The following is a 60,948-nucleotide window of genomic DNA, read 5'->3' as shown; positions in this document are numbered from 1 at the left end:
ACAGGAGTGTGTGTGCGTGTGTGTGTGTGCTTGGGGTGGGTGGAGACTGAGCCAGCGTCGGACAGTGGGAGAGTGAGGGCTGCAGAAAAAGAAATTGAAAAAGAAATTGAAAATTAATCAATCAATCAATCTGCGATTTTTCTTTTGTTCTAGATTGACTCAAGACCCATCAATTACATCATCCAACATTGTTTAAAGGACTAACACATTCCCCTTGACAGAATCGCTTCATATTTAGTCGTTATGGCGCTATCAACATTCTGGCGCTATCAACATTCTCCCGGAGTGAGCCGGCGGAGTGATATGTGATTCGGTTGTGGGCGGGTCCTGAGCCCAGGACCGTGGATTGTTGCCAATAAAGACGTGTAAATGGACTGTTTCAGCCAATCAGAATCGAGAAATGTGCATGCCGTTGTATAAACCTCTATAAAACAGGGGCACGTCCCCAAGGACTTCAAAATTGCGAGAGTGACCCATCTGCACAAAAAGGGCAGCAAATTAGACCCAGGCAACTACCGCCCTGTTTCTATTCTTACCTCCATCTCGAAAGTCATGGAGAAAATAGTCTACGAACAGGTCGAAAAGTACCTGGCGGAAAAAAATCTAATCTACGAATTCCAATCTGGCTTCAGAACGTCCCACTCCACTGACACATGCCTCCTCTATTTGAACGACCACATCAAACAAGAGGTGGACGCGGGCAAATACTGCGGCATGGTCATGCTGGACCTACAAAAGGCCTTCGACACTGTCAATCACTCCATTCTAATGGACAAGCTAAAAGCAATTGGTTTTGATAGCTTATCAGTGAGCTGGATGCAATCCTACCTGGAGGGGAGAGAACAGATGGTAGAGGTAAACGGTACTCTATCCCCCCCCCCCCCCTCACAGTGAGCTGTGGTGTTCCACAAGGAAGCATACTAGGACCGCTACTCTTCCTAATTTATGCAAATGACATGTCGTCAGCCTGTGACTGCAACTTGTTCCTGTTTGCGGACGACTCAGCCCTGCTGGTCTCTGACAAGAACAAGTTGCAGGTTGAAAAAACCCTCAGCTCGGAACTAGGCAAATCTGCATATGGCTCGCTGATAACAAACTATCATTACACATGGTCAAAACAGAGTCCATTCTCTTCGGTTCAAATAACAAACTCAGCAAGACCGACGGCTTCTCAGTTACAGTGGGTGACAATATTGTCACAAGGAAAGACGAAATTACCTACCTGGGTTCCATCCTAGAGGCAAATCTTTCCTGTGACAAAATGGCATCCAACGAACTAGATTCTTGTACCGGATCTCCTCTCTGGTAAACAAGAATACCCTGAAGACTCTGGCAGGAGCACTCATTCAAGGGTACTATGACTATGCATGCACCTCATGGTACCAAAGCACCTCAAAGGCGCTTAAAACAAAATTACAAACATCACAAAACAAACTGGTCAGACTACTACTTGACCTGAACCCCAGAACCCACCTCACCCCTGCCCACTTTGACAACCTAGGATGGCTTAGAGTAGACGACAGAGTACAGCAACTTGCAATGGGCCTGGTCTACAAGATACACTATACGACCGGGGTGCCCATGTACATGTCAAAATACTTCCCAAAGGTCAGTGAATACCACAACCACTACACCAGAGGAAGCTCAACAAATCATGTTAAACCCAGATTCGGATCAAACAAGGGACTAAACACGTTTCGCAATTATGCCACAACAATGTGGAACGCCCTACCCAAAGCTGTAAGGAATGTGAATCCCTGCCCACATTCAAAACCGCTCTTAAAGAGCACCTACGGGAGGCTGCAATTCGAAACTGGCCACCGTAAATGCCCAAAACCCCCACCACCTCCTAATAGACAGTCTCCTCCCCACCGCATGTATATATTCCCTCCCCGCCGTATGTATATTTCTCTCCCACCCACCCACCCCCTCCTAATGTACAGTCCCCTCCCCATCATATGTATATACTCTGTCAGGATCTAGGGGTAACAGTACTGTATATTTGAATACCGTTTATGTCACAAATGTATCAGTACTAAATACCTATATGTCCCTATGCCATAAATGTCATGTATGTTGTGTATGTCATAAATGTCTATATGAATTGAAAATGGGGGACCCTGATGGAAACAAGACAAACGTCTTTCTCAGGTCTGCATCCCCTTAACAATTGTATGTATTGAGCCGTACTGTATTGTACCCATTCTGCAATCTGTTAAATAAAGTTTTCATTCATTCATTCCTTAACAATTGTGTGTATTGAGCTGTACTGTATTGGACCCTTTCTGCAATCTGTTAATAAAGTTATCAATCAATCAGTCTGCTGCTATTTTACCACATAGAGTGACTAGCTGAGCTTCACATTTCATCTTGAATCAAGATTCTTAATGCTGTCATTCATGTTTTCGTTCTCTATTTTCTGCCTCGACAAGAGAATTATCTTCACAAATATTGACTTCCTACCCTCCTAGGCTAGACCATATGAATACATGAATTATGATGTACTGGGCTGGACCTTGAAGCACCATTATGTTTAGTTAGATAGATTTGTATACCGCCGCTAACGTCAGCAGCATACGTGACTAGCAACAAGCAGGACGCGCGTGCTAACTTCCCCAATCCCAGTATGCTGCATTGCTGCCGCGCGCGCTAAACCAGAGACATTTAATTTTTGTCAACGGTTCAGCTGATTGATAGACTCAACAGTTTCTTCATCCACGACCACCAGACCATCTAAAGTTGGTTAACCTGGTTAATTAAACAGTATGGCAACAAACAACGAGACGGCTACTCAGTGGAAAACAACCGTTATTATCAGCCCATCCCTTCAGGTAAGGTAGCCTAACATTAGACTTTTCCTCTGCCAAAACAGAAAAACTACTGACAACTGTTGAGCTAACCTTATGTTAGCTGCCCTAGTTGACTAGCTGGCTAACATTAACGTTGATTGATTGAAAACTTTATTAACAGATGGTACAATTATACAGTACAGCTCAATACACACAATTGTTAAGGGGATGCAGACCAGAGAAAGACTTTCGTCTTGTTTACATCAGGGTCCCCCATTTTCAATTCATCATAATAACATATGATATGACATACAGATAGACAGTACTGCTACATCTAGACATTTATGACATACCAGATCTACAAATATACAGTACTGTTTGTTTTTGTGATACAATTACAAAAAGAGTAAAAAGAGAGTACATGGGGGGGGGACTGTACATTGGAGGTTATTGTACTGACCTAACTGCTAAGAGAAGTTAAGCCAATAAAGATGTCGTAACATAAACTTGAGCTTGTTCACAAGACGTTTAAGTCACAACTTTTAATATTGACAATAAGAATGACCTTCATCTTTGCTTTACCAGAACCATGGCACATCGAGGACGCTCTGCATGCAGCAGCATCGAATCAGGTTTTCAGGCGGTGTTGAGTCTGGCGCCTTTGTTTTTCCTTTATCAGGTATTTAAATTGTCATGATTGATTGATTGATTGAAAACTTTATTAACAGATTGCAGAATGGGTACAGTACAGTACAGCTCAATACATACAATTGTTAAGGGGATGCAGACCAGAGAAAGACTTTCGTCTTGTTTACATCAGGGTCCCCCATTTTCAATTCATCGTAACATATGACATACATGACATACAGATAGACAGTACTGCTACATCTATACATTTATGACATACCAGATTTGCAAATACAGTACTGTTTGTGATACAAAAAGAGTCCAGAAAAAAAAGTATATACATTTGGCGTAGAAACTGTACATTGGATTGGGTAGGTGGGGGGGGGGGGGACTGTACATTGGAGGTGGTTGGGGGGGGGGGGGGGGGGTTGGGTAGGAGGGGTGGGTGGGGGACAGTGTACAACTATACAAACAAAACTGTACATTGGAATATTGACAAGACCATACTTGGTAATTTACTGTACATTGGAGGGGGTTGTGTTAGGACATTTACAGGGGCCAGTTTCGAATTGCAGTCTCCCATAGGTGTCATCAGATTAAAGGTGCACGCTGACCGCGTCGCGTGTATCGCTTCCGCAACGGAATTCGGTTTCCTGGTTCCTCTGATTGGCCGCGACCCCCACGTGACCCGCCCCCCTATCCACCGCTCGCGCGGCAGCGGACTCGCTCGCTTCCTCAATTTATACGCTGAACAGTGGCGGCTCTGCCACTAGGGGCGCAAGGGCGCCGACCCACCTGCTGTTAAATCACAGAAGAAGAAAATAAAACTTTTTAGTTTTTTGTTTTATAGCCCTATAAATAATATAAACATGTTTAAAATGAATAATATTTACTCATTTTAAGTGTTTGTATTTCCAATGCACAATATAACGTTATTATCTCAAATAAAAAAACACTCGTTTTCCTGAGCAGGAAGTGACATCATGTTTTTTTTATTTTTTTGTATTTCGAATTGCAGTCTCCCATAGGTGTCATCAGATTAAAGGTGCACGCTGACCGCGTCGCGTGTATCGCTTCCGCAACGGAATTCGGTTTCCTGGTTCCTCTGATTGGCCGCGACCCCCACGTGACCCGCCCCCCTATCCACCGCTCGCGCGGCAGCGGACTCGCTCGCTTCCTCAATTTATACGCTGAACAGTGGCGGCTCTGCCACTAGGGGCGCAAGGGCGCCGACCCACCTGCTGTTAAATCACAGAAGAAGAAAATAAAACTTTTTAGTTTTTTGTTTTATAGCCCTATAAATAATATAAACATGTTTAAAATGAATAATATTTACTCATTTTAAGTGTTTGTATTTCCAATGCACAATATAACGTTATTATCTCAAATAAAAAAACACTCGTTTTCCTGAGCAGGAAGTGACATCATATTTTTTTTATTTTTTCGTATTTCTCGGCCCGGGCTAGACGCGATAGCGCTCTGAGTGCGCGTCACAGTTTGATCGCTGTATCCGTCACAGCCAATCAGTGCATAACGCGTTGTGCGTTGAAATATGACTATTATGTTGGAATCCGGGCGCCATTTGAAGCGGTCTAGCCAGTAGCGTCAAGAATTTCTGTAGCCGCATTTCGCGGAGACGCTCTCTGATTAGCCGACGCCAGTATTTTTTTCCGTAGCAGAATTTCACAGAGACAATCTCTGATTGGCCGAATCCAATTTCTAATGTTCCAATTCTAGCTTATTCCTACGTTGGTTCCTAGGTTGGTCCTAGGTTGTTTGTCTTAGAGCGTGCAGTGACTGCAAGTTCTTTAGACTGTTAAGCTTAGGCACTCTTTCAAAGTTGGTTAAGGTTAGAGTTTGTCTTAGAGCATGGCGATAGAACGCCAGGTAGTTTGCAGTCTGTTCGAGCGGAAATGGACAAAGGAATGAAGTACTTGTGACTGTTGTGTGGTGCTGCTAACAAGCTAACACTTGGCTAACAAGCTATATGGCGGATGCAGTCTGGACACAGTGGACAGTGGTCTGGAATACATCAACAGTGATACACTACTTTATCAAGGCAAGCCCTCCTGCCCTGGACGTGTCAACTAAACAGTGAGTCTCTCTCTCTCTCTCTCGCGTTTGGATTGAAAATACGTGGATTATGGCTTGTTCAATATCGTCTATGTTTGAATGAATGAATGAATGAATGAGAACTTTATTAACAGATTGCAGAATGGGTACAATACAGTACGGCTCAATACACACAATTGCAGACCAGAGAAAGACGTTTGTCTTGTTTACATCAGGGTCCCAGATTTTCGATTCATATCGATAGTTTAATAGCTAGCCTTGGCTCGTTTAACAATATGCAAAATATGTGTACAGCCCTGTACTCATACTGAAGTTATTCTTGGTATATAATAGGTCTGATTGTGTAACGAATCGATTCCACGTCGCGCTGTGTGTGAGAGAGAGAAGGAGAGAGGGAGAGATCTGCCTGTGTTTGGAGACGGGGCGAGTTTTGTTTCTAACTTTTCTATTTATATATTGTGTTTCAAGTTGTGAATTAGAGTCTAGACCAGGCCATGTGAGCGGATCGGAGCGTGAGCGGCGCGGGGAGCGGAGCGGGCGGTTTTGACGTGAGCGAGGAGTGGGTTTTAAAATGGGTCGGCGCGACGTCCGGAGCGAGAGTTCTCCTCCGCTCCAATCCACTCCGGGACGCTCACATAGTGGTTTAACACTGATGTAATAATATACATGTAGTACAATGCCAAAGCAACAGATGGCGATGTACAAACATGAAGGCCATTTTCAACCAATGAGAATTGAGAAGGGTGAACCTGTGATATCCTGTTCAGGCTTCACTCCTCCTCCTTCACTCACTCCTGTTAGAAAAGTATCGACGCCATTGTTGTTGTCGTTAGCTTACATGCTAACGTTAATGGCAGCGACCATAGCATTGTGGCTTGGCTAACTATCATCGCTTAATAGAGCTAGTGAATGGATAAACAACGTTATTTAACATTGCAGAATGGGTACAATTACAATGCTGCTCAATACAAACAATTGTTAAGGGGCCCAGGGGGTGTAGACTGTTGTAGTTTGAGCTAATTTACACCATGCTCCAAAAAAAAAATAAAAAAAAGCCGAGCGATCTGGCGCGGGGAGCGGGGAGCGCTCGATTCAAGGTGAGCGGTGAGGGAGCGGAGAGCGACTTGGGGGGGGGGGGTCAACATGAGCGATTAGCGGAGCGGACCAAGCTTTAAAGAGCGAAGAGCGGATTTCTCGGCCGTGCCGATCCGCTCACGTGGCCTGGTCTAGACTATACTTTATTTGACTGGTTGTGTGTTGTTGTAGTAACAGCTGAGCGACTCGTTCATAAGAGCCGATTCATTGCCGTGAGCGTGAGTCAAATCGCTCACGTCTTGCCATGAGTCTGTTGCGTGGTACTGTACATGTTTGCAAAATGTTTGGTATAGCGCCCCTAGTGGCGAAGCACCCACCGGCCGCCACTGACGCTGAATGAATGAAAACTTTATTTAACAGATTGCAGAATGGGTACAATACAGTACGGCTCAATACACACAATTGTTAAGGGGATGCAGACCTGAGAAAGACGTTTGTCTTTTTTACATCAGGGTCCCCCATTTTCAATTCATATAGAACGACTACGCCGTAACAAATCATTAAAAAAATATACCGTCGTTAACTGGAATATGTTGTGCCTTTACACATACTGTATGTTGGATTATGTAATTGGTTTGTCATGACAAACAAATAAAAAAATCGCGATTTACCCGCTGGCTACGCCAACACACATGTAGTGACTGCATGTAGTCACTGTGTGTTGATGTTGTAGCCACCTCCTCCGCGGCAGGCGTACTAAGCTCCCCCTTAAGATCCAGGAGAGAGGGGAGAGGCTGAAAACCCGCAGTTCTTGCCCGCCTGATGGGAGCCGAATCCCCGCATCCGATTTGTCTGATGAATACCCCCAAACAGGCATGCGTTGTTCATGGGACGGGGTAGCACGGTGTGCAAGCTCACTGAGTATTAAAGATTTGAGCAGAAGCGCGTGCACGCACATGCATGGTTGTGCGCGCATGCGCGTGCACTCAAGAACGCGCTGCGCTCAACTCGGCTTGTCTGTTTACCTGCCTCCCGGCGCTACCTCGCATTATCATAACAATAGCCGCTAGGCCGGTGTCTTCAACCACGTCTGGGCCCTGTTTCATGTACGTGGTTCAACTAAGTCGATCAACATGTCCATTATCCAGCTTCAGTTAACCCGATGTTCAAAGCCGGGATTCTCCTGTTTCACAAAGGAGGATTCAGTCTCGTTAACTCAAGCCAGACTTGAGAGTCAGGCTCAAGTCAGGCTAGATGCGCGCTCCCGTTTTAGGTGGAAAGCCAGCACGTATCGATGGCAGAGACCCTGATTCTCAACGGCATTGATTGATTAATTGATTTAAGACTTTATTGACAGATTGCAATAGGCTCAATCGCCTCGCCGACAAGTTAAATGCGTTATCTATAGGCTAATTCTAAGTCCCTCATTACCTCAATCAATCAGATTATATTTCTTTAAACTTGCCTGCTGGATTGAATAATCAAATGAGATCTTGCTAGCGAAAATAACTAGTTAACTGTTATACAGAATTACGAGACGGCTTTCTTGCCCATTGATTGATGTATAGTCAATGTTTAACTTATCTCCAATGTGGTCCAACGGGTTGTTCTTTTGACTTCCACACGGACGACCCGGGTTCAAGACCGGGGTCCTTCTTTTTGCAATATAGGAATAATTCAATTTGGTGCACGTTGAGAGCTATATAAAGAATGACATCCTCAATGCATGTAGATTTATAATATTTTAACTTAAAACCAGGCTACTTTGGCGTATAATCATTAATATTATATTCAAAAAAATCATATTGGAAACACCGGGATTTGAACCCGGATCGCTAGGTTGGCAGACTTGAGCGCTACCGCTGGGCCACTGTGCCAGATGGGATAGATTCATTGTTTATACATTAATGAACGAGAGACCCGTGTTTAGAATATCCCTTATTTTGAATGAAGTTTTATTTCTTTATCCTCATTCATTCATGTGACGTCAACGGCTCATTCAATTTCTCAAATCCGTCAAACAGCGCATCTCATCAGACATCTTAATCCCAGTTACAATTAAAATAACCACATCATGTGTACGTCGCACGAGCGAGCGCCACCGTCGCCACGGTATATATAACGTGCATTTTTAGGACAAAGTGAATTTAATATCAGCATTTTGGGTCTATTTTACATTTCAAAAGCCCCCTCTGGAAGAATGGAGCACAAAAACGTAATTCAGAATGGTATAATGCAGATCGTAGACTGTGGGAATAGTTTCAGGAAACGGGCTGTCACTTCTTTGCGGGGGCGTGGCGATAGTTCAGGCTAACTTGAACTTGAACTCTGCTTTCGAGCAGGCTCAAACTTTTGGATCTGTTGGCATGGTGATCTGGAAAATCCACGTATATGAAACCGGAAAGTCCGGCTAACCCAGTTATCCAGCTAAAGTTATCCGGCTAACTCAGTTATCCAGGTACATGAAACGGGGCCCTGGACTCTTTGTGATGTAAATATGGAATGTCCCAAGTTGCTGCTGTTTACAGAGTGTATTGTTGTCCAAAGGTGAATGATGTATGAGGATACATACGTGTCTCACCGTTTGGAATTGACAACTGTTTTGATTTAACCCTTCATTCACCATCATTCACCTTTGGACAACAATACACTCTGTAAACAGCAGCAACTTGGGACATTCCATATTTACATCACAAACTTTGGGACTGAGTAGATAATTAATTAATCTTCTATTTATTTTTATTATTTATATTAAAACTGAATCAAACCATAAACAAGGTTGCCTGTTGGGATGTTAGATCCTAATGTGAAAAACTGATTTTATATGTCTGCACTTTATGTGCTCATTTTATGCCTGTCTTTCTTCTGTTGTGAAGCACTTTGAGCTGCAGTTTCTGTATGAAAGGCTATACAAACAAAGTGTATTATACATGTGCGCGAGGGAACATATGCGCATGCGCGCGGGGCGTCATTATCCTGCGTGCCGGTGTCGTGCCTAATTCGGACCCGCCGCCAAGTTATGACCTACCCCCCTCTGGTGAACGCGCATAGACCTCGCGTGGACGTGCATACACCTCGTGAACGCGCATACACTCTATCAGCCTATCAGCGCAGTTTAACAGCCTGCGCAGCGATCGTGGACGCGCATACACCTCGTGAACGCGCATACACTCTTTCAGCATATCAGCGCAGTTTATTAGCAGCCTGCGCAGCGATCAGGTTGCCAGCCTGCGCGGTCTATTTACAGATTTTATTCACGGTTTTTGTGATACTAAATCCAGTGGAATGATTAGATTTGTCCCGATCCATAGATATGCAACATGGCTATAATAAGGTCATTTATATAGCCTGATATTCTATATTCTCTAATATAATGTGAACATGCAAATGTTTCAATAGCCATGTGTAAGCATACATGTGTGCGAATACACATTCCTTGTTGTTAAGGGGATGCAGACCAGAGAAAGACGTTTGTCTTGTTTACTTCAGGATCCCCCATTTTCAATTCATAGTGACATTTATGACATGAGTATGACATACACAACATACATGACATCATGACATTTATGGCATAGGGACATACATGACATACAGGTATATAGTAGTGTGTGTGTGTGTGTGTGTGTGTGTGTGTGTGTGTGTGTGTGTGTGTGTGTGTGTGTGTGTGTGTGTGTGTGTGTGTGGATAAGAGGGACAAAGAGGTATGATGGCATTGATTGATTGATTGATTGATTGATTGAAAACTTTATTAACAGATTGCAGAATGGGTACAATACAGTACAGCTCAATACACACAATTGTTAAGGGGATGCAGACCAGAGAAAGACTTTCGTCTTGTTTACATCAGGGTCCCCCATTTTCAATTCATCAGGACATATATGACATACATGACATACAGATAGTCAGTACTGCTACATCTATACATTTATGACATACCAGATTTGCAAATACAGTACTGTTTGTGATACAGAAGGAGTCAAGAAAAGGGAGTATATACATTTGACGTAGAAACTGTACATTGATGTGCAATAAGGTGTCTTGTCTGAAGTATGTATTCTGCGGTTTCACCACCCCTGAGTCCTCTGTTTCTAGCTGAGTGTTGTAAAAAGCATTTGCTGAAATTCATAACGGTGCCCTAGTTGGGGGGGCGGGGCATTTCTTGGCAAGGCTTGCCGAGAATAGACCCCCTCCCTTATCTTGGGAGAACATTTTTTCACAGACACCAGAATGAGTGTGCTGACACTTGTAGGCCTCTGTATGATCATGTAAAAAGCATTTGCTGAAATTCATAACGGTGCCCTAGTTGGGGGGGCGGGGCATTTCTTGGCAAGGCTTGCCGAGAATAGACCCCCTCCCTTATCTTGGGAGAACATTTTTTCACAGACACCAGAATGAGTGTGCTGACACTTGTAGGCCTCTGTATGATCATGTAAAAAGCATTTGCTGAAATTCATAACGGTGCCCTAGTTGGGGGGGCGGGGCATTTCTTGGCAAGGCTTGCCGAGAATAGACCCCCTCCCTTATCTTGGGAGAACATTTTTTCACAGACACCAGAATGAGTGTGCTGACACTTGTAGGCCTCTGTATGATCATGTAAAAAGCATTTGCTGAAATTCATAACGGTGCCCTAGTTGGGGGGGGCGGGGCATTTCTTGGCAAGGCTTGCCGAGAATAGACCCCCTCCCTTATCTTGGGAGAACATTTTTTCACAGACACCAGAATGAGTGTGCTGACACTTGTAGGCCTCTGTATGATCATGTAAAAAGCATTTGCTGAAATTCATAACGGTGCCCTAGTTGGGGGGGGCGGGGCATAGGGACATACATAGTAGTGTGTGTGTGTGTGTGTGTGTGTGTGTGTGTGTGTGTGTGTGTGTGTGTGGATAAGAGGGACAAAGAGGTATGATGGCATTGATTGATTGATTGATTGATTGAAAACTTTATTAACAGATTGCAGAATGGGTACAATACAGTACAGCTCAATACACACAATTGTTAAGGGGATGCAGACCAGATAAAGACTTTCGTCTTGTTTACATCAGGGTCTCCCATTTTCTATTTATCATAACATTTATGACATAAGATATACACGTACTGTTTATTTACATACAAGTCAAGTCAAGTCAAGAGTTTTTATTTGCCAAGCATACAGTGAAATGCGGGGGTCATGCCCGAAGCGATTGTGCAATAATACAAGAATATAGAATATTCTTAATAAGAATAGGAATGAGAATAAGACATTTGTGCAATAATACAAGTAATAAGAATACAACGTTATGCTCCGTTTTGTGACAGCGTCGCTGTCCATGGTGCTGAAGCTGATTGATTGAAAACTTTATTAACAGATTGCAGAATGGGTACAATACAGTACAGCTCAATAGACACAATTGTTAAGGGGATGCAGACCAGATAAAGACTTTTGTCTTGTTTACATCAGGGTCTCCCATTTTCTATTTATCATAACATTTATGACATAAAATATACACGTACTGTTTATTTACATACAAGTTAAGTCAAGTCAAGAGTTTTTATTTGCCAAGCATACAGTGAAATGCGGGGGTCATGCCCGAAGCGATTGTGCAATAATACAAGAATATAGAATATTCTTAATAAGAATAGGAATGAGAATAAGACATTTGTGCAATAATACAAGTAATAAGAATACAACGTTATGCTCCGTTTTGTGACAGCGTCGCTGTCCATGGTGCTGAAGCTGATTGATTGAAAACTTTATTAACAGATTGCAGAATGGGTACAATACAGTACAGCTCAATAGACACAATTGTTAAGGGGATGCAGACCAGATAAAGACTTTCGTCTTGTTTACATCAGGGTCTCCCATTTTCTATTTATCATAACATTTATGACATAAGATATACACATACTGTTTATTTACATACAAGTCAAGTCAGGTCAAGAGTTTTTATTTGCCAAGCATACAGTGAAATGCGGGGGTCATGCCCGAAGCGATTGTGCAATAATACAAGAATATAGAATATTCTTAATAAGAATAGGAATGAGAATAAGACATTTGTGCAATAATACAAGTAATAAGAATACAACGTTATGCTCCGTTTTGTGACAGCGTCGCTGTCCATGGTGCTGAAGCTGATTGATTGAAAACTTTATTAACAGATTGCAGAATGGGTACAATACAGTACAGCTCAATAGACACAATTGTTAAGGGGATGCAGACCAGAGAAAGACTTTCGTCTTGTTTACTTCAGGGTCCCCCATTTTCAATTCATCAGGACATATATGACATACACTACAGATACAGTACTCATCTTGGCTAGGTCTCCCTTGCAAAAGAGATCTTGTATCTCAATGGGACTTCCTGGTTAAATAAAGGTTAAATAAAAAAAAATATATACAAAACGCAGGGGGGGGGGGTATGGCCTGGCCTGCCTGAGTCAAATTCTGGTCCCAGTCCTCGACTGACCCATACGCTCGGCTGAGCGCACCACTCTCTGTAGGGCCTTCTTGTCCTGTGCCGTGCTGTTTCCATACCAGGCAGTGATGTTTCCAGTCAAGATGCTCTCTACAGCTCTGGAGTAGAAGGACTGGAGTATCTTCCCAGATACTCTGAACTTCCTTAACTGTCTCAGGTGGTAGAGGCGCTGCTTCGCCTTCCTTAAAACTGAGTCTATGTGTGTTGTCCATGGCAGGTCTTCTGAGAACATGATCATACAGAGGCCTACAAGTGTCAGCACACTCATTCTGGTGTCTGTGAAAAAATGTTCTCCCAAGATAAGGGAGGGGGTCTATTCTCGGCAAGCCTTGCCAAGAAATGCCCCGCCCCCCCCAACTAGGGCACCGTTATGAATTTCAGCAAATGCTTTTTACATGATCATACAGAGGCCTACAAGTGTCAGCACACTCATTCTGGTGTCTGTGAAAAAATGTTCTCCCAAGATAAGGGAGGGGGTCTATTCTCGGCAAGCCTTGCCAAGAAATGCCCCGCCCCTCCCAACTAGGGCACCGTTATGAATTTCAGCAAATGCTTTTTACATGATCATACAGAGGCCTACAAGTGTCAGCACACTCATTCTGGTGTCTGTGAAAAAATGTTCTCCCAAGATAAGGGAGGGGGTCTATTCTCGGCAAGCCTTGCCAAGAAATGCCCCGCCCCCCCAACTAGGGCACCGTTATGAATTTCAGCAAATGCTTTTTACAACACTCAGCTAGAAACAGAGGACTCAGGGGTGGTGAAACCGCAGAATACATACTTCAGACAAGACACCTTATTGCACATCAATGTACAGTTTCTACGTCAAATGTATATACTCCCTTTTCTTGACTCCTTCTGTATCACAAACAGTACTGTATTTGCAAATCTGGTATGTCATAAATGTATAGATGTAGCAGTACTGACTATCTGTATGTCATGTATGTCATATATGTCCTGATTAATTGAAAATGGGGGACCCTGATGTAAACAAGACGAAAGTCTTTCTCTGGTCTGCATCCCCTTAACAATTGTGTGTATTGAGCTGTACTGTATTGTACCCATTCTGCAATCTGTTAATAAAGTTTTCAATCAATCAATCAATCAATGCCATCATACCTCTTTGTCCCTCTTATCCACACACACACACACACACACACACACACACACACACACACACACACACACACACACACTACTATATACCTGTATGTCATGTATGTCCCTATGCCATAAATGTCATGATGTCATGTATGTTGTGTATGTCATACTCATGTCATAAATGTCACTATGAATTGAAAATGGGGGATCCTGATGTAAACAAGACAAACGTCTTTCTCTGGTCTGCATTCCCTTAACAACAAGGAATGTGTATTCGCACTAGGGATGGGTACCGAATTCGGTACTTTTGAGGTACCGAACCGAAACACGTCGGTACTACCGAGTATCGAATCAAGTGAGAAACCGGAAAAAAAAAATGTCAACGTTCACACGCACAATATATGCTTACCTAGGATTTCACTTGATTCAACAACAAAGCAGTCGGAGGAATGACAAGCCGAAAACTGTCGAAATTGTAGTTATTTGAAGTTTGGATTTTTTTTTACGACTGAGGTAATAATTAATAATTTCTTGAGACTAAAGTACAGAAAAAAGGTACCGTTGGGTACCGGTATCGATTCACAGGTACCGGTACCGGTACCGGTATCGGTTCAAATGTGAAAGGTACCCATCCCTAATTCGCACACATGTATGCTTACACATGGCTATTGAAACATTTGCATGTTCACATTATATTAGAGAATATAGAATATCAGGCTATATAAATGACCTTATTATAGCCATGTTGCATATCTATGGATCGGGACAAATCTAATCATTCCACTGGATTTAGTATCACAAAAACCGTGAATGAAATCTGTAAATAGACCGCGCAGGCTGGCAACCTGATCGCTGCGCAGGCTGCTAATAAACTGCGCTGATATGCTGAAAGAGTGTATGCGCGTTCACGAGGTGTATGCGCGTCCACGATCGCTGCGCAGGCTGTTAAACTGCGCTGATAGGCTGATAGAGTGTATGCGCGTTCACGAGGTGTATGCACGTCCACGCGAGGTCTATGCGCGTTCACCAGAGGGGGGTAGGTCATAACTTGGCGGCGGGTCCGAATTAGGCACGACACCGGCTCAGTCCATAATAACAACGCACCACTGCCCCCAAACATGGAGGTCCCGAATGCATGGAAGTATTGATTGCGCCGTAACAAATCATTAAAAAAAGATACCGTTAACTGGAATATGTTGTGCCTTTACACATATGTTGGATTATGTAATTGGTTTGTCATGACAAACAAATAAAATATCGCGTCCTATATGAATTGAAAATGGGGGACCCTGATGTAAACAAGACAAACGTCTTTCTCAGGGCCCCGTTCCCCGTACCTGGATAACTGAGTTAGCCGGATAACTTTCGGTTAAGTCTGACTTAAGCCGGACTTTCCGGCTCCCCGTACCTGGATTTTCCAAATCACCATGACAACAGATCCAAAAGTTTGAGCCTGGTCGAAAGCAGGGTTTAAGTTCAAGTTAGCCGGATCAACCATCGCCACGCCCCCGCAAAGGAGTGACAGCGCGTTTCCTGAAATTATTCCCACAGTCTAGGATCTGCGTTATACCATTCTGAATTACGTTTTTGTGCTCCATTCTTCCAGAGGGGTCTTTTGAAATGTAAAATAGACCCAAAATGCTGATACTAAATTCACTTTGTCCTAAATAATGCACGTTATATACCGTGGCGCTCGCTCGGTGCAACAACAACAAAATAAAGAATATTCTAAACACGGGTCTCTCGTTCATTAATGTATAAACAATGAATTTATCCCATCTGGCACAGTGGCTCAGCGGTAGTGCTCAATCCTGGCAACCCAGCGACCGGTGTTCGAAACCCCGTGTTTCCAATATAATTTTTTTGAATATAATATTAATTATTATATGCAAAGGTAGCCTGGTTTTAAGTTAAAATATTATAAATCTACATGCATTGAGGATGTCATTCTTTATATAGCTCTCAACGTGCACCAAATTGAATTATTCCTATATTGCAAAAAGAAGGAGACGACTGGGTTTTGAACCCCGGTCGTCTGCGTGAAAGTCAAAAGAAGAACCCGTTACACCACAGAGAAGATAAGTAAAAGATCGACCATACATCAATCAATGGGTAAGGGAGCCGTATCGTTATTCTGTATAACAGTTTTACTAATTATTTTCGCTAGCAAGATCTCATTTGATTATTCAATCCAGCAGGCAAGTTTAAAGAAATATAATCTGATTGATTGAGGTAATGAGGGACTTAAAATTAGCCTATAGATAACGCATTTAACTTGTCGGCGAGGCGATTGAGCCGTACTGCAATATGTTACTAAAGTTTTAAATCAATTAATCAATCAATGCCGCTAGAGAATCAGGATCTCTGCTCTCGACACTTGCTGCCTTCTCGGCTGAGGCGGGCACGCGCACTTATCCTGGGTCTCAAGTCTGGCTTGAGTTAACGAGACTGAATCCACCTTCGAGGAACAGGAAAATCCCGGCTTCAAACATCGGGTTAACTGAAGCTGGATAATGACATCTTGATCGACTTAGTTGAACCAGGTACGGGGAACGGGGCCCCTTAACAATTGTGTGTATTGAGCCGTACTGTATTGTACCCATTCTGCAATCTGTTAAATAAAGTTTTCATTCATTCATTCATTCATTCATTCATTCATTCATTCAGTCAATACTTCCATGCGTATAAATTGAGGAAGCGAGCAAGTCCGCGGCCGCTCGCTCTGCCGCGCGCGACCGGCTCTCTACTTTCCGTAGCTGCATTTCTGCAGACCCCTCTCTGATTGGTTGAGCCCATTTCTGCAGACCCCTCTCTGATTGGTTGAGCCCATTTCTGCAGACCCCTCTCTGATTGGTTGAGCAAAGCCCCTCTCTGATTGGTAAAATGAAGCTTGGTGGTAGACGCCGGCTCGTGTGGTGAGCACAGACCATCGCTATAGTTTCCCAACAGGAGTAAAGTCTGACTGTAGCAATCAGCAATCCGAAGTGACATTGACCACCAGACTCTTTCTCTTAAGGCATTAACTGGGTTAATTAATATAAATGTTATATTGTAACTGTCTAGTTACACATTGGTTCCGAAACATGTATGTTCCAGGCTGCAATTAAAACTTTGAATCTGAGAGTGCTGGCTTCCTGCTTTCTTCTATAACTGTCTAGTTAGGCATTAACTGGGTTAATCTAAATGTTTGGTATTGTCACACCAGGATCAGTTGGTATGATGAAACGCATGTTATTATATGTTTGATTGAAATGTTAAGTCTTACTAATAATAACTAATTCCTTGGTCAATAGAAGTCTCTGTGATACTTTCTGAATATGATTTGGGAACATCAAATGGGCAGGGTTATAATAGAAGGAAGACAGTGTAAACAATATAATTAACTCTGAATATAATAATGAGGAAAAAGAAACAGGATACACAACAAGGTGCATGAGATGAGGTTATGTAGATAGAACATGGTACAGTTACAGTAAGTGGGGAGTGCGTCATGGTACAGTTACAGTAAGTGGGGAGTGTAAACACTAAACAGTGATTCAAACCCCCTCAATGTACAGTTTCTGACAGCTGGGCTGTGTTGAACTTGTCACGTGAAATAACGTTATGTGTTGTCACGCGAAATGTGCATAACGTCTATCTCCCCCCCTCACAGTGAGCTGTGGTGTTCTACAAGGAAGCATACTAGGACCGCTGCTCTTCCTAATTTATGCAAATGACATGTCGTCAGCCTGTGACTGCAACTTGTTCCTGTTTGCGGACGACTCAGCCCTGCTGGTCTCTGACAAGAACAAGTTGCAGGTTGAAAAAACCCTCAGCTTGGAACTAGGCAAAATCTGCATATGGCTCGCTGATAACAAACTATCATTACAAATGGGCAAAACGGAGTCCATTCTCTTCGGTTCAAATAACAAACTCAGCAAGACCGACGGCTTCTCAGTTGCAGTGGGTGACAATATTGTCACAAGGAAAGACGAAATTACTTACCTGGGTTCCATCCTAGAGGCAAATCTTTCCTGTGACAAAATGGCATCCAATGTAATAAAAAAAGTCAACCAACGAACTAGATTCTTGTACCGGATCTCCTCTCTGGTAAACAAGAATACCCTGAAGACTCTGGCAGGAGCACTCATTCAAGGGTACTACGACTATGCGTGCACCTCATGGTACCAAAGCACCTCAAAGGCGCTTAAAACAAAATTACAAACATCACAAAACAAACTGGTCAGACTACTACTTGACCTTACCCCCAGAACCCACCTCACCCCTGCCCACTTTGACAACCTAGGATGGCTTAGAGTAGACGACAGAGTACAGCAACTTGCAATGGGCCTGGTCTACAAGATACACTATACGACTAAGGTACCCATGTACATGTCAAAATACTTCCCAAAGGTCAATGAATACCACAACCACTACACCAGAGGAAGCTCAACAAATCATGTTAAACCCAGATTCGGCTCAAACAAGGGACTAAAAACGTTTCGCAATTATGCCACATCAATGTGGAACGCCCTATCCAAAGCTGTAAAGGAATGTGAATCCCTACCCACATTCAAAACCACTCTTAAAGAGCACCTACGGGAGGCTGCAATTCGAAACTGGCCACCGTAAATGCCCAAAACCCCCACCACCTCCTAATAGACAGTCTCCTCCCCACCCCATGTATATATTCCCTCCCCGCCGTATGTATATTTCTCTCCCACCCACCCACCCCCTCCTAATGTACAGTCCCCTCCCCATCATATGTATATACTCTGTCAGGATCTAGGGGTAACAGTACTGTATATTTGAATACCGTTTAGAATAGAATAGATCTTTATTGTCATTGTTACAGTTGTTACAACGAAATTTAAAAATGCAACCCTACAAAATCCCTAAAAAAATTTAAAACAGTCCTAAACACAGTATTAAATATAAAAACGGGTGGGGCATAAATAACATTAATATAAACAGGGGGGTGTAAAATATAATTGCACTATCCCTAATGTTGTGTGGGGGGGGGGGGGGGGGGTGCAAGGAGACTGTTGTTTTAAAATTTAGCTGAGTTTAGTGCACATATGGCCCTGGGATAAAAACTAAACTTCAGTCTGTTAGTCCGGGTGGGCATGATGCTGAAATGTATCAGTACTAAATACCTATATGTCCCTATGCCATAAATGTCATGTATGCTGTGTATGTCATAAATGTCTATATGAATAGAAAATTGGGGACCCTGATGGAAACAAGACAAACGTCTTTCTCAGGTCTGCATCCCCTTAACAATTGTGTGTATTGAGCCGTACTGTATTGTACCCATTCTGCAATCTGTTAAATAAAGTTTTCATTCATTCATTCATTCACGTTATGAATAAACCGTGAAATAACATAACGTTATGTTATATAATGTTACAATGTACAGTTTCTGACAGCTGGCTGTGTTGTGAAATGTGCATAATGTTATGAATAAACCGCGAAGTCACGCGAAATAACGTTATACGCAAATCTGGTAGTAAATTTCTTTTTATCTTGATATGATAACATTACGTCCGCCGTTTGCCGCGACCAATCAGAGAGGGGCTTCGCTCAACCAATCAGAGAGGGGTCTGCAGAAATGGGCTCAACCAATCAGAGAGGGGTCTGCAGAAATGCAGCTACGGAAAGTAGAGACGCATGCTGACCATGGGTTCCCAAACACTTCCTGAATAGACACACATGATGTGAATTTTTGTGAAGAGTTTGTCCTTATATAGGTCTATTACTAGTATTACAGATTTAGATAATGATATATGTGAAGAGGTAACATTGGCAGAATCTAACCTACCATTTAAAGTCTGACCAATGTCAGACTTTGCAATCAAAGTTAGGGGGCTAATAACCCTTGCCATAATTTCAGTGCGCCCCCTAACTTTTGATTGCAAGGTCTGACATTGACCCCCTTTTCAGGAGTTGACCTAGAGCCCACCAAGGTCATGCATATCAAGTTTGGTCAATGTCAGACCTTGCAATACACTGTAAGGCACTGTAAGGCTACTGTCCTCCCCCACTTCCAGTGATGAAGCTAAGCTATGCTAACGGAGCGTCTATTCCCAAAGCTAAAATGCACGCACAGAGACAAAAAAGGTATGCATCTTCTTGTCTAACTCCAGGGAAGATGTTAAATAAGCTAATTTCCAAAAAAAGTGGAGTCGTCCTTTAAGCAGACAGTTGGATGACGTTCCACTATCAAACATCTCTGCTCAAAGAGGAAGTAAACATATTGAATAAATAATATTACCCCCATATTTTTTAGAACCGAAAATGAGTGGAAACATTTTAAATAATTTAATTGCAGCCTTGTTTATTTACTTGTCTGTTTACTTTTCTGATAACTACATCACTGCATAACTCCTAAATGTTCATCAAGCTTCATTTTTGGTAATTAGTATAGTCTGTAATATACCCAATTCAAAGTTATATTCTAATTGTCTTTCAAACAAATTTGGTCATAGATGTCCGGATCTGGTACAGATTTTGTGGCAGAGCTGTTTAGCAGGCTGTGACATACAGGCAGAGACTGGAGTGTATAGGAAAGAAAAGAAAATAGAAGAATTTAATTTAGTTCATTTGAATTTGAATATGATGACTATGCCATACATTTAATTAAATATATTTTCCCAGGTACTGCATTTTTGCTTGTTGACCCACATGACCTGCCAGAGAATCTTGAGGAGTCAGGACTTTTTGAGAAGATAAAGGCGTTTGTGCAAGTTCACCGCAACCCCTTCCTCCTTCTACTGACCCCTTTTTATGGAAAGAAGGAACTGGACATCATGTCAACAATTCAACACAGGTAGTTGGCTATGGCTCTCTGAATTAAATCAATTGTGATTTGGAACCAGTAGCACATTGTATGAAATGGATATTGTAGATTATAGGCTATTTATTTAATAATGTACCAGAGAACCACCTTTTTTAAATCTATATTCTCAGATTTTTGTCCTGCTACTCCTCCCAGAGCTTTCGCACCACACACACATACATGTAAGGTATCAAAATGACCGCCTTGCTCCAACTCGAGTTGCTATTACTTTCTGATACGTTTCACCGCAGGGTTCTGGAAACAAATCTACTTTAAATAGCTCTATAGGAATGAATGGAGGAATGTTCAAAACTAGAGTGTAGAAGCTGAATTTTCTTTGTTTTACCCTCACCTTTTGTAAATTGTGACAGTGGTCTAAATTTTGGACGTAGGTATAGAAATAACACATCAAAACGATGCCACAATCTGTGATTTCTCCGTTCCTTCGCTTGTCTTCCGATTGCCACACGGGCCACAATTGTCGACGGAATTACACATTATCGCACATAACCCTTCATGAACTCCCTGAAGTACTCATATTTAAAAAAATTAGCTTCATCTCTTATCGTTTTGCTTTAATTATTGTGAGAGTGTGTGACGGGGTCCTCTCTCAAACTCCTTGGAATCTCCCACAAACAGGCGTAGTCGGTAGGATTTCTTTGGTGGTTTTTAGTTATATTATCGTATAGCTTACGCTCTGCTCGTAGTGGAACCTTATCCCTTTCAATCTAATTCTGAATAAAATGTCTCCACATGTACACACCCATCCGCCTGGCCACACCCACATCCGCTCCTCTACACCACCGACAAGTGTCTGTATACACCACTTGAGTTTAGTGCCGAAATAGTTGTTGGAAAGGAGCTACGTGGACATTGTATCTTATTTTTCTCTCTCTCGCCAATTTACGAGAAAAGCTAAGTCATAATGTCTGCACCTTCGGGGGGTTTGGACGCTCGCAACGTCACCCTTCACCAGCGCTTCTCCATTGCCACGTCCTCCGTGCGTCGTGGGGCGTCTCTGACTCCGCGGTCGTGGCAGTCGGATACGCCCAGGCGGCGCCCGGTGGTGAGTCTGCCTCTCCGAGGGGCCGTTGAGCCTCCATCTCCCGTAAGATGGCCTGGTTCCGGCCCTGGTTCCCCCGCCAGTGGACAGTCGGCCAAAAGGCCGACAGCTCCTCTGGTGGCTGGGGATTTGCGACGCAGACTCTTCGCCTCTGCTCGCTCTCGTCGTAGGGCGGCGAGCTGCAGGGGCGAACGGCCGGGCTTTGAGGTTGTGCTGGAGCCGGACGAGAGTTCTCTTGCCTCGTCTCCATTTCAGATGGAGACTGAGGATCATATGGAGGGGGCGAGAGCTCTCTTGTTCGATGCCCCAGTGGAGACATATCATTCTCCCCCTCGGGGTGTGGCAGGGAGTGTTGCGTCTCCTTGGGGTCCCTTGTTCTCCGGTGTTGGGTTAGAACCTCCAACCCTGAGATAAGATGCCCAGCTATCTGCCGCGTCGGATGGTGGCGCCCGACATGGCAGCCTCCCGTACGTGAGGGACGCGAGTGACGTGGAGGGAGGTACGCAGGGGGAGTTGCTTGCCTTGTTCCCCGAGCTCATGGCGGCCGCCGCAGCCGCTAATAGCGTGGCGTTGCCGCAGCCTCTGCCTGCACCTGTTCCTGATGACATGATAGGTCATCTCTGGCAACGTCGTCCTGTGAGAGAGACGGGCGTTGTCTGCCCATTCTTCCCATCAATGGAGGCCTACGTGAAACAGGGATAGGTAATCTCCCGCATCACTGGCCTTACCCCCGCCTACGTGCCAGTCACGCGGGTGGCGGGTTTGGTCCAGGGGCTAAAGGACGGGGTGCCTCGGCTTGATAGCCCGATGGCATCCATACTTTGTCCCGAAATGGTGTGGGAGCCGTTGCGTAAGCCGGTTCCCCAAGGGAAATCGGCTAGGCAGATGGCTAATTGGAGTGACCAGGTGTACATTGCCGCGACTCAGAGCCTAGCTGCGACTTCCAACATCGCGCAGCTAGCGCGCTACATGTCGGGGATGATGGCGGGCGGGTCGGTATTGGATGACCATCAGCAATATCTTCACGCCCAGGCGGCTGGAGCCATCCTGCACCTTACCCAGCTGCAGGCGATAGCCGTCGGGAAGGAGCGCGCCCTGGCCACTCTATCCCAGCGCCACCTTTGGCTGGAGCAGGCGCGGGTGCTGGAACAAAAGAGGATTCCCCTGCTCACAGCCCCCCTCTCCGATGCTGGGCTATTCGGGTCGGCCATGCAGCAGATGACGGCAGCCTGCAGAGAGATGGAGGAGAAGTGCTCTGTGCTCCAACCCCATTTCCCCTGACCCGATGCCACCGGTGATGGCCGGAAAAAGCAACGCCGGCAGAGGACCGCGACCGTTGCCTCCGCCACCACCGTCGCCGCTACTGGACCTTTGGCGAAGAAGGCCAGGAGTGGAGGGAGTGCCTCGTCCGCTGCAGCCAGCCGCCCCACGCCCGGAGGTAACGGTAGGGATCGACGTGACGAGGCTTCCCAGAACCGTTCCTCCGGGCCGGCTCCCCGTGGGGGCAAACACTGCGCTGCATGTGGCAGACGCCACTAGTGACTCCCCTGTTTACCCCTGTCCCCTTCCCCTCCCCAACATATAATTTTTGTTACTAAATAAAAGGTCCCTCCTGGTGAGGGACTGTTTTTTGTTACAAACTGTGTGTTTATTCACTTTATATTGGGGATACGATGTATAAACCCTCACCTACCTGTGGGGTTGTGTGTTTTTAGAGAGTAGGACAGTTTTCTTGTAAATTGTTCTGGTCGCTATATATATGTGTGCTTAGCAAGGCCTGTGGCTAGCACTCGGTCGAAAGACTTGTCTTCCCTCATCATGAAGAAGACCGTGTTCTTCTTGCAGTAGTAAGAGTGAACTTTACCTTTTTTATCTGAGGGGGTTGTGTGTATTCTGTTACGTTTGGGGAAACATGGCATCGAGTCCACAACCAGGTTAGAGTGTTAGCCTACAGAAGTAATCATATATGTAGCTTGTACCGAGGTCTTTGACCCTCTCTTTTTTTTTTTTTTTTTTTTTACTTTGACCAGTCAGCTGGTTCTTTTAGCGTTTATCGCTTTTTCTGGTCAAGTATGACCGACAGAAACAGGTTGAATGGGGTATAGATCGGGGGAAAGACACTCTGAGAAAATACGGCGAGTCCGGGAGTCGAACTCGTGTACCCCAGATCCGTGACGCGCACGGTTGTCCCCGACGCCGAAATAGCGTCCGAGGTACGCGGTGAGCTACTGGAGCTCCCCCTTTGACCCTCTCTTTAAACGTCTGTTTTCTCTTTACTTGGTGAAGTACATAAACACGGGTGACGTGTTCGCACATGAGCCTAAAGCCTTGTATATAAAAACCCGTTTGCAAACGAGTTTATCGTCTGTGGCTGGCGTGCAGATGGTTGAGCTTATCCTAGTGGATATACGCTTTTTCATGTAGCATGCTAGGTAAACTGGTATCATCGCTGCTTGTTTGTTTTCATCGTATCCGGGGTATGGGGTCATAAGGGGGTGAACTGATAAACCCTGCCCCCCTTTTTTTCTGATTGGCCAGGGGGTTGGACCTCCTGTTCTTCGGTCTTCCTGTCACGCTGTTGAGGGGGGAAGGGAGTTCCCTGATCCCACGCCATATTTGGGCAGGTGGGTCACGGAATTCCCCCCGCCATAGAATACGTCACTGGGTGCGTTTCTATTGGTCGTGTGGCTTCCGTGAGTTTTTTCAGGCTCCATGTTGTGGGCCGCTGTTATTGTCAAGATTGAGTTATGCGGTGCGTGGAAACTTGTTTTCTGCTCTGCGCTCTGTTACATATGTATTGAGCTTTTGGTCACGTAGCTCAATGTTACATATATCTTTTCAATTATTACTCACGTGGTAGGTCTCTCTGGGGGTTCCCTGTCTCCTCTCTTTTATACAGAGCCGGGTTGACAGGGGTGTTTTCCCTCAGACGCGTCATATGGGACCCATATCTGTGTCTCTTGGCCAGCTTCCTGCCGCTCGTCCCAGGCGGCTTGGAGGGAACGTTATCTGGGTTCTTGTTAGAATTACCATTGATGTGTTTTGGGTCGTGTACATAGTGCTGGCCCTGGGTGCTTCTGTGTGGAACCATGCATGGGCTGGCGCGCCTTGGTTGCTCATCATGGAAACAGCGTTTTTTATGGAGCAACTAGGATGGAGATTTTATCTCTTCCGAGCGCCAGTGTACTAGGTTAGTCTCGACGAATTCTCGTTAATCTCTGGGGGGAGATGACGGAATAGATCAAAGCATTGGCGGAGGGGTCTCACGCCCTTGGGGTGGGCCACCGGGCGCGGTGCATTCATGTTCTGACCGTCTTGGTGGCGCCCTCTGTGATGTTTCAGATCGACACGCGTACCTACCCCCCTCTTAGGACTGGGGATGGTGGCGTGATTAGGACACAGGACTGGTTCTGGTCGCGCCGGACCAGGTCAGTTAACCCGTTGTCCGCCAGGGCGCAGATCTGCTGTTCTGGTACCCTGAAGGACTTTGTGCTTTTTCGGGGGGAGAATGCCGGGTTGGCCCGGGCGTCGCAGGGTTTGATGTTATGGAGGTGTGTTCGTGGTTGTGTCACTGTGTGTTATTTTTCACTGTTGCTTGGTCCATATTGTGTTGTACCTTGCGCTGTGCTAAGGAGCTTGGTCCTTCATTATTTTTCGCCCCTCTCTTCCCCTGCTTGGCGGGGCTGGGAGGGGGCTGTCGAGGTGGTTCTATTGCAGTGGTTCCCAAAGTCGGGGTCGCGACCCAAAGGTGGGCCGCGAGCAGCCACGGGAGGGCCGCGAGATGATTAAAAAAAAATTAAAGTTAAAGTTAAAAAAAACCCTTTTTTTTTTTTTTTTTTTTTTTAGACCACTGAACTTAGAAGCAGGCCAGGACAGTGTTTCTAGTTGTATTCTAAAATTCTATTCTATTGTATTCTAAAATGTGACTATATGGTTTTATATTAACTTAATAAATAAAAACAAAAAATCTACTTATTTCAACGAACATTTCAAACTAAATAACAGATTATGCACATAAAACGCTGAAAACAACCGAAGCAACAATAGTATTTTAATGAGGCTATTATTATTATCATTATTATTTTGCAACAAGTTAGCCCTCTCATAAATAGCACATATAAATGAATAACTAACTTGAACTAACTTAATAGGATTGAAGTGATATTTGGCTTAAAAAATCGGTCGCCTAGCAAAAAAAAAAAAAAAAAAAAGCCTGACGATGTGCATTGGGCCGCGGCTCTCTGACGCCTTATTTTCTCGGTCCCGGCCTGAAAAGTTTGGGAACCCCTGTTCTATTGTACCCCTCTGGCATCCCTGTGTAGTACGTCCCGGTCCGCCGGGCCCAGGTCCGGACTCGTTCTCGTCGACCTGTTGGCCTGGGTTAACCCCTTCTTGAAAACTGAAATGCTTGTACTGCTGTATAGCCGGTGTATACGCACAGTTGTGTTTCTGAGTTTTTCTTGGGGGGGTTAAGGGAACAACCGCCTCCTGTTAAACTAAACATAGGGAGGTGGTTGGTTTCCCGGTGTGTTGATAGCGGAGTCAACTCTCGGGTTAGGCCGGGCTTGACCCCGTCTGCCTGCGAGTGTGCCCCCGCACTTTTTATGACATCTGCCAATCATCTCAGCCTTCTCTGCCTCTGCCTCTCTAGGGGGTCGGGTTTTTGTGGAGGCTGCGACATGGTGCACAGCATACCGAACGCCCCTTCCGCCGGGGTGCTGTTCTCAGTAGACCCCTTAGGCGTCTGTCTAGTCCGCAGTGCTCCGGGCACAGGTCGAGTTATGCTTTTGACCTGTTGCCAGGATTGAGGGATCAACCTCTTTGGGGGTTGTCTCCCCGGTGCGCTGCCTGGCCCCACAGTGTTGTGGGGGTGTAGCCTCTGTGGAGTGTTCAGGGCGGCGTGCTGTAGGGGGGAAGGGCCTGCTCTTGGATTGGGCCCTGTCCGATACGCTGGCGATGTGGGGGGTGGTGTCACTAGTGACAGTCTGGTGGGGTCTCGATGCTGCAGCATCGTTGGCCTCACCAGGCCCCCTTTCCGGGGGTCCTGACCCTCAGGCTGTTCCTATTGTAACTATCTATCGTTCAATATGTGTTAAAGAAATAATGCATACATTCCCGTTTTATACCGTGGTGAATATTGGGGCGGGCCATACTTTTTTTTCTTTGGAAAATCAATCGAGTGGGGTGTCTAAAATATGTGTTTTTTTGTGGGGAATTCAAATATGGGATTATTTTTCGGATTGGATAAATCTAACCTACATCATTTTGGATTTCAAAATGGCAGATTTTACCATTTTTCACCCCTTGGCCATACATGGAGATTCATGTTGGCATCCTGGATGCTGTTAGATTCTGATCAGTCTGCCAGTATCACGTCTTCATCTGTTTGGCTTGTGTAATCATCTCCCCATCTGCGTTGTGTTTTATCTCTCCGACGTCTCATACACTGGCTGATACAATCCTTATCATTCCCCGTTAGTGCAACCCGCAACCATAATAATTCTCCACCTCCGTAAGAATCCGACACTTTGACACAGCGTAATACCTTACAAGGAGAAGCGTTGTTTATTTTCATAAACAGAGACCTCATAATCAGATGGGAACCAATTCGTATTGTCCTTGTAAGATCTATTCTAAAGATCTTTTGGTGTGTTCAGTCTATCGTCCTTCTGCTATTCAGTCCAAAAGTGGTCAGGCCTGGTCGTTAGCCAAGACCATCCTTGTGTTAGCCGAAGCTAATGATGATGTGGCATCCTTCCTCCCCCCCCCCCTCTCCGTGATGAGAGGAGAGAGTCCCTTCTGCGTGATCTCAGTTCTAGTCAGATTGTAGTCTGCCCTTAGTCGCTCTTGGTCTGCCTCACACCCGGAAAAACTGTTCGACTTATAGATCTTCGTCATAGCAACGACGGCCCGCCCCCCTTCTGGTTGTCAGGTGACGCGCTGTCATGACAACTGCTAATAACCTTTCACACCATTAAAACGTTTCATTACTGTTTCATTAAGGATGTCACCCCTCTCCCTCGCTCTGTGCATGCTGTTATCAATGTGTTCCAGATCGGAATGTCAACATTCGGCCCTGCTCAGTGTGGTGCTCACACTAATACCCTGCTCGCTCTGAACCACTTCTTCTATCACCGTCTGCTAAGACAAGCACATTTCTGACCTCTCTTACCCTTTTTAAGCTGCGGTCATCTCCCCCCAATCTATACATCACATACATTGAAAAACCACCGATTTCTAATGCCAACATGAATCTGAAGGAAATCCTAACATGCAAGGTGTCTAAATGATGTGTTTCTTAATGGGGAATTCAAATATGAGTTCATTTTTGGGATAGGATAACGCTAACCTACATCATTTTGGATTTCAAAATTGCAGATTTTACCATTTGAACCCCTTGGTCATACACAGGTGCCAGAATTAATCTGAAATAAATCCTAACATGCAAGGTGTCTAAATTATGTGTTTTTTAATGGGGAATAAAAATACAAGTACATTTTTAGTATAAGATAACTCTAATCTACATCATTTTGGATTTCAAAATGGCCAATTTTACCATTTGAACCCCTTGGTCATACACAGGTGCCAGAATTAATCTGAAATAAATCCTAACATGCAAGGTGTCTAAATTATGTGTTTTTTAATGGGGAATAAAAATACAAGTACATTTTTAGTATAAGATAACTCTAATCTACATCATTTTGGATTTCAAAATGGCCGATTTTACCATACCCTTTTACCCTAGGTGCCACGTGCGATCTTTTTTCGTAGCCGTAGTTTGCGAAGACGCTCTCTGATTGGCTAGCCCGCGTACAGCGAAGACCCTCTCTGATTGGTTTAGCTCCGAAGGGCTCTTCCACCTTGTACATATATATTCTCTACTTCGAAGTGGTTATGCTTTGGCCCTCTTTCGAAGTGGGTTATGCTAAGAGTTTATCTTTAGAGCAGGGCGATGGACCACCAGCCCTGATTCCAAACTCTAAGCATAACCCACTTCGAAAGAGGGCCAAAGCATAACCACTTCGAAGCAGAGAATATATGTACAAGGCGGACATTTCTATCCCAGAGCCCTTCGGAGCTAAACCAATCAGAGAGCGTCTTCGCAAACTGCGGCTATGAAAAAAAATCAAGCAACGGTTGCTATGGTAACAGTCGCCATGGCAACCAAAAACGGTTGCTATGGTAACGGTCACCATGGCAACCGTTTGTGGTTGCTATGGTAACGGTCGCCATGGCAACAAAAAAAGTTGCTATGGTAACGGTCGCCATGGCAACCAAAAAACAGTCGCTATGGTAACTGTCTATGTTTTTTGTATCTTTTGAACCGTTTGTCGTAGAGACTTGCGGGTTCCACATTGTACTCAGTAGGGAGATCCCCTTTCATTGGTCCATATTTGCCCCGCCCCCTATTGAACCATTTGTTGTAGAGACTTGCAGGTTGACTCGCGAGAGGGGTTGTCGTACTCGGCTGGAAGATCCTCTCCTGTTGACCGGCAGTGCACAGGCATCACCCACACTTTCCCCCGCGGAATTGTCTAGTTATTATTATTATTTATTTGTTATCAAATATTTGTATTTCTTTTTATACACAAAACAAGACAGACACAATACAGTAACAATAACCATAACAATACCTCACAATACCACAATAGTAATAACAACAATGACATTAGCAATAACAAAAATAATAAACATAGAACATAACATAAAAAAATCTACTTATACTATTACAGACACCACATGACCACAATAGACACCACAAAAGACAATTCCACCAATCATTTTTGTTGTGATTCTGATTTATCTGAGGGAGCCGATTTGGTCTGTTTCAGATTCTTTGGCAGCAATCTCAGAATTCTACCTGTGCGGAACAACGCAGAGATCGTCAAAGGAATGTTGACAATTGCTAAGGTAAGGGATGAAGATTCCGCAGGAACACGATTGAATGATTCCGAAGAACAACATAGATAAGGGCTCTTGCATTCTTTTAATATTTGAAGTAAGCAATAGCCAATGTATTTCCAGGCTACAAGTAAGCCCCACGTGGAGAACATCCAGGACAGGATGGCTCAGGCCCGGGCCCACATCATCGAAAGCAGTTCTGTATGGGAGATGCTCAGAGACATCAAGTTCAGCTGAGTGGAATGTCTGAGGATTGCCAGGTCTCCTTTCTCTGTAGTAGTTATAATCCTTGTTGTATTTCAACCACATTTGTCTAAGAATTCAAACTGACTAGAATCCATCCCAGCTGCATTGTAGCAATAGGAGGATGGAAAAATTAAAACACAGATATGCATTTTTTACAGATGTTATTTATTAATTAGCCTTAGTATTTGGTAAATACAAAATAAAAATGGTTTGAAGTGGTGATTTAATCGCAACAGCTTTTGCTTATTATTGGCTCTTCACTTGATCCTCAGTTATTTCTTCGATACGGAAAATAAGGCTCTCCATTAGGTCAAAGGTCACCAAAGCACTCTGAAGAACCTGAAAAAGTATAAGAATTTTTTTTTATATTTAAAATGTTTTTGTCCAAGTAATGCCAAAAGAATACTTATTTTTTTACAATAATAATAAATAGAATACTAGCAAGAAGATATGCACCATACTGTAGCATAGTCACTGTACCTGGTGTTGGACTTCTGGGGACATATCAGACACGTTCTCATGTCTCACTGTCAGGCTCTTGGCTGGTTTGATTGCTCGTGCAGCAGCTCTGGCTTCTAGAGGAGCAGAGTACACAGTATGCATTTTTGCTGTTATTGTTACAGTATTGGCAATTGTTTTGGCCTGTTGGAATGGGATTTTATTATTAAGGAATCAGTACAAACGGATGTGTAAAACAGGTTAAGCTATTATAGACTGTGCATATCTTCAGATAATCAAGTGGTCTCTTGAGGGTTCCCACATTCCCTGTAACAAATATTTAATAGTTAATATAAAAAATTACTGAAGTTTCTCTTTGTTTATCCAAAGTCCTTGTTAAGTGTTAACCTGTTGGTCACTTGGAACTATTAAGAAACATGCACAATAAAACAGTCACAAAACCCTACTTCTAATATCGGACAAATATTGTCTGTAAGAATACAATTGCACCATTAGCAATGGCACATTTTAAACCTCTCATATTGGCGATAGAGATTGACCTATCTCAAATCCCACAGTTGTGATTGGAGGATAAAGAAAAGAGAGCGGGGTTTGAGACGGGTCAATTGTCTGCCTACATCTATCAGTGCATACTAGAATATAATGAAAATAGAAAACAATGCCTACCCTTGGCTTTTATCTTTTGATCCTCCCTCATAGCCTTCACTTGAGATGCATAATAAGCTCTCGACATGCTGAGACACACTCGCAGCAGCTTCAGGTAGTCATCTTTGAGCCTGCAAAGTTCTGTCCACACGCCTGTCTAGAAGTAGGAGGGATAAAACATCAATTCAATGCTTTGTTGCCATGTCAACAGGGGCAATAGCAATTTGCGTTGGTACGTCACAGTGCTGAAGATGAAAGGCACAGTATAGGAGACAACAACTTCACTCTCACTAAACACAATCATAACTGTACTGTACAGTTCTCTACGAGAAAAATAATAATAATAAATAAATGGCATGATGAGGATATAGGTCTAAGGGCCCGGCTACATTGATCCATCACAGAATGGAGATTAAGCCGATGGAAAGTATTTACTGTCCCCTGTTACTGTTTGTTTTTTAATTAGGATGCCGTGGAACCGGCTCGATCAAATATGCATGTAGACAGATCTTTGTGATCAATACAAATGTATTAACAAGACAGATGAATCAAGTACAATTACTAACCCTAACCCAATTAAAAGAGATCAATAAGCCTGTCTGAGGAGTGTGCCGTCTGGCCACTGGAAGCACACTGAGGGAGAGAAGGGGGTCACAGCCTCTTGTAGGCTATTCAAGGGGTGGGGGCTGTAAGGGGGATGGACAATATTTAATTTCATGGGTGGACGGAGGGAAAATTTCTCCAAGAAGGACATAAATTGTGTGTTTGCAGGAAACAACAGCTTTGTTAATGGACTGATGACGTATCTGTTCTAAAAGTTCATCTTCAAACTTTTCTGTCAATCAAAATGGACACAAATCTGGCGGAGACAGATACAAGTACCCTGTCGAACAGACAGATACTCCTCATTGAAAGATCATTTTTACAGACGTATAGACTAACAGACACAACGGATCAATGTAGCCGGGCTCTTAGCATTGAATTACAATGACTCACATTGCTCCTCCATTCTTTGTCTCTAAGAAGGAGATAGCGTAGAAGATTCAGAGACTCCATTATCCTGGATAGAAAAAGACAGGGTGTTGGTTAACACCAGGCTCAGGTGAAATAAAGTGTTTGTTTTTTCTTTATTTAACCTTTATTTAACCAGGCAGGTCAATTAAGAACAACTTCTTATTTACAATGACAGCCTGGCATTTTTTTTATAAAATAGAAAAGAGACAGACGATACATACATCACAGACGTTATGTATTCCATTACAGAAATAATTCAAATACACATCAATCAAACAACCAAATAAAATGACACGGTATGTAATACATGAAGCAGAACAGACAAATTACAGTTAAAAGGCTGGGTGACAGTTGCAGATGTGTGTAAACAACTATTGTGTGTAAACAAGTCCTTAAAAGTAGTGAGGGGGATCAATTTGTCCATTTTCAAAGTGTTTTGCATCTCTTTCCAACTCCTGGGAGCAGCAAATTGGAAGGAGAATTGACCAACGGTCTTTCGGTCATATTGATGCAGTATTGTCAATGACACTTTGCAGGACGGTAATGATCTTAGTAGTATAGGGGGTGATTTTCCAACTCGGTTGACTGTTTCACTTTGTCTAGAGTTGATTATCATGTCTATCAGTGACATCAGAAACTCTGAGGGTCCTGTCGCCTCGTACTAGCCCATGAAATGTGAGCCTCACTGGACAGTAGATCTACATGTATGCTGTCTTCCATCTGCCTTTTTGTGGCAATAAGATACTGGACATTATCTGAGAGCAAGTTCCTCTGAAAATCATAAATACTACAGAGGAGACATTCTAACTGATGAAATGAAACTGATGCTGCTGAGACTAAGGCTGGGCGAGGTTTTTCTTGAAAAGACCCTTCAGGCTCCATAGCTTCTTACCTATCCATGCCATGCAGCAGGTCAGTCTCGGCGCCTTGTGGCAAACACAGCACCATTCCCAACAGGGGGAGAAACTCCACTCCGAGGAACAATTCGTTGCCATTTCCTGGCTAAATGAGAATTATCATAGTGGTTACACAATTGACCTATCGCAAACTCTGCCCTCTTTTGTTGATCCTCCAATCACAACTGTTGCTTCCCGATGGAAGGGTGGGATTTGAGATAGGTCAATTGGGAGTATAGGAAGAAAAAAAACATTTACATTATCCAGTATCCGACTCAGCACCTTTTCTCTTTTCTCTTACCTTCATGGCGTGTTGTACTTGGTTCTTGATATTCTTTATTATAAAACCCTCTACCCCTGCATGGTGGCTTGTTTTCAACATGCACCTGTGAAAGATCAGTTCAATGAGATGTTACACCGAGTAGATAAAATAGGTTTACTTAGCCTAAACAAATAATAACTAACTTGATGACGTTGAGGTGATTACAAATATGTATTCCAAATGCTGATTCTTATTTTATTTTTTTTATTATGATAATTTGCTCACCTGAAAAACTTGTGCTTTGCTCCAGCATTCAGTTTATCTATGAAGAGCTGAAAAACCTTCAATCCTCTTTCTCGCTGAAAAGAAAATTGGTTCTATTTCATTCTGGCCTCCGCTCAGCGTCAGTCTGCACTGACTTCACTTCGTGCATGTGCACTGAATAAAAAATTCCACAATGTACCTTTACATACCAACATTCGTCTGGCCACACCCCTATCCGCTTACCTTCATAAGCAGGTGTGTGGTCACCTACTCGCCTCCTTCTTCACTTTCACCACAAGGAAGTGCCTTCGGTAGATACCCACACTTGACGAGGTTGTTTAGTTGAAGAAAGTTGGAAAACAAAAGAACAGGAAGATACGTTGACATCATATCTTTATTTTCTCTCTCACTATTTTCGAGAAAATACGGCGATATTGTCTTCGTCACTGGAGTGTCTGGAAGATGATGATCATTCTGACCTCCACCGGCTTTTTCGTATTAGGGGCTCGCGCCGCTGATATACTCCCCAACTGCAGTCCTCCTTGCTGCGGCTGGATGGGTATTGCCCTCCGGTCATACAGCTGGACTGTGGGAGGCACCGGCTGTTGTGAGAAGCCGGTTTGCTTCCGGGTGGGGTGAGTACTGTTTTGCTTGCGAGCACTGGTTGTCTGTTTATGCTATGGGGGTTAGCTGACAATTTTACGAACGCCGACCCCGGACTGGGGTCCTCTGCTCGGCTTCTTAAGCGGCGGACGGAGGATCTTGGTCTGACGCCCATGATGGTCAACCTAGTGGGCCGCGACCGGGACCTGGTGAACCCAGGATTCTCTGGACAAGCGGATGCTTCTCTGTCCCGTGCAGGCCCCATCTTTCACATAAATGTGGAAGTACACCCTAACGAGGAAATGTGGGCATAGGATCTTCATTATCGGGAGTTCCATGCTCAAGTCGGCTGCAGCCCGGATGGGAATTTGTGCCGGCTCCGCTGTATGTCTGGTAAATCACCGTTGAAAACTGTGTTTGACATTTCTTTTTCTCTTCCCTCTTAGGATGGGGAGGGACTTGGACAGCGGCCTGTCTGAAGTGTGGCTTGTTATGTCGTTGTGTACAGTTCAGGTGATAGCTGCTTAGCTGGCGTGCTAGTTGTGGCTTACTGTTGTTAGCCAGTCAGCTGTTAGCTGCGGCGCTAGCTCGTTGTGTTCACTAGGCTAGTAAACGTTAGTTTGTTGCTATCAGTCGGACGGCTGTTAGCTTAATGCTACACTGTTGAAACGTTACTGTGACTATAACATGCCTTTAACACTCTGACTACGACGTCATCTTTGACAGAGGATGTTAGTCGACCCTACGGGTGCCAGTGCCGGCGAGGACTTCGTCAACATGGAGAACGGCAGCTGGGTGGCGTAGCGGACATACCCTTGTCACCAACGCAGGATATGCTGGGTTCAACTCGGTGTCCCGTTAACCATTGTTGCTGTTCTCTCGGCCTGCGTTCAGGGTGAAGGTAGGAGTCCTGACCGGACTTTAAACACTTCTTCTTTTCTTCCCTTCTAAATGTTTTGTAATAACGATGTTTCCAAAACATGTGTTGCTGCAATACATTGAGGATACGACGCGTGTTGTGTGTGAATTGTCTTGTCACTGGTATAGCTTTTCTCTCTGTAGTAAATCGGCGTTGTTTTTTACATGTGTAAAAATGAACTGGTTGATTGTGATGAGAACACGTAACGTTGTACCGTGGGTGAACTCACAACTAAGAGGGTTATTTAACCTGTAAAGCTATGTGTTGTAGCCAATTTAATGATTTTCTGACGTTATGTTATTGTATGAAGGCACCGTGTCACCATGAAAGTGTTGACCAATTAGCTGGCAGTGGGCACAGGAGGCGGGGCTCATGTGCGCTCAGTTGCAGTCTATATGTATGTGTTCACAGGTGTGCAGCGGCAGGGAAATTGGGTAATTATCACAGGGAAGCCACACTATCTTTTTACCGTGCTCGTTTGTTTGTTTTCAGTTATATTGAGTAACTTTTTGAGTTTATTTTGTATGCTTATATTTGTCCACACTGCAAGTAGTAATAAAAACTCTCAACAGTAACCAAGGAGAAGACATCATTTTATTATCAACAAGCATCACGCGTAGGAAAGAGCTTCACCCAGTATTCCCTCACTGGCAGCATTTCTTGTTAGGTTGCCCTTACACAAGTAAAAAGATAGGCTTCTAAACAAGATTGTTTTCGAAGACAGACAGATACGGAAGGAGTCAAGGAACAGCGCCCCTTTCATTGACGTTTCTGCCGATTCAACCACGATATCAACATGCACGCAGCACAACGCGGAACAACACATCAAAGAAGTTACGGTGAGACGGATTCATGAATGAATGGAATAAAGTTGTGGAAGGAGTGGCCTCGCGCAAATGGATAAAGGCAAATCCTACCAAGAATTCTAAATAAAACCTCCGCCTATTGCTTGACATTGTAGACATGAGTAGCGTGGGGAATCAGGAAATTAACGTTGAAATGGAGGCAGCTGTCAATCAAGATGAAACAGACAATGAACTTGGCAAAAGGCTTTCTAAGCCCACATTTAAAGCTTTGGAAACAAAGATCATGTTGTTGCATAAAGAAAGGAACTTTGGACTGAAACAATTGTGTAAAATGGCTAAAGAGTTGGATCAAATGATGTGCTCAAATGAAAATATTTCCGTCATGCAAATTAAGCACGACACACTGTGGAAGTTGGTTGGTGAAACTACACGGGTACATGAATCACTAAAACCTCTATTGCCCGACGATGAAATGTCTAAACAAACAGAATGGTTTCAAGGTCACCTGCACAATGTTAATCAAATCATTGACAAAATGGAGAAATGGGTGTGTGCTAACAGGGAGCAGTGCATGCCCACACAAGTTGATGACAATGGTTACGAATTCAATGGTGTGCCCAATGCAACTGAGGTTGTGGTTGACCCAAAGAACAATGCTGTGTCGAGTACAAATGAGGTTCTGAATAACAACGGTTCAAATAACAATGCTGTGTCATATACAAACGAGGGTCTTGATAATGATGGTTCAAATTTCAACTTTGTGTCAAATGGAAACGAGGAGGTGAATAGTATTGGGCCAGATGACAGTGTTTCCAATACGGGTAAATCAAGGGTGTCACGTGGTAGTTCTACCCGACACTCGATGTCATCAAACATTTCTGCATCCATCTTGGCACAGGCCGAGGTGGCGGCACTCGTGGTATTGGAAATGACTTTAAAGGAAAGTCATGAAATGGAAGCCCAGGAGGCACAAATAAGAGCCCAGGAGGCACAAATAAGAAAAAAAAGACAATTGCTTCAAATACAAAGTCAAATTGCTGCTCAGACAGCTAAGGTGAATGTTCTCAGGAACAGAGGGTCTGACATTGAAAGCAGAGTTACAGATGGAATGAACTCTTATGCGTCAAAAGAAAAGGCTGCTCTCAACCCCTCTGCTGTACAATTCATTCCATCAATGTCAGACTGTCATGTCAACTATCCACCAACAGGAGGCAGCAAACCTGCAAGACCAACTCAATCACACCAAAAGCCATACAAGCAGCTCAGTACTGTAGCCACCCGGCACAAGGAAATCATTTCTCAAGGAACCAAAACAAAACCAAGTGCTCTCACTGCAAGCATGCCACAACGATCTCAACACCTACCCCATGCTGTATATTCACCGCAGCAACCCATTCAAAGCAGTGAGGATCAAGGCAATATCTTCACGATCATGCAGAAGCAAAATGACATTACAGCATTACTTGTGCAACAGCAAGTTTCCTTATCACTACCCCCCAGGGATATACCAATCTTTGATGGAAACCCTTTTGAGTACAACACATTCATTAGAGCCTTTGAACATGGCGTGGAAGGAAAGGCTGCTAACAGTGTGGACTGCTTGTACTACCTGGAGCAGTACACTAGAGGGCAACCTAAAGAGCTGGTAAAGAGCTGTCAACATATGCCATCCGACAGGGGGTATCACAAGGCTAGAACGCTTCTGCATGAACGTTTTGGAAATGAGCAGAAAATAGCCACTGCATATATGGAGAGAGCGTTTGGATGGGTACCTGTAAAATCAGAGGATATCAAGGCCTTACAAGCATTTTCGTTATTTCTACGCATCTGCTGTAATGCCATGGAAGACATCAGCTACATGTCTGAGATGAACATGCCATCAAACCTACGGGCAATAATCATGAAGCTACCTTACAAACTCAGAGACAGATGGAGAAACATTGCTTTTGAATACCAGGAGAGACACCATCGTCAAGCAGGTTTCAGTGAAGTTGTCACCTTCATTGAAAGACAAGTGTCTATTGCATCTGACCCACTGTACGGGGACATTCTAGACACTGTTGTCTCAATGTCAAAGTTAAAGATTGGAAACAAAACTTCACAAGGGCGCCTGCAGGAGAGAGGAAGCAGTTTTGCTACATTTGTGGCACCTGTTGAGTTTTACAATCAAGAGGAGAGAGACAAACCAATAAGAGAATCCTGCCTGCTATGTGAAGAGGGCCACAGTTTGGAAACATGTTCTAAAATGGAGAAGAAGCGGCATGGTGAAAAAATAGACTTTCTAAAAAGAAAGGGCGCTTGCTTTGGATGTCTATATGTCGGGCACATAAGTTCACAGTGCCATAGTAGGCTGTTTTGTAAAATATGTAACCTAAGACATCCTACCATTCTCCATATTCATGAAAGGGAATGGAAAGAACTAAGATCACGACAAGATGACACACGAGATGAAAACAGAATGAGTCAAGTCACCACTCCCAAAACTTGTGGCCACATAGGGGCCGGAGCACAGAATTGCGTCTTGTCTATTGTGCCTGTCAAGATCAAGGCAAAGAAAGGCAACACAGTCTTAGAAACGTATGCATTCTTAGATCCCGGCAGTTCATCCACTTTCTGCTCTGAGCAACTCATGAGGAAGCTCAACGTGACAGGAAGGAGCACTAGATTCTTAATGAAAACGATGAACCAAGAAAACTTCATCAACAGTCACGTCATCTCGGGACTAGAGGTTGCGGCACTAAACAGTGACACCTACATTGAGTTGCCTGATGTGTACACTCAACACAAGATGCCTGTGACTCGCGATAACATCCCGCGACAAAAGGACTTGTATGCTTGGCCATATTTAAACACTGTGGAAATTCCTGCTATTGACGCTGACGTGGAGTTGTTAATTGGAACTAACACTCCAGACGCAATGGAGCCATGGGAGGTGATAAACAGCAGGGGTAAAGGACCTTACGCTGTTAAAACCCTTTTGGGATGGGTTGTCAACGGACCATTGAGAGGAGGCAATGAGAGTGGGATTAGCTGCCCCACAGTCACAGCCAACCGCATCTCCATTTCTCAGAAAGATAAGTCAAAGGAGCGGCTTTCAAAAATGGAACCTGAGGACGAGGACTGGTCTTCTGGGAAAGAGCTGCAGAGAACGGCGAAGAAGGAGAAAATTAAGAAAGTTAAAGAATCAGCCAAGAAGGAAAGGACCCTCAAAGAGAGAGACAAGCTCAAGGAGGAGAAACCTAAGGCTCACAAAGAGGAGAAAAGGTCCAAGGAGAAGTCCTCCTCAAAGGCTGACAGGAAAAGTGAACAGAACGAGGAGAAACATCTGCAGATGGACAAGGAGAAGAACACCAGGGAGGAGAAGGAGAAATCTAAAAATGAAAAGGCACCAAAGGGGGAGCCGAAACATAAAGGTTACGACGTCAACAACCGTTTCCTGAACATGGAAGATACCAAGCTCAGTGCCTCCGATGACCACCACGACAGGTGGGCCTCAGACCCCTTCTTTGATTCCTGCCTCTACGGGACGACAGTTGGGACGGTCCTGTGAAGGAGTACAAGGAATACAAATCCCACAAACGCCGTGTAGCTAAGTTAAGTGATTCTCCAGGCCTCTCTGACTCCCATAGGAAAGACTCAGCACCTGGTCAGGATGAACTGAACCACTTCCCAACAGAAAAAACAAAAGAGAAAGACCATAAAGAGAAGAAGGAGGAAAAAGGGCATATTTGACATGGCTAAAGAGAGGAAAGACTCCCTGGAGAAACACAACAAAGGCAAGAGACTCTGTGGATGCTACACACACACACAAGGAACACAAGGAATGTAAAGACAATGTCAATTGACTCTAATTAGGAAAAGAAAAGGAAACAGGAGCTGTCGGACAAGAGGGATGACAGCGAGGAAAAGACAAAGACAACGGTGGCCAAAGAACAAGATGAACTTTTCATAGGAGACGTTTCCATGGTAGCGGACTCTAATGCGCCTCGTGGATCCTGTCAGACATGGACTTGTGCAGTTTGAATGTCCGGATCAAGTACAACGTCCTGGAGCAAACCATCGCAAAGACCTATCTTCTATTGGACGCTGAATAGACTGAAGCCAATTTTCTATTACTGGGGTTACCAACCCTACTGGATTACATGAACTTTGAACTATCACCAAGATCTGTCTTCTTTTGGAAGCTAATTAGATTAGTATCTGTTTTCCTTCGGACTACATGAACTTTGGACATTACAAATTAAATATCAACGTGGACTACGCACTTGGCTACAATCACTTGCATGCATTGAATTGTTACATGTTTATATAGTATCAATTGGGGGCCGGAGTGTGGTAGCCAATTTAATGATTTTCTGACGTTATGTTATTGTATGAAGGCACCGTGTCACCATGAAAGTGTTGACCAATTAGCTGGCAGTGTTTACAGGTGTGCAGCGGCAGGGAAATTGGGTAATTATCACAGGGAAGCCACACTATCTTTTTACCGTGCTCGTTTGTTTGTTTTCAGTTATATTGAGTCACTTTTTGAGTTTATTTTGTATGCTTATATTTGTCCACACTGCAAGTAGTAATAAAAACTCTCAACAGTAACCAAGGAGAAGACATCATTTTATTATCAACAAGCATCACGCGTAGGAAAGAGCTTCACCCAGTATTCCCTCACTGGCAGCATTTCTTGTTAGGTTGCCCTTACACTATGCTTAGTGACATGTGATTGAGGAATGAATCTTTTTTCTCAGCCTGTGATGACAATGAACAGCATGTTCACACATTAACAGAGGTGCCTGTTCGCCTTGGTCGTATCAAGGGTAAGATAGGAGGGGTGACCCCCTGGTTTCCCTGGGGCTTCCCCCCCCTCCTCTCAGACATGTTTGGTTACAATATATTGTGTCACTGTGTTTGTGGGGATACGATGTAACCCTCAGCTTAATTGCTGGGGTTGTGCTTTCCGCTTGAGAAACAATTTTTTCCTAAAGAAAAGGTCGTTTGGTCACTTATCATGTGTGCTTAGCAAGGTCTGTGGCCATTACATAATCGAGGACTTCTGTCTTCTCTCGTTATGAAAAACGGCGTTCCTCTGTAGTAAGAGTGTACTTTTGCCATTTTTTGTTGTGATGAAGGGTTGTGTGTGTCTTGTGATCTACAACTGGGTTAGGTTTGGCCCACAGAAGCACATGTGTAAGTCTGGATCGGGGCTCTTAAAGGGGCCCTCTCTGTTCTGTGTTTTTCCTTAGTAAAACTCAGGTAGCAGGTTAGCGCATGAGCTATGTGAGGCTGTTAGATGCTTCATGTAGCATGCTATGACTGTGTCATGCTCTACTTGTCATTATATCGTATCATGGGTGAGGGGTCGTAAAGGGGTGAACTGGTAATCCTTGCCTCCCCTTTTCTGATTGGTCAGGGGTTAAAACCACCTGTCCTTCAAGGTTCCTGTCACGTTGCTGTTCGGCACGTTACAGGGTAAGGGGGGGAGGGAGTTTCCTGGTCCCATGCCCTGGAAGATTGGGCATGTGCACCGCGGAAATTCCCCCACCATAGAGTACGTCACTGAGCGCGTCTCTATTGGTAAGACTTCCGTGGGTTGTTCAGGTCCATGTTATGGATCTGTTTCAGGGAGTTGTCAGAGCTCTTCCTCACGAAGCTCCTCCTCAGGGAGAAGTGCCTTCTGTGAGTTCGGACTCTCCTTCCCAGTGAGGGAGCCTCCTCAGAGTTCAGAGCCTCCTCCTCAGATTGTCAAGGTGAGTAGAACTTCAAAAAAGGAGTTCTGCTCTATTGTGTGTGTATTCGATTCAATTAGATTATTGAGTGTGCATTGGTTCAGTGCCTCCTCCTCGGAGAGCTCTAACCCAAGTGTTACATAGCTCAATGTTGCAATATATTCTTTTCAATCTATACAGCTCGTGTGGGAAGTCTCTCTGGGGATTTCCGTCTCCTCCCTGTGGCGAGGGTGGCGGGATGTAAAAATGTAAAAAAAAATTACCCTCCGCTGCGTCACGTGGGATTCATGTCAGTCTGTGTTTCTTTCTTTTTTAAATAAAAAGAGGAAAGAACATGAAGCACGACGGCTCCGTGTCATTCTCCCAGGCGACTTGGAGGAACAATGTCTGGTGTCTTGCTAGACTATCCATTGATGTGTTTGGGTCTCGACGCGTACATAGTGCTGGCTCGGGGTGTTTCTGTTAAGAATCACGCAGGGGGCTAAGTACGCCTTGGTTGCCCGTTATTAAAACAGCGTTTTTATAGGGCAACTGGGATGGAGTTTTGTCTCTTCTGAGCGCCAGTTTACTAGGTTGTCTCGATGAATTCTCGTTCATATCTGGGGGATGTTAACGGAATAGATCAGAACATAGGTAGAGGGGTCTCACGCCCTTGGGGTGGGCCACTGAGCGCGGTACAAATGGGACCATCTGGGTGGCGCCCTCTTTTCATGTTTTAGATCGACACGCATACCTACCCCCTCTCCTGGAGTGGGCATGTTGGCGTGGTTAGGGCACGGGACTGGTTCTGGTCGCGCTGGTCCAGGTCTGTTAACCCGTTGTCCGCCTGGGACGCAGATCTGCTGTTCTGGTACCCTGAGGGACTTGTGCTTTTTTCGGGGGGGAAATGCCGGGTCGGCCCGGGTGTCACAGGGTTAGGCGTTATGGAGACCCTTTGTTGGGTACACGTTGTACCTGGCACTATTATAAGGGGCTGGTTCTCCTTTCTTCGCTCCTCTCTCACGCATGGCGAAGAGGGGGCTGTTGGAGTGGTCTTCTGGACCTCCTCTGGTAACCCTGTGTGCTTCCCGAGCCTTGCCACGGCCTTGCCACAGGGTTGAGTTTGCTCTTGACCCCGTGATTTTGGGGGCAGTAACGAGGGTTGTTCCTTCCGTTCGTTCCCTGGTGGCATGCGGGTTGTGCGTGTGCGTAGTCGTGAGGTCAAGCCACGGTCTGCTCATCCTGTGCGTTGAGTTGCTCGAGTTCCTCTTCGCACGGTCGGATCCGTCTCCCTCCCATCCTCCAATAGGGAGGGTATCCCTCCATTAGGGAGGGTCGGGGGGCTCGGTCCTCCCCGGTCTGATGGTTGTGGGGGGCCTCAGCGGGGTACATTTGTCGAGCTTCTGGCTTCCGCTCAGCTCCTCTTGTGCAGACTGACGCTGAGCGGAGGCCAGAATGAAATAGAACGTAAGGTTATGTATATAACCAAGTTCTATGAATTCTGGTGACGCTCAGCGTCAGGACGCCGCTGCGGCCCTTGATCTCGCCTGGTGGTGAACGTTTGGGAAGGAGGCGAGTAGGTGACCACACACCTGCTTATGAAGGTAAGCGGATAGGGATGTGGCCAGACGAATGTTGGTATGTAAAGGTACATTGTGGAATTTTTTATTCAGTGCACGAAGTGAAGTCAGTGCAGACTGACGCTGAGCGTCACCAGAATTCATAGAACTTGGTTATATACATAACCTTACGTTATGCACAGATAGATGTTTTGACAGCTTAACCAGTATAAAAAGTGTTGTTTCTATAAGTAAATCTTATAAACTCACCAAATGTTGAATTGGACAATCAGTGAGAACTTGGAGCAAGTTCTGTGAATTGGGAGTGGAAAACATGCAGGTTATTATTATTATTATTGTTGTTGTTGTTGTTGTTGTTGTTGTTGTTGTTGTTGTTGTTACTATTACTAAACACATTCAGCGCCAGAGGTCGCTGTGGGCCGTATGGCTGTGTGTGCCAGCGCTTTAATGAATGGGGATACATGCCGGTGTTTGCAGTGCTAAAACCTAAAACTATATTAAATAGTATAGCTATAGATCTAATAATATAGTCGATTGTCATTGAGTTTCTTCCGGTCAAGATGCAAAAAACAGATAATTTTTTCATCCATACATTCCCGTTTTATACCGTGGTGAATATGAGTATAGTTTTAGAGTAAGTCTGTGTAATCCCAGGAAACGCCGCTAAGCAGCGTTTAGTGCATGTCACTAGAAACCGTGCCATTCTTCGCTTGGATCAACAATCTGAAATCAACGCTATATTATCGGTATTATGTTTCATCATGCATGCATGAAAGGGGGGGGGGGTTTCTATGCTTCGATCGTCACCAATGGCAAACGTTGTGGAGTAACGTTACATATCACTACAGGATCACAACGAAGGCATGCTTGGATCAACGCAAGATTGATACCATATAGCACTTACCTTGACTAGGATGTACTGCAAAAAGAATATTCCAATTATCTGATCGCCAAGTATTGATGTCGATCGTGTTGCCAACATAATCCACCAAAGTACATGAATCGGCGGTGCTTTATTATCCCCAATCCATGTGTTATAAACGTTACTACTGCCTGACTAGGAAAACCTGGACTGGACTTTTTAGATCGACGTACAGACTGAGCCAGAGAGATTCCAAGGATGTGCAATACCGTCCGCAAGGTGTTAGGTGGCGGTATTGGACATTTGCGATCTCAGACCCATTCCCAATGATAATATCAGGCTCCCTCCATGGATTATGAATGGAAATAGCGAATAAAAGAAATAACGACCAAAACCCGACTTTCCTCGGGTTTGGCGCTCAAGCGATGGCGAGTTAACCCGACTTATCTCGGGTCTGGCGTCCAATGTGTTAAAATTACGCTGCATTTGGCTACCCTCTAAAAATTACGTGTTGAAATAACACAAGGATGTGTTGCACATTCATATATGTGTTGAAAGATTACACACCATGTGTGAAGGATAAGCTGATATATTAACTTCTTAACACAAATTGGAACACATCCAAATCCAATATATGTTTATTTAAGAACTGCATATTCTGCGTCATTTCAACATATCTTTAAATGTGTAGGAGGCTAATATGACTGTCTCACCTGTGGAACACTGTAGAAGGACCTCAGCTCCAGCAGCTCCACTGGAAGACTGTTGGCCTCCACGCTCTCCAGACTTGTTGCATACAGTGCCTGAGGGACATTATTTCATACATTTACACTTGAGTAAAATTGATTCAGTTGCTGTGGCTTATTTCTTAAATTCATATGTTTGCTAATTCACAGTATTTCATATAGATGAGGCCTTACCAGCCCTTTGAGTAAGCATGATTCATTCTTTCTGTTGCAAAAGAAAAATAGGAGAAGAAAAAGTGACGCATTAATTTAAGAAGTCAGGCATTTTTATATAGGAGCTGTGATCAGTCAATATTGGTCTTGATGACATACCTACTAAGCAAGAGATTGATGTAGTCCATGTTGCACTGCAGGACAAACACTGGGCTGAAACAGCAAAGAACAAATGGGAATTATATAGTACAGTAGGCTCTATCTGGTGTCGATAAACTGTATATAGATTAGCTGTTCCTCCTTTGTGTTAAAAGTTAATTGTCAGCCTAACGATCCATGTATTAAGAGTTTGGCTGCTTGTTTACCTGAATACTGCTGGAAAGCTCTCTATGGCGATGAGATGGACAAAGAGCAAGTACGCCAGACAGGCCCTGGACTCCTGGGACTCTGCGCTGTCCATCAGAGTGCCTCTCTTCAGAGAGTTGAAGAACAGGAGATCTGAGAGGGGCTCCTGGATTGCTAGCAGTGTGACCTGGGATCAGAATGACAGTGGGAAATGAACAACACCAGACAAATGCTTGTATGCATCTTCTCTGAACGCTGGTAAGTTTGTCTACTAGATGCTTTGAGTTTAACTGGTAGACTAATAAAAGCGTCCTCTAAGTGTGTATATAATCCACCACTAGGCGGCACTGTGGCTGGTGCATGGAAACATTAGTTTGACATCCTTTAACCCTTTCACTGCCACACTACAGAAGGTTAACCCTTTACTATCACCACTACCAACGGTTACCGTCGGTAGTGTGATAGTAAAGGGTTAACCTTCTGTAGTGTGGCAGTGAAAGGGTTAACCTGCTGTCGTGTGGCAGTGAAAGGGTTATCCTTCTGTGTATTGTCGCAGTGAAAGGGTTAACCGTTTGGTAGTGCTGCCGTGAAAGGGTTAAACTTCACATACAGGGCAAATAACTAACTTTTCATCCACCAGCCACAGTGGATGAAATGATACTGACATGCTTTTTTGATTGTTTGCCTGCCAATGTGTCTAAAGTAAACATACTAGCTACATTATATATCAGGGTTCGCACAAGGTCCTTGAAGTGCTTAAAATGCTTGATTTTTTGCCAAAAAAAGTCGAGGCCTGGAATTCCTTAACAGCCAGTTTTTTAACAAGGTGTTTAAAAAGTCCTTGAAATTCAAATCAACCATCCACATTGAAAGTTTTGTTCATCCATGATACAATTGTTCTGAATCAATAAATTTAATTTTTTTATTTAAAGTGTAACTAATTGTCGGAAATTGGTTTTAAGCCATAAATATTGGATCTGATAATTTTTTTTTATAGAAAACAACAGTATTTAAAAGTGAATTGTATCCTTTTAAATGCCCTTTTACAATGAAAAATAGTGCTTGGATAAGTACTTGAAAGTCCTTGAATTTCATTTAGCAATGTCTGTGGGAACCCTGTATAATGTACCAGCATTTGGCTAGTGGATTGAGACTACAATGGTGCATTATGACTTTCTGTAGAGAGAAAACTAAAAAAAGGAGCTTGGTCTTTACCAGTATCTCTGTGGCAAAGAGCCACAAGGGGGATTCTCTCGCTTGGTCCAGTTGGGCCTGAAGAAGAGGATCCCTCAAGCTCCCCATGCAGCTGTAGGCAAAGGATAATAATAATAACTAGACAATTCCGCGCGGGGGAAATTGTGAAAGTGTGGGTGACGCCTGTTTTGAACTTTTTCGGATTTTTGATGTTTCCGAGTTTTCGGAAATTTCAGAGTTTTTGCATTTTTCCGGGTTTTCGGGTTTTCGGACTTTTCCGAATTTTAGAACTTTTGCGAATTTTTGATTTTTCCAAGTTTTCGGAATTTTCCGAGTTTTTGGATTTTTCCGAGTTTTCGGGTTTTCGGACTTTTCCGAGTTTTTGAACTTTTTCGGATTTTTGATGTTTCCGAGTTTTCGGAATTTTCCGAGTTTTTGAACTTTTTCGGATTTTTGATGTTTCCGAGTTTTCGGAATTTTCCGAGTTTTGGGATTTTTCCGAGTTTTCGGGTTTTCGGACTTTTCAGAGTTTTTGAACTTTTTCGGATTTTTGATGTTTCCGAGTTTTCGGATTTTTCCGAGTTTTGGGATTTTTGCGAGTTTTCGAATTTTTCGGATTTTTCAGATTTTTCGGATTTTTCCGAGTTTTCGGGTTTTGGGATTTTTCCGAGTTTTTGAACTTTTTCGGTTTTCGGATTTTTCGGATTTTTTGAAAGGGGGTGTGGCCTAAGGGGGCGTGGTCTAAGGATCGGGGGAGTGGTCAACATCGACCAATGAAAGGTGGTCAACATCGACCAATGGCACAATCCGCAAGACTCTACGACAAACCGTTCAAGAGATACACTGAGGGGGTGTGGCCTAAGGGGGCGTGGTCTAAGGATCGGGGGAGTGGTCAACATCGACCAATGAAAGGTGGTCAACATCGACCAATGGCACAATCCCCAAGTCTCTACGACAAACGGTTCAAGAGATACACTGAGGGGGTGTGGCCTAAGGGGGCGTGGTCTAAGGATCGGGGGAGTGGTCAACATCGACCAATGAAAGGTGGTCAACAGGGGGAGTGGTCAACATCGACCAATGAAAGGTGGTCAACATCGACCAATGGCACAATCCGCAAGTCTCTACGACAAACGGTTCAAGAGATACACTGAGGGGGTGTGGCCTAAGGGGGCGTGGTCTAAGGATCGGGGGAGTGGTCAACATCGACCAATGAAAGGTGGTCAACATGGACCAATGAAAAATGAAAGAGGATATCCCTACTGAGTACAATGACACAACCCACAAGACAGAGGGCGCTGTCCAGCAATTCAGTACTGCAACACAGTGATGGCCAATGATGGGTTAAGTGGATGATGTCATTGGCAGGTCAGCTCAGCCATGAGCCCTGAGGCGTGTACCTGTTCCGCAACAGTAAGTGACTTCCGGGGTAGGCCTGATTGGCCCCGACAGGCACGTGACGCGGCAAACTCAGGACGCGCAACGAGGCTGCTGAGAGCTGTCGCGCGGAAATAGGCTGTCTATTGCCATTCTCTAACACAAACTCTAACCTTAACCAGCTCCTTAACAGCGCCTAAACTTAACCGTTCTAACCTTAACCAACTCCGAAACAATGCCTAACCTTAACCTTAACCTTAACCATGCCTAACCTTAACCATAGAAAGAATATTGCCATTCTCTAAGACAAACTCTAACCTTAACCAGCTCCTTAACAGCGCCTAAACTTAACCGTTCTAACCTTAACCAACTCCGAAACAATGCCTAACCTTAACCTTAACCTTAACCATGCCTAACCTTAACCGGCGAAAGAATACACGTTAAAAAAAAATCACTTTAAAAAAAAAAGATTTGATGGGATTCGAACTCACCAACAACGGACCGCAGGATCGCAGGACCGCTGCTCTGCCAGGTGAGCTATAGCGCCGAATGAGAGTCATGGCGTATTTGGACAGTTACGTAATTCCGTAAGCTCTGCCGCTCGGCTCCGCGGAGCGTGCCGCGCGGCAGAGAAAGTTGCGCGTCACGTGCCTGTCGGGGCCAATCAGGCCTACCCCGGAAGTCACTTACTGTTGCGGAACAGTTACACGCAGCCCTGAGCCTCACAGCTGTTAAGCCTGAACCAATCAGCCATGAGCCACACAGGTGAAGCAATCACTATGACTTGCATATTTTCTATCCAATGCATTTCTATGGAGGCAGATGCATGACTGCATTGTCACATTGATTAAAAGAAAACTATAAGAGATGAAGCGTTGTGACTCGCACAAGAGCACTACAATGAGTAGGCGAAGGGTTGTGCGCGAGATTTTGGCATTCGTGCGTTATTGTGGCACTCCTTCGGCGATCGGAACAGAAGGCTAAAAAATTGTGTGAAAAAATTGATTTCTAGAGGGCGATTGCATGGCGGTCAATGGGGAGGAGAACCTTCAAACAAATGGTCGTCAGTTGAGATAGAAATGTCCAATTCCATTTATTTTTCTTTTGTGAGCGGGATGACAGCCGTGTCATCGTTTTGATGTGTTTGTTTTATTTCTACGTCCAAAATTGAGATCACACTCGCAATTCACCCAAGGTAGGGGGAAAAAGATTATTTCAGCTGCTACACTCTAAAATGCAATGCATTCCCAATGGGACCGAAATTTTACCGTTTAAAGTCGATTCGTAGCCAGACGGTGCGGTGAAACTTTTATGAGTTCGGAGACCGCAGTTGCCATAGGCAAGCCGCTCGTTTTGATACCTTTCACGTGTATGGTGCGCGAACGCTTACGTGTTGCAAAGTGTTTGAAACTCTAAATTGCACTGTATTTCCGAAATTTTACCGTTTAAAGTCGATTCGTAGCCAGACGGTGCGGTGAAACTTTACGAGTTCGAATAGCATATCGAGTTGGAGCAAGCCGGTCGTTTTGATACCTTTCACGTGTATGGGGCGCGAACGCTCTGGCACGAGTGTGTTGGCAAAATCGGTGGAATAAAGAATAAAGAATAAAAAGAGTATGGATATGTATAGTGTGGGTTTTTCGGATTTTTCCGAGTTTTCGGGTTTTGGGATTTTTCCGAGTTTTTGAAAGGGGGTGTGGCCTAAGGGGGCGTGGTCTAAGGATCGGGGGAGTGGTCAACATCGACCAATGAAAGGTGGTCAACATCGACCAATGGCACAATCCGCAAGTCTCTACGACAAACCGTTCAAGAGATACACTGAGGGGGTGTGGCCTAAGGGGGCGTGGTCTAAGGATCGGGGGAGTGGTCAACATCGACCAATGAAAGGTGGTCAACATCGACCAATGGCACAATCCCCAAGTCTCTACGACAAACGGTTCAAGAGATACACTGAGGGGGTGTGGCCTAAGGGGGCGTGGTCTAAGGATCGGGGGAGTGGTCAACATCGACCAATGAAAGGTGGTCAACAGGGGGAGTGGTCAACATCGACCAATGAAAGGTGGTCAACATCGACCAATGGCACAATCCGCAAGTCTCTACGACAAACGGTTCAAGAGATACACTGAGGGGGTGTGGCCTAAGGGGGCGTGGTCTAAGGATCGGGGGAGTGGTCAACATCGACCAATGAAAGGTGGTCAACATGGACCAATGAAAAATGAAAGAGGATATCCCTACTGAGTACAATGACACAACCCACAAGACAGAGGGCGCTGTCCAGCAATTCAGTACTGCAACACAGTGATGGCCAATGATGGGTTAAGTGGATGATGTCATTGGCAGGTCAGCTCAGCCATGAGCCCTGAGCCTCACAGCTGTTAAGCCTGAACCAATCAGCCATGAGCCACACAGGTGAAGCAATCACTATGACTTGCATATTTTCTATCCAATGCATTTCTATGGAGGCAGATGCATGACTGCATTGTCACATTGATTAAAAGAAAACTATAAGAGATGAAGCGTTGTGACTCGCACAAGAGCACTACAATGAGTAGGCGAAGGGTTGTGCGCGAGATTTTGGCATTCGTGCGTTATTGTGGCACTCCTTCGGCGATCGGAACAGAAGGCTAAAAAATTGTGTGAAAAAATTGATTTCTAGAGGGCGATTGCATGGCGGTCAATGGGGAGGAGAACCTTCAAACAAATGGTCGTCAGTTGAGATAGAAATGTCCAATTCCATTTATTTTTCTTTTGTGAGCGGGATGACAGCCGTGTCATCGTTTTGATGTGTTTGTTTTATTTCTACGTCCAAAATTGAGATCACACTCGCAATTCACCCAAGGTAGGGGGAAAAAGATTATTTCAGCTGCTACACTCTAAAATGCAATGCATTCCCAATGGGACCGAAATTTTACCGTTTAAAGTCGATTCGTAGCCAGACGGTGCGGTGAAACTTTTACGAGTTCGGAGACCGCAGTTGCCATAGGCAAGCCGCTCGTTTTGATACCTTTCACGTGTATGGTGCGCGAACGCTTACGTGTTGCAAAGTGTTTGAAACTCTAAATTGCACTGTATTTCCGAAATGTTACCGTTTAAAGTCGATTCGTAGCCAGACGGTGCGGTGAAACTTTACGAGTTCGAATAGCATATCGAGTTGGAGCAAGCCGGTCGTTTTGATACCTTTCACGTGTATGGGGCGCGAACGCTCTGGCACGAGTGTGTTGGCAAAATCGGTGGAATAAAGAATAAAGAATAAAAAGAGTATGGATATGTATAGTGTGGGTTGCAACCTGGCTTCGCCAGGTCACCCACACTAATAATAATAATAATAATAATAATAATAATAATAATAATAATAATAATAATAATAATAATAATAATAATAATAATAATAATAATAATAATAATAATAATAATAATAATAATAATAATAATAATAATAATAATAATAATAATAATAATAATAATAATAATAATAATAATAATAATAATAATAAAATAATAATAATAATAATAATAATAATAATAATAATAATAATACACTTTATTTGTATAGCACCTTTCATACAGAAACTGCAGTTCAAAGTGCTTCACAACAGAAAAAAGACAGGAAAATGAGCACATAAAGTGCAGACATATAAAATCACAGTTTTTCACATTAAGATCTAACATCCCAACAGGCCACCTCGTTTATAGTTTGATTCAGTTTAAAAAATAGACAATAATAAAAAGAGTAAGATAGAATAGACAGAGTAAAATAGTGCAATAAGTAGTAGAATAGAATAGACATGAAATGAGACATGTAAAATCAGTTTTTTTTTTACAGTGCAATAAAAAGTTCTGGATTACTGTTTTAACAGTTTAAAGTCGTCTTTACCTTCTCTGTTTGGTATCCACAGTTTAAAACATGACAGTCTTCCCTCCTGTTTGATACCCACTTTGACCCTTCGAACCTCCCGCTCAGGGCAAACCTCCCTCTCAGGGCGCAGTTCCCTCTCTCAGGGCCCAGTTCTAGGCCTGGGTCCTACACAGTTTTAAAGCCTGACAGTCTTTCTAGTTTGATACCCACACAGTTTAATACCTGACAGTCTTTCTAGTTTGATACCCACACAGTTTAATACCTGACAGTCTTTCTAGTTTGATAGCCACACAGTTTAATACCTGACAGCCTTGAATCTGTAATGAAAAGGATGAGACCACTAAGTGTTGTCAAAAAGCCACTATGACAGTTCGCTTAACGTCGTTACCCTCTTAGTCATTCAGTGTGTTAGAGTCTATTTGACCTAGACGTCTTCAGTCAAGTAGTAGTAGTGATCATGATTGTTTATGGCTAATGAATTATGAGTCATTAGTGGGAAAACAATAAACACATCTCTGGCGTGATGAAAATATTTACAACATGCCTTATTATGGTAAACACTAGATTTAAAGAGGACCTTCTGCATAATTGTATTCATTTGTAGAGGACAACAAGACATTTGACTACTAATCGATTAGTTGAAAAAACCCATTGACTATTAGTCGACTAATGATTTATTTACTCAAGGACAGCCCTACTGTAACAATACACCCTCAGTGGGTGACTTTCAATAGCCCATGGTGTTCTGTGGTCATACAGTATATATGCCTTGTGTTCATCTGTCTGGATAATCAATTATTTGTCCTCAACTAACCTTTCTTACTGTCTATACCACTGTGTACTATAATGCTACTATGTCTATACTACTATGCCCTCCAAGTGAAGCACTCAGATTTGGCACTGCTAGATGAACAATACCACTTACCCTTGACCGCTAGAGGTGTACCCTCTTGCTGGCTTGTTGTACACAATGTGTCGCTTTTAAGGCTGAGACCACTTATCGATTTATTGATACTTATCCATAACTGCGTGAAATCGATAAGTGGCATTAAAACATCCCCATTTCATGTCAATTCAGTTGAATTGCAACTCTGCACATTCAATATGCAGTGCACTCCTCCATCACATCCAGAGACCACCGACTATAAAATGAGAAGGATCACTGTGGTAGTTTTGAATGGGGAAATCTGTAACACTAAAGATGGCGGCAACGACAAAGAATTGCTGCAAAATAAACATAAATTAGTTGTTTAAATAATAATAATAAAAACAATGCTTTATATATATATTAAAAATAATAATAATTTAAAATATCGATATTTATCGAAAATTTGGTCCCGATTTATCGATTCTTCCAAATGGCATATCGTCTCAGCCTTAGTCGCTTTGGATAAAAGCATTGGCTAAATGACTAAATGTCAATGTGTGAACGTGAACCCACATCACAACATACAGACACCTACAACTTAAGAAGCTCAGTCTTCAACGCGTCGTCTCCAGTCAGGGCGACACCGTCTCCGCCATCTTTCCTCTTGACTTCCTCCACGAAGGGACCCACGAACCCGGCCAGGGCAGTGCAGCAGAGACACAGGCCGTGTTTATCAGCTACCTCCTGCTCCAGAGTGTAAGGCACGGGTAGCCGGGACACCTGTTTCTGCAGGGCAGATAGAGCCAGGCCCAAAGAGGCTGCCTTGTCCTCTCCCAGCCGAAGTAGCACTTTGTGGAGACAGACAGTTTACATTACTCGACAGCAGGGGGAGCCAAACACCATTCTTTAAGCGTTACATGCATTGCATTACTGGAGTACATTTGGACACTGTTGAAAGGGGATTGATTGATTGATTGATTGATTGAAACTTTATTAACAGATTGCAGAATGGGTACAATACAGTACAGCTCAATACACAAAATTTTTAAGGGGATGCAGACCAGAGAAAGACTTTTGTCTTGTTTACATCAGGGTCCCCCATTTTCAATTCATCAGGACATATATGACATACATGACATACAGATAGACAGTACTGCTACATCTATACATTGTGTTAAAGAGTGTGTTAAAGGGGGGGATAGTGTGTGTGTGTGTGTGTGTGTGTGTGTGTGTGTGTGTGTGTGTGTGTGTGTGTGTGTGTGTGTGTGTGTGTGTGTGTGTGTACATGTGTGTGTTTTAACATATTTAGTGATCTAGCCTCCCTAATGTCCATAGGTAGGGTGTGCCATAGCTTTGGTGCATCATTTGCAAAGCCTGCATCACAGATTTTCTTTTGGCTGTGGTTTGGAACCTTCAATAAACCAGTAGTAGATGATCATAATGTTCTTGGGGGCACCTAGTTGACAAGATAATTGGCAATGTCGCTTGGTCCTGTTCCATTTAGTGCTTTGTATAGAATTTACCAGGATGTGTGAGTATGTGATAATGTCATACCTACAGTACTACCTATACAAGTACAATTGTATTACCTGTTTGAAGGTGTGGAACAAGGGTTGTGATGGTGTCAGAAATGGCATTTGGATCAATGTCCTCTATTAGTTCAAGCAAACCACCGAACAGCTCCATGGGGTTGCAGGTCTAGACATCAGGATAGAAACATAGCCTTTATATCAATCACATGTATTGTATATTGTACATGGGGCTAATTGTCAACAAAAGTGAGATGACTGTGCTCCCTTACCTTGGTCAGGTGTGTAATGGCAGTCTGACAGTGATAGGGATTGTTACCCTTCCTAACCACTTCAATGGCAAGGGGTGCCAAGAGACCACAGCCCATTGACCTCACAATTTTCTGAGAGAGAGAGAGAGAGAGAGAGAGAGAGAGAGAGAGAGAGAGAGAGAGAGAGAGAGAGAGAGAACATGCATTGCTCTCATTTGTGTAATGGTAGTTTGTAAGTGTGTATATAAATCCTCAGATCACTTACTGTCTTCTCCAGAGTAAGACTAGAAGAGATCAGTTCCGTTCTGCACGTTAGCCTAGCTTAGCACAATGAATGGAAGCGGATGTGTAGTGGCTAGCCTAGATGTTGGCCAACGGGGAAAAAAAACTCTCCCACAGTTTTAGCTAGACTAGCCGCTACGCATCCGCTTCCATTCATTGTGCTAAGCTAGGCTAGTTCGCAGCTGGATAGCTTTCTACTGAACGCACAGAGAGGACACTGGTCTCTGTGGCACACTTTGTCTGACTCTGGAAAAGACTAAATGCATTTCCCATAATGTTGTCATCTTCCTTTAAACCTGCAGCCTTGACTACACTGATTGTACTGCATGTTCAGGTTTATCATATTAGATTAGATCATTCTTTATTTTCTGTTGGTACAGAATTTATAAACAATACTGCATTTCAAAAAAGTAAACACAAGACAACCATGTTACAGAATACAGAATTTCCCTCGGGATCAATAAAGTACTTATATTCTATTCTATTCTAAACAGACATACAGACATGACAACAGAGAAACAATGTAAATAACCACATTCAAGGTTATTCCATATTGCACAGCCCTTGTATATTTTCTTGTCTAAATTGTGACCATATTTCTATCCTTGTTAAGTAGGCATATTGGATGTGGCACAAATTCGGTTTTGAATCTTTTCAGTTTCCACTTGGGGGACGTGAAGAGCCTATTTGAGGGTAGCAGCTCGTAATCTGTGTGCAATACATGTGAGGGAGCTCCTCTGATCTTATGGGCCATTCTCAACATATTTGTAGTGTAGCTGTCCAGAAATGTTTGGTTGATGGGTTTGCTGATTATTGAATACAAGTTGTATTATAAATAAAATATTGTTAGATTTTCAACATTCTTACCTAAAAAGTGGTTCTATGATTAAGCACCATTAATCCTCTATTACCAGTTCATGTAATTGAAAAAAGTATAGTGTTGACCAGGATAGGAAATTAACAGGGACTTGTGGCAAAAAATTGCCCTGAGATGATAGATAGAGGATGATAAATCAAGTTGAGATGCCACTGTCTTCTCATTTGATAGTCAATCGTTTGCAACCCATGGATACTGTTCTTTAGCTCCTGAAAGAGGTAAGAAAAATAGAAATTGACACATGCTCCTGAAAGCAGGAGCAGCACGGGGGTGGAGAGCATGGGGAGGTGGGACGACCAAGGGCACTTAGAGAGGAGCTCTGTATCAAAGCAGGTTATCATTGGAGCGAGAAATCTGACTACTATATCTGCCAGTTTCCTCCCCCACACCTCTGGGTCAAAGGGCCACGTAGCACACAGTAGCGGCTGAGTGGTGATGTTCAGCATTAGTCGGGGCAACAACAGGCAAGTGTCCGCTCCAGTAGATTGGAGGTTGTTGTCACCTAGGAGACGGACATAATGTGCATCTTCACTGTTATTCTGTCTCGCCTTTGGGACTGTTAACACTTTCAGCGCCACGCCTGGTTTTCCGTTTTACCGCTTGAATGCCACCATCGGCGCCAATGTTAACGTTAATATCGCCTAATCTATGTTTTAAATTATGGCTATGTGTCTAATCTGCCCATCGCATTATCAAAGACTATTTTCCAGTCAGTGCTGTGAAGGCAGATTGTTTTTTTATCGCGTCGTTGCCGTTTCAGAGCAGTTAGAAAAGCCCCCGTTTTGATATAAAAAACAGCTCATTCTGGAGCATTCTATGAAAATCGTCTTTTAGTGGAATATTCCACAACGTTGATATTCGTCTGCCTTTTTATGAATCGTTTTCAAATAAACGCTAGATGATCAATATTATACGTGCACGCACGCACATTACGGCCGCGCACTGATAATCGCTCCGTTGATTTCCTCACAGACTTTTACAGTGAAACCGAAAGAAGACATTTCACAAAACAGCTTATAACTTCATCAAACTTACTCTGATTATCCTACCACTGATAACATAGAGTCCTTACCTGACATCAGATGGTATCCAACTGGTATATTCCAATTCCTGATCACCATTCGAAAAAATCGATACGTGTATGGATCCAACGCGATACAGTAGAACTCCATGATCCGCGGGGATCTGAGGCTCCAGAATGAACTCTAGTAACCCCGGCTGGATCAGTGAACTGGAAAATGTGGAGTACCGGATTTTTTCCCCCATTCATTTTCATTGAGTCCATTCCAAAATCACTTATGTCATCTGGGAGACGACAGGGGGCGCTTTTTTCCACAGTGATCGCCGGCGCCCCTCGGCTATACTCGGGTAGGCTCGGGTGATGCAATAATTTTTCAGATCGCAAAAAAATAATAATAATAATAATTCCGAGAAATCTCGTGAGTGGCATGCAACCACCTATAAAAAAACCAGAGAAATCTCGTGAGTGGCACTGAAAGTGTTAACGGATCAACACTGTCAATTTCCTGGTTCTTCGTTTTGTATTCGTGGGGTTGACTGACTTGTCCCCCATCATGCGCCCTTTCATTTCTGAGGTGCAGGTGAACTCTTTGTGTTTGCGATCATTTTGAGCTTCTGATAGCTGCAGTGTTGAATGAATGAAAACTTTATTTAACAGATTGCAGAATGGGTACAATACAGTACGGCTCAATACACACAATTGTTAAGGGGATGCAGACCTGAGAAAGACGTTTGTCTTGTTTCCATCAGGGTCCCCCATTTTCAATTCATATAGACATTTATGACATACACAACATACATGACATTTATGGCATCGGGACACGTCTATATTTATCATAGCCGAAGACATATAGGTATTTAGTACTGATACATTTATGACATAAACGGTATTCAAATATACAGTACTGTTACCCCTAGATCCTGACAGAGTATATACATATGATGGGGAGGGGACTGTACATTAGGAGGGGGTGGGTGGGTGGGAGAGAAATATACATACGGCGGGGAGGGAATATATACATGCGGTGGGGAGGAGACTGTCTATTAGGAGGTGGTGGGGGTTTTGGGAATTTACGGTGGCCAGTTTCGAATTGCAGCCTCCCGTAGGTGCTCTTTAAGAGCGGTTTTGAATGTGGGTAGGGATTCACATTCCTTTACAGCTTTGGGTAGGGCGTTCCACATTGATGTGGCATAATTGCGAAACGTGTTTAGTCCCTTGTTTGAGCCGAATCTGGGTTTAACATGATTTGTTGAGCTTCCTCTGGTGTAGTGGTTGTGGTATTCACTGACCTTTGGGAAGTATTTTGACATGTACATGGGTACCTTAGTCGTATAGTGTATCTTGTAGACCAGGCCCATTGCAAGTTGCTGTACTCTGTTGTCTACTCTAAGCCATCCTAGGTTGTCAAAGTGGGCAGGGGTGAGGTGGGTTCTGGGGTTCAGGTCAAGTAGTAGTCTGACCAGTTTGTTTTGTGATGTTTGTAATTTTGTTTTAAGCGCCTTTGAGGTGCTTTGGTACCATGAGGTGCACGCATAGTCGTAGTACCCTTGAATGCGTGCTCCTGAGTCTTCAGGGTATTCTTGTTTACCAGAGAGGAGATCCGGTACAAGAATCTAGTTCGTTGGTTGACTTTTTTTATTACATTGGATGCCATTTTGTCACAGGAAAGATTTGCCTCTAGGATGGAACCCAGGTAGGTAATTTCGTCTTTCCTTGTGACAATATTGTCACCCACTGTAACTGAGAAGCCGTCGGTCTTGCTGAGTTTGTTATTTGAACCGAAGAGAATGGACTGGGAGTTCAGTTACCTGGTTTTTGTCATCCTGAACATATCTCAGCAGTGTTACGCTGTCACCCATAGCCAGACAGGTGCATCCCAAGTCCCTGAAGCACTCGTAGTCCTCTGACTTGTAGCCGCCCTCTGGAGTGTCTCTCTAGATGGAGAGGGATATCAAATGACACAATGATTTCATTTACAGTTTTGAGGCACAGCATACATTTTATTTGATCATCGCACAGTCTCAACATTTCTGTTTAATTAATTATAATGGGAAAAAATAACCTTTCCACATTTTCTCTTTATGATAATATGGTTACCATGACTTCTCTAGATAAGTTTGAAGCTGAAATGCCAGACCCATAGGCCTACATCTATTTTGGTAATAAAATAAATACAGAGTGTCTATTTGCACCCGGATGAGAATAGTCACATGGCAGCTATTCGGTTATTTACACCCACTCTCCTATGCAGAGAGTTGGATGACATTTTGGAGGCTCGATCCTCAGTAGGGGAAATTCAAAGTTAAAACATTTTGATGTAATATTTATTTGTAATATGTTTTCTAAAAATTTTTTTTTTTAAATCTAACCCTAACTAACCTTACTGTCATGCACTTGTCCTAATAAACTAACCTACACTTTGATGAACATTGTTACTCAGCTGATAGAGTTGTGCCCTTCCTGATGACTTGTCGTACAGAACTTGTAAGTCGCTTTGGATAAAAGTGTCAGCTAAATGACTAAATGTAAATGTACACATTGTACCTTTTTTTTTATACGTAATACGTACATATATTACTTATGCCTCTATCTTTCCCCAGCCCTTTATTAATAAACGCCTGGGTTCTCATGTAGCTGTGACTCACCTGAATGTAAATAGCTTTATTACATTTAGATGTTATTGTATCTTTATTAATAATCATCACCCAGGTATAAATGGCTACAGTGCATAAGATAAGATGTACATTTATTTATCACCCATAGGGGAAATTCAATTAGATGCAGCAGCACAAGGGAAGTTAATACCAAAGAAAGAACAAGATCAAATAAGAATAATAGATACAATAAAATAGATCTGTGTGTATATACATGTGCAATATCTGTGTGTATATACTATATGTATAAGCCCAACAAGCTGTGGCTCATACAGTGTAATGTGTGCCCGAGTGCAAATAGCATTGTTGGCTACGGACACCTGGGTGCTAATAGCATCTGCCTAAAGGATAATGAGCTGAAAAAGGGTTACTACTTTCTAAGCAAAATCTTAAGATGTCAATGTCAGTAATATTTCACATTCAGCCTTTCTATCTCCTTTAAGACTGATGCTTTCTTTTCTTGTGCTAAACATGGTCTTTCTCTGATAATGCCGTGTGAATCTGGCTATTTTCCATGGGACTTACCCATCTCTTGATTACATCATGTAGCTGTTCCTCGGACATCACTAGTGTCATCTCCGACCTTAAAGGTAATCCTTGGGTTATTAAAGAATTTCGATAATTACACTTGGGGAAAAAAATAATACAGTGTCCTATGTTGCAGCCAGAGGAACCAATACCAGCCGTAGTAACTAGCTTGGTAACAGTCTCGAGGGAGAGAGGAGGCCTGTGAGGAACCCTCACATAAACCTCTTATCTTCCACTGTGCTTGAGATGTAATAGGATTAAACCAGAACACGTCTATAATGCTGAGACAACACCGAACTGTCTGGAAGGCTCTAGATACTGTTATACCGTTTCACTGGATTTCTGTTGCTAGGGAACAGTTTGGACCCAAGTTTATTTCCTATCAGCTATTGTATTAGCAAACACTGCAACGGGAAGTAAACTTGGGTCCATTTAGAATGTTTATGTTTGTCAAGTTGTAACAGTATAAATTCATGCTGTGTACGTACGTATACGCTATAGATCAGTGGAATGGTGTTGCTAGGGGAACAGCTTGGACTCATGTTCATTTCCTGTTGCTAGTGTTTGCTAATAACAATAGCTGGCAGGAAATCTAAATGTAATCCATTTAGAATGTTTGTTGTGAAGCTGTAAGCATCTATACTAAGAATCTATCAGTCACCCACCTCAGCACCTATTAGATGACTGACCATCCTGGTAGGGAGATCTCTTTGAATAGCCCTCCCGAAGCCAGAAACCAGAGAAGAAGAAACCTGGCCAAGATAGCGCACCATTACAAAGTTACAAAATTATAACATTTTATAATTCTTTAGTAGTGGTGGTCTCAGTTCTGAAACAGAATATCTACCTATGAACTCAGAACATTCTCCTCTGTGCTTTCAGCGTCATCTACTCTATAAATGATTTCCCAATTCATTGTTTTTTTGGTGCAGCTTCAGACTTTATACTTTATGGAGTTGCTCATTTTCACAAAAATGTGTGTATGGTCTTAAACTGACCAGAGGAATACCATGTATGAATTCTGAAATTGGGCGTAATTCCCCTTTAAGGTTTTGTGAGAGTTTCCCTTGTCTTCACTGAGGGTCAAGGTCAGGGGGTATCGTTCCATTGTAATGTGGACCTGAAGACGAGACGTGTAGCTGTGATTAATGGCTAAACATA

At 43.6% G+C, this 60,948-nt stretch overlaps 2 protein-coding genes across 2 annotated transcripts; one reads left to right on the top strand and one right to left on the bottom strand.

Annotated features, from left to right (window-relative positions):
• The first annotated feature begins 2,651 nt into the window (after positions 1-2,651).
• On the top strand, positions 2,652-30,300 carry cUnh1orf146 (chromosome Un C1orf146 homolog). Its single transcript, XM_084309327.1, has 5 exons — positions 2,652-2,831; positions 3,375-3,468; positions 20,709-20,880; positions 29,785-29,863; positions 29,978-30,300. Exons 1-5 carry the CDS (start codon positions 2,766-2,768, stop codon positions 30,089-30,091), a joined length of 525 nt encoding a protein of 174 aa, XP_084165453.1. The 5' UTR covers positions 2,652-2,765; the 3' UTR covers positions 30,092-30,300.
• A 14-nt stretch (positions 30,301-30,314) lies between these two features.
• LOC311223612 (glomulin-like) lies at positions 30,315-59,835 on the bottom strand (the record flags this gene model as incomplete). The annotated part of the gene is made up of 17 exons (XM_084308387.1): positions 30,315-30,439; positions 30,581-30,675; positions 31,226-31,361; positions 32,201-32,264; positions 33,111-33,220; positions 33,416-33,500; positions 33,662-33,735; positions 43,497-43,538; positions 44,823-44,912; positions 45,030-45,060; positions 45,168-45,221; positions 45,374-45,540; positions 46,569-46,659; positions 53,241-53,493; positions 54,235-54,343; positions 58,414-58,539; positions 59,785-59,835. 17 exons carry the CDS (start codon positions 59,833-59,835, stop codon positions 30,347-30,349), a joined length of 1,671 nt encoding a protein of 556 aa, XP_084164513.1. The 3' UTR covers positions 30,315-30,346.
• Positions 59,836-60,948: the final 1,113 nt, after the last annotated feature.

This window comes from Notolepis coatsorum, assembly GCF_963971535.1.
Source record: "Notolepis coatsorum genome assembly, chromosome: 2".
Taxonomy (NCBI): Eukaryota; Metazoa; Chordata; class Actinopteri; order Aulopiformes; family Paralepididae; genus Notolepis; species Notolepis coatsorum.
Note: the sequence above shows the minus strand (reverse complement) of the source record. Positions and strands in the feature narration are given on the sequence as shown.

Bases quoted from the DNA above. Each gene is read 5' to 3' on its own strand.
- cUnh1orf146 (XM_084309327.1), top strand. From the start codon at position 2,766: ATGGCAACAAACAACGAGACGGCTACTCAGTGGAAAACAACCGTTATT. The intron at 2,832-3,374 runs GTAAGGTAGCCT...TTGCTTTACCAG, and splicing joins TTATCAGCCCATCCCTTCAG to AACCATGGCACATCGAGGAC. The intron at 29,864-29,977 runs GTAAGGGATGAA...ATGTATTTCCAG, and splicing joins GAATGTTGACAATTGCTAAG to GCTACAAGTAAGCCCCACGT.